This window comes from Phalacrocorax aristotelis, chromosome 26 (genome assembly GCF_949628215.1).
Source record: "Phalacrocorax aristotelis chromosome 26, bGulAri2.1, whole genome shotgun sequence".
Taxonomy (NCBI): Eukaryota; Metazoa; Chordata; class Aves; order Suliformes; family Phalacrocoracidae; genus Phalacrocorax; species Phalacrocorax aristotelis.
Window position 1 is genome coordinate 494,283 of NC_134301.1, and position 66,825 is coordinate 561,107.

General features: G+C 56.8%; 4 protein-coding genes across 5 annotated transcripts in view; 1 reads left to right on the forward strand and 3 right to left on the reverse strand.

Moving 5' to 3' along the window:
• Positions 1 to 1,652: 1,652 nt before the first annotated feature.
• On the reverse strand, positions 1,653 to 13,331 carry LOC142048608 (electroneutral sodium bicarbonate exchanger 1-like). Its single transcript, XM_075075672.1, has 22 exons — positions 13,224 to 13,331; positions 12,848 to 13,008; positions 11,728 to 11,916; positions 11,531 to 11,619; positions 11,241 to 11,398; positions 10,779 to 10,866; positions 10,028 to 10,174; positions 9,753 to 9,844; positions 9,135 to 9,309; positions 8,851 to 8,984; positions 8,010 to 8,255; positions 7,800 to 7,905; positions 6,715 to 6,876; positions 6,379 to 6,492; positions 5,853 to 6,014; positions 5,002 to 5,253; positions 4,148 to 4,216; positions 3,435 to 3,608; positions 3,196 to 3,333; positions 2,641 to 2,738; positions 2,029 to 2,133; positions 1,653 to 1,777 (listed from the first exon to the last, which is right to left on the reverse strand). Exons 3-21 carry the CDS (start codon positions 11,912 to 11,914, stop codon positions 2,046 to 2,048), a joined length of 2,679 nt encoding a protein of 892 aa, XP_074931773.1. The 5' UTR covers positions 11,915 to 11,916; positions 12,848 to 13,008; positions 13,224 to 13,331; the 3' UTR covers positions 1,653 to 1,777; positions 2,029 to 2,045.
• A 9,212-nt stretch (positions 13,332 to 22,543) lies between these two features.
• Positions 22,544 to 24,717, reverse strand: LOC142048528 (electroneutral sodium bicarbonate exchanger 1-like). Its single transcript, XM_075075526.1, has 5 exons — positions 24,559 to 24,717; positions 24,320 to 24,457; positions 23,765 to 23,862; positions 23,153 to 23,257; positions 22,544 to 22,901 (listed from the first exon to the last, which is right to left on the reverse strand). The coding sequence occupies exons 1-4, from the start codon at positions 24,703 to 24,705 to the stop codon at positions 23,170 to 23,172; spliced, it is 471 nt and encodes a 156-aa protein (XP_074931627.1). The 5' UTR covers positions 24,706 to 24,717; the 3' UTR covers positions 22,544 to 22,901; positions 23,153 to 23,169.
• A 4,461-nt stretch (positions 24,718 to 29,178) lies between these two features.
• Positions 29,179 to 42,270, forward strand: LOC142048519 (electroneutral sodium bicarbonate exchanger 1-like). The gene is made up of 24 exons (XM_075075516.1): positions 29,179 to 29,362; positions 29,791 to 29,916; positions 30,357 to 30,492; positions 30,708 to 30,868; positions 31,800 to 31,988; positions 32,097 to 32,185; positions 32,318 to 32,475; positions 32,850 to 32,937; positions 33,542 to 33,688; positions 33,872 to 33,963; positions 34,407 to 34,581; positions 34,732 to 34,865; positions 35,461 to 35,706; positions 35,803 to 35,908; positions 36,832 to 36,993; positions 37,216 to 37,329; positions 37,694 to 37,855; positions 38,455 to 38,706; positions 39,492 to 39,560; positions 40,098 to 40,271; positions 40,373 to 40,510; positions 40,952 to 41,049; positions 41,557 to 41,661; positions 41,913 to 42,270. The coding sequence occupies exons 1-23, from the start codon at positions 29,179 to 29,181 to the stop codon at positions 41,642 to 41,644; spliced, it is 3,288 nt and encodes a 1,095-aa protein (XP_074931617.1). The 3' UTR covers positions 41,645 to 41,661; positions 41,913 to 42,270.
• A 15,622-nt stretch (positions 42,271 to 57,892) lies between these two features.
• The window catches only part of LOC142048590 (electroneutral sodium bicarbonate exchanger 1-like), an 18,985-nt gene continuing 10,052 nt past the window's right edge, over positions 57,893 to 66,825 (reverse strand). Inside the window, exons 10-25 of one of the 2 annotated variants that reach the window (XM_075075637.1) lie at positions 66,600 to 66,746; positions 66,325 to 66,416; positions 65,707 to 65,881; positions 65,423 to 65,556; positions 64,582 to 64,827; positions 64,372 to 64,477; positions 63,287 to 63,448; positions 62,951 to 63,064; positions 62,425 to 62,586; positions 61,574 to 61,825; positions 60,720 to 60,788; positions 60,009 to 60,182; positions 59,770 to 59,907; positions 59,215 to 59,312; positions 58,603 to 58,707; positions 57,893 to 58,364 (exon numbers count right to left, since the gene is read on the reverse strand). In XM_075075637.1, coding sequence (XP_074931738.1) covers positions 58,620 to 58,707; positions 59,215 to 59,312; positions 59,770 to 59,907; positions 60,009 to 60,182; positions 60,720 to 60,788; positions 61,574 to 61,825; positions 62,425 to 62,586; positions 62,951 to 63,064; positions 63,287 to 63,448; positions 64,372 to 64,477; positions 64,582 to 64,827; positions 65,423 to 65,556; positions 65,707 to 65,881; positions 66,325 to 66,416; positions 66,600 to 66,746 — 2,157 coding nt within the window. In that variant the 3' untranslated portion in view covers positions 57,893 to 58,364; positions 58,603 to 58,619. The remainder of the gene's footprint in view (positions 58,365 to 58,602; positions 58,708 to 59,214; positions 59,313 to 59,769; positions 59,908 to 60,008; positions 60,183 to 60,719; positions 60,789 to 61,573; positions 61,826 to 62,424; positions 62,587 to 62,950; positions 63,065 to 63,286; positions 63,449 to 64,371; positions 64,478 to 64,581; positions 64,828 to 65,422; positions 65,557 to 65,706; positions 65,882 to 66,324; positions 66,417 to 66,599; positions 66,747 to 66,825) is intronic. The other variant, XM_075075636.1, reaches the window with a different exon arrangement.

Here is a 66,825-nt window from a genome sequence, read left to right on the forward strand (position 1 = left end):
GCTGAGAGAGCAGGGTCTGTTCAGCCGCAGAAGAGGACGCTGAGGGGGGATCCCATCAGTACCTATAAATATCTGAAGGGCAGGTGTCAGGGGGATGGGGCCGGGCTCTTTTCGGCGGTGCCCAACGACAGGCCAAGGGGCAACAGGCACAAGTGGGAACACGGGAAGTTCCACCTCAGTATGAGGACAAACCCCTTCCCTGTGCGGGTGCCAGAGCAGGGGCACAGGCTGCCCAGAGGGGCTGTGGAGTCCCTTCCCTGGAGACATCCACGCCCCGCCTGGACGCGGTCCTGTGCCCCTGCTCTGGCTGTGCCTGCTCAAGCAGGGGGTGGGACGGGGTGAGCTCCCGAGGGCCCTGCCAGCCCCCACCATGCTGGCATACTGTGAAAAGCCCTCTGATGTTGGCCTTTGCTTGTGACGTGCTGCTTTCATCCTCCCAGAGCCATTTTGTATTTATATCAACTGTATATTTTCTATAACCTCACTCATCTTCATTTTCTCTCCCCTTTGCAAGGAGCGACAACCTGCCGTTGGCATCTCGGGTTGGGTCGATGCACGAAAAGGCTCCCGCAGCGGATGGGAGAAGCCAACGGCAGGAGGGGGTGCGGCCCCGTCCCAGCTGGGCACGCGGCACCGCCTGCAGATGCCAAGAGCCTGGAGCCCGTGCTGAGCCCACAGCGAGGCACAGGGATGCAAGGGCACCTTTTCTTCCGGGTCCTCCTCTCCTCCCAGGCTCCAGAGCCGCCCGACCCGACCGCGCGTGCCGGGGGTGACACCACGGCCCAGCAACCCCCCGGACTGCGAAGGGAGCACAACAACCAGCTCTGCTTGACGGCTTCTTCCTGCAAAGCGGCAGGAAGGGAAAGGCAGCAGGGAAAAAGCACCTGCCCGCTTCCCTCCTGGCTCGTCCCTCCCTGTGAGAGAAAAGGCTTTGCAAGGACAGGGGTGAAGAAGAAACCACACAGAGTCCCCGGGAGGTAAAAGGCAGGGAAGCGGCGGAACAAGGCAGGGGACAGCCCCGGGGCGCAGAGCCCCACGCCTCACCTGCCCGCTCCCATGACCACACGCTGCACTCAAGGCGCTCCATGTTCAGTGCTCCCTTCCATTCAGGTGACAGCCAGGGAACAAGAAGGGGGCATTTCTGCACTTTGCACCTTCCCGGTCGACGGCAGAGCCAAAGCAAAGGCGAGAAGTCAAAAAAAGAACCAAAGGGGGCGGAACTGGAGCGCAGGCAGCAAATGCTCGTCCTTCGCCTGGGCCCAACTGCTCGGAGGGTCCTTCCGCTGCCCCGCCACGGAGGGTGTCCCTCTCGGCCCAGGGAGAGACGCCGGAGTGAACTCAAGGGAGGAGCCCGAGCCAGAGCACGAACCTTTTTGGGACGAAGAGGCAAGCGCAGAACACGTCACACCTCACAGAAGGTGTTTGTGTACATTCAGAGTTTATATTTGGAGAAAAGAGAAAGGCGAGGAGGAATTGGAGACTGAAAAAATAGCCCTGAATGAGGGAGCGGTAGCAGCCCCTCGACCACTACAAAACCGCACCAACACACGCACGTACACACGGAGGCGTAACGACACCCAGCTCCCACGGACTGTGATGCGCCCCTCACTTTGCTGCTCTGGAGATACCGAACGCCTGAAGCACCCCCAGGGTAACCGACAACATCTGCATGGCTTTAATGGGAATCCTCCGGCTGAAGGGAAGCGGTTTCTCCCCGGGCCTGCGTCGGCACATCCCGCAGTCACGTTCTCACTCCTCTCCTTCAGAGTCAACATTCCTAGTCGTGAAAACCGGGGCAGGGGGAAAGAGAAGAAGAGGGAGAGCGTCGTCAGCGCCAGAGCGGCCGGCTGCTGCCGATTCAGCCCCGTGTGTGGCACCAGCCCGGCAGGGAGGAGCTGGTTTGCATGCCACGGCCCCTGCTGCCTGTGCCCAGGGCTCGCTCGGCAGTGCTGGCCAGAGCACGGCACAGCCGTAGGCACGCGCCGTCGCCGCAGAGGAGCACGGTCGCACTCACAGGCCAGCCTTTACCTCTTTCCTCCCCAGAGTCAGAGCGTTTCCCTCTTCATCGTCAGCGCCTTCCACACGGTCGTGTTGGACATCTCCTCTGAGATATTAATCTCCGAAGGATCAGCCCTGCAATAAATATTGCCCAGGGCAACGCGTGATTCTGGGAACTGACGGCACCAAGTGCGTTAGCATCGGCGAGAGGAACAGGGGGGCTCGGAGGAGCAAAGCTCAGCACAAGCACAGGGGCCTTTGCCGCGTGAGGAGGTTTGGGAGGCGAGCCCGAGAGCTGCAGAGCAACGGCTCCGTGCAACGGCTCTCGCTGCTGCGCAGCCCTGGAGCGGGCTCCTAAGCCACTGCTGCTACAGATCATGCCTGCAGCTCCTCAGCTGGAAGTACGAGGCTCTCCAGCTGCGTAAAGTCCCTGATGATGAGGGTGCCCGGGCTCAAACGTGAGCTGTGCAGCCACTCTGCTTGGAGGCAGAGCCCTGCCATCGCCTCCTGCAGCCCTGATTTTCCCCCCAAGCTGACTGCTGGTGCCTAAGGGATGCTCAGGAAAGAGGCAAGTGGAGAAAATTGGGCCAAACCCCTGCAGATCCATCCTGCCAGGGGCCCTGGGCCTCCACGGGGCTTTACCTGTCACTGGGTTGCTGTGGGATATCCAAGCCGCTGGTCTCCCCCAGTTCCAGCTGAACGGAATTTGCAGCAGCAGCTGCCATCGTCTTCTGGGACTCCTGGCGTAAAAAGGGACAAATCAATTTCTCCGTCTGTGACCAAAGTGGAGAGAAACACACCAGGCGGTAAAAGCGCTGCATGTGCCCTCTCCTTGGGACCCATGGCAGCTTCAGCTCTTAGTGCAGCAGGGTATCGACCTCCGCTCCAAACCTTTTGCAAGGGTTAAAAACACTATTAGCAGCAAATCTTCCCACCGTGAGTATCATCATCATCATCATCATCATCTTCCTCACCTTTTTTCCTCAAAGACTACTTTTTAAAATTCTCCCTCACTCAAGTGTTAAGCTCACTGCTAATTCAGGGAAAGACACGCTGAAGCTGTGGGATCTGGGCTATTGGGATCTATTTCTATTGCGTTCTGCTCCTCCCCCAACATTTCAAGACCAGCTGGGACAGAAAGAGGCCATCTCACAGCCCAAGGGAGACGACCGGCCCCGAGCCCCCAGCAAGCATTACCTCTTCTTCTTGGGCTTCGGTTTTGGCGTCGCCCAACCTCTGCTTCTTGCTTTCTGGCATCAGGTCATCCAGAAAGCTGAGCTCTCGCTTGGAGAAGCAGAAATCCATCGCTTTGCGCACAAAAACGAGAGCCAACACCTTTGTGAGGAAGAGGGAAGATGCGGTGAGGCCAGAGGCGACGCTACATCTCCCTCCAACGCTGCAAACCTCCCGCTGCCGACACCGGCAGCGGCTCTTACCATCATGGGAAAGATGATGGCGGCACGGGACGCCTTGATGCCCCAGAGCAGGACGAGGCAGATCAGCTGGATGGCGGTGAAGAAATGCACCTTTCGCAAGGGCACGTGCCGCAGGTAGACGAAATCCGGCTGGTGTTTCGCCGGCATCCAGAACAGCTTCAAGCGATCAAAGAACTGCAAAAAGCCAAGGGGGAAAAGTTGCCACCGGGGGACTGCGGAAGGTTTCTGGCCCCGTGGAGACGCGGAGGCAGTTCTCAGGGTCTCGCTTGCAAGGAGAGATCGCGGAGCCCACTCGCTTCCTCCTGGGAGCAGCCCCCAGTTGCCCTTCGCTCCACCCAGCTTGCCCGCCAGAGCTGCCCACCACATTGCAAGGAGTCCACGGTCTTCTCTCAGCGGCATTTCTTGGCCCACCCAATCCCCCGGGGCAAGGATTTCCACCGGTGGCAGAAACTGCCTTCCCTTGGCACTGAATTCCCCCGCTTCCACCTCACCAAAGCCCGACCTGCCCTAAGCCGTGACACAGAGAGCCCTGACCGTGCCCGCTCCCCCAGCCCTACACCCCTCCTGGGCCTCCCCCGAGCTGCTGCTCACACAAAACACTTTCAGCGCTTGCTCCCGGAGAGGTGTTTTCCCACGCCACTGCTTTCTGCCCGCTCCTACGGCCGGGAAATACCAGGGAGCAGACGTGCCGCGCGCTGTAACAGAGCCCGTACCTGAATTCCTCTGAGGGACGACACACCCATGTAGAGGAAGACGCCGTAAAGCACAGGCATTGGGATGAACTGAAAACAAGAATGGAATCCTCCGTTCTGTTCTCCATCACATTTTCACTCTTACCACTCTCTTCTACGGGCACTGCCTGAAGTTGCCCAAAGCTCTGCAGCTCCCACGGGCTTGGAGGTGGGTCGGATTTTAACCGGGAGAGATTTTGTGCGTGCGAGGGAGCCAACGCTCTGCTTCAGGCTGAACGTCTGAGTTCCCTTTTGTCACAATAAGCCTCTCTTCCAGAGAGGTGGGAGGAAAAGAGGTCACTTCACCCGTGCTACCGCGTACCGCGCTCTGTGACGGTAGAAAACCATTTCTACGTGTTCTTGTGGCAACGCGCAAAGGCGCTGGGCCTCCTTTTAGCCTAGAGACGGCATTATTTTGTGGGAGGAACACGCAAGGAAGCCCTCGGGGACCATTTCGGCGTGTTTGGCTACTTGGAATGGCTGTTCTGAGGCGCTTGCGGGAGCCAATCGCCACCGAGAAGGTGCTGCCTGTTTGAAAGGGAGCAGAGGTACTGCTCGGAACGCGCCTAATTGTAACCCACGAACACGGGTGGGCCTGAAAGACGCCTGAACATTAAAGCGGTCGTCGTGCTCGCTTGCCGAGAGCGCAGCACACTGGGGCCTGAAGGGCTGGAAAGCGTGACCGAGGCTGGTTCCCACCGCCGGTCAAGCCCCAAGGGCTGGGATTCACCTCCTCCTCTGCTCCACAACTACTCAGGCCTGGGAAGGGGGGACTCTTGTTTTTCAGAACCCCCCAAAAGCGCGTGGTTGTTGGGTGTTTTCCATTTTCCTCTTACCTTTAACACAGAAGTGAAGAAGACGGAGCAGCCCATGAGCACAAAGATCATCAAGCCAGTGACTCTCTGCTCTCGTATCCCCAAAAACTTGGGTTGCTCCCCGGGAGCTGAGCAGTCAGACTCTACTTTGAGGCTGTTCACATGGGTGATGGACAGGACGGTGGCAGCCACAAACCAGGGCAGTCCCATCACGGAGCACACCCCGAGCATCACGGCCACCACAAAAAGGTCCAGGTGGTACCCGCATCCTTTCTGCAGGGAGCAAAGCAAGAGGCAGAGTGTCCCACAGCAGAAGAGCAACGACAACGCCGCAAGTCACGCTCCCACCCTACTGAGCTGAAGTCAGCTTCTTGAAAATTTAAAGCAAGGATTGGAAACAAATCAGGATGTAGCCAGTCTCTGCGCAAGCCCCTCGCATGGAAATCTGACAGGGGCTCAGACAAAGCGGATTGCGAGAGTCTGCGTGATATCGACTTCTCACAAAAAAGACATAAAACGACTTTTTCTCTTCATTCACAGAGAAATTGCCACCACTTGCAAAGAAGATGCGACTCTGAGCTATCCCTGGCAGCTCTTCAGAACGATTCCTTCCCCCAGCTGCCGCTGGCATTTTCAAACAAAAGCCCTACTCTCTCTTGCTCCCGGACTGATTTGCTGCTCCGAAAGATTGCCCACCTCCCCTCCCCTGCCCTTTGCTCCCCGTGTCATCAGTAACCCAGGAGAGCATCCTGCCACACAGCCCGTCCTCGTCCCACACCAACGCCTTCCCAAAGCTTTTGGAATAGGAGCTTCTCCCCACTCCTGCAGCCCACAGTGGGCTGGGGACGGGCTCATCTCTTGCAGCCCCTTACCTTCAGCCTGTGCTCCTTCCTGTTGACAATAACAGCCGTGATCTGCTGGTCCATGAAGATCAGGATGGTGCAAAGCAGAGCTGGGATGAGCGCAGCTGGCACCGTCCACCACGGGTTGGGGCCGATGGGGCTGATGAACCACCCGCGGTCATCTCTGGTCGGCTGCGACAAAGCACACGCATGTCACGATCCTCTCCCAGCCCAGCCGCCTCACTGCCTTTCAGTTTCCCCTCCAGCCCTGGGGCAGAGCAGCTCCCAGCCCTGGCTTCAAGTCACCCTCTCCCAGGGGGTTCAGCAGTGCCAGCGGCCTCTTTGCCAGCACCTACAGCTGCTTCTCCTGCGCGTCTCCAGAGCGCCGGGGCCGTCTTCTCGTTCCCACAAGGAAAGGATGCGCTCGGAGGTGGAAGAGGAGATGCTCACACCACCCGCATCTCCTCCAGACTCAGCCCCGTCCTGCCCTGCCCTGCCACCACCTTGTGGCATCCCCAGGGGCCGCAAACAGCTCCGCGCCAAAACACCCCCTTACCTTGAACACATGGGGCACGTGGAGCTTCGGGGACGGGATCCCAGTCACCAAGTCAATCAGCACCATGATGACGATGGTGAGGAAAACGGCAAAGTCGCTCACTGTGGCCCGTACCTGGGGCAAGAAACCAGAGCTGAAAGGGGCAGGTCGGAAATGCTACAGTGGTTTTGCACTCATGGAGCTGCGTGAGGGACAGCCCAGCCGATGGAGGGCTTGGCCTTCAAGGGCAACGTTTCCCAGCTCGACCAAGCGGTGGCAAATACTGCCGAGTGCTCCAGGAGAGCCGTCTGGGGAAAAGAGCGTGGAGACTGCTGCTGGCCACCAGCTTCTACCTACTCTGCTTGGGAAGTAACGGCTGGTTTTGAACTTCTTCAGCAAGCTCGACAGGACAAAGGTGGAGAAGAAGAGGATGCAGCACCACAAGAGGACATTAGGTGCGTAGGGGCCATCGCGCCCACAGGCAGCTCCTTGAAACTCGCCGTGCAAATACCGACATTCCTGCCGAAACAGAGCGTCAGCGCACAAAGGCAGTGCCCGTGCGGCAAGGAAACCTCGGGGAACCGGGGGGTTGTGAGGCTCTTGGGCCAAGAGCCACGACCCTGTAACTGCTGCTGCCCACGGAGATTTCTAGGTAACCAGCAGCAGCAGCAGCACCTGAACAAGCGACACATTCAACTGCACAGAGGAGAGCGGAGAGAGGAGCTGTGACGGGACACCACGCCACAGAGCCACGCCACATCCTCCGCTTGAATGGCAGGTAACCACGGCTGGAGGTGACACCGGAGGGGAAGGACGTGCTGGCAGCTCTTGGGGACAGGGCAAGGGAACAGGGCAGGAGGGCTGAGACAGACGCGACAGGAAGGGAGAAGAGGCAAAGCGTCCCTTCCCAGGGCAGGGCTCCCAGGACACGGCCGAGAGGGGACGAAGACGCCCATACGAGCCCCCCACCCTGTGCCTGAGCTCTGCTTCCAGCAACAACAGCCCGAGAGACTGCTCAGACATGCAAATTCATGCCTGCGCCTACAGACACGCTGGGTGAGCAAGCCAGGCCTGCAGGTATTAGGAACCACTTCAGGAAGCCAATGACTCCCTTCCAGCATGAACTCAAGTCCTCCAACTGCTCCAAGAATCAAACCACCCACTTAACCTCGCTCCCGGGCGGAAACACTGTCCTGCAACAGGCTTGAGGAGGACAGTTATTCCCCACAGCGCTGGGGACCAGGTGGCCGGGACAAGGCAGACTCTCCTTCGCAGGACCAAGCAGGTTAAACCCCCCCATCAGACTGAAGCCGTGACTTTTCAGAGCAGCACCAGCACAGCTGGAAGCCCATCAGCACCGGAAGGCCTCTGACTCTTGCACCGTGCAAATGCCCCTGAGCCCGTGGCCACGGCGCGAGGAAGCAGTGGCTCGGGCCACTTACAGTCACCGTGAGGTTTTCCCAGGCGATACCGGACACGTTGATCTTGTTGCTCTCCCAGAAGCGCAGGGTTTCGTTGCTGGGATGGGTCGGTGCCTCACACTTACAGCTGGGAGGAGAGAAGCCAAGGCAGGGGTAAGGGAAAGACAACGGAGGCGCAACCCTGAGCTCCTGCCAAGGGGCAGCGGCGTTTCAGGAGGACAAAAAACCCACGAGTAGAGGGTGAGGAGGTCGAGCTGGCTGTGCATGTGCACAGGGTAGGTCTCTCGCAGGTGACTCAGCTTCTCCAGAGCCTCGTAGATGAAGATGACGCAGATGAGGGAGGCGAAGGCTTCTTCGGTGAAGCGGGTGATGTAGCACACCAAAGAGCTGGCGTCGGTGGCCACCAGCACCATGCAGAAGGCGGCAGTCCACAGCCCGATGCACGCCCGCAGACAGAGATAGGAGAGCTTGTACTCCCTGGGAAACCAACAGAAAAAAAAGGGTGCAGAGGCCAGCAAGAGGCTCCGAGCCGTGCCTGCCCGCCTTGCTTCGGGGAAAATCGGCAGCGATTCAGGAGCGTGTCAAGGCTGGGGATGGTAAATGCACTTGCCCTGTTCTGCTACGGGCGGCCCCAGGGCTGCGGTGCAGGGGGGGGACCCGCAGGAGGCGGCCAATTCTTCCCTTATCACCATTTAGCAATTATCTTGGGTTAACGCCCTGGAAGCTAACGGAGGTCAGGGCCCTGTGGTGGAAGGTGGTGTTCTGCCACATCACCCCGACGCCCCAACACCAACCCCGGCTGGGTTTGCACCCAGTCATCTGCTGCCAGCGAGTTGGGGCTCAATAGAAGTGCAATTGCACTAACAGGGCAATAAGGATCCAAGTCATCCCAACCAAAGGATTGTCCTGGACAATCCCCATTTCACATGAAAAGGTCCTGCTTTTCAATACAATCATCAAAACACAGAAAACAACTTCAATCTAACAACTGCCACCGACAAAACCATCTTTGCTCCATGGCTGCCTTCTTGCGAAGGCTCTTGCAGCACCCAGCCGCGGCAGCCAGCCTTACTTGCAGAACTTGTAAAGGATCTTCTCAAACACAAGGACGGGTCCGGTGCTCCCGAGGATGGTGAGAGGCTGCCCAGCAAAGAGGGAATACACCACGCCGGTCATGGATGCGCCCAGCAGCGACTCCATGGCACTCTGGCCGGGGAAGAGAGGCAGCCGTGAATACGTAAATCATTAGCAGGGGAGGGGGAAAACACCCCCAAACCCAAACCAAATTCCCCGCAGCAAGGACTTTTGCGAGAGTTTCATCCTCCCCCATGCCACCCAACAGAGAGAGGTGCTCACTATGTGGCCATTGGTCGCCTCCCCCAGCAGCCCCCCAAAGGTGATGACAGGGGACATGCAGGCACAGTAGAGGAAGAGGAAGGACGCCAGACACTGCAGCCTCAGACCATCCCGAAAGTCGCTCCAGAACCACGGGGCCTTTCGCTTCACGTCCAGGATCAAACCTCCAAAGAGCCTGGAGGAAGGGAAAAAAAGAGACTCGTTTCCTGGAAGAGCCCATGGAGTTGTCCCTGCTGCAAAAGGACGCTCGCAGGCACAGAAGAGCTCTCATGGCTAAGAAGCAGCAGTCTCCTTTACCCATTTTAGACCCAGCAAAAACTGACGCTCCCCAAACAATCCCTCCAACAACAAGAGAAAGGAAATAACCCGGGATCCTATCCTCTCTTCTTGCAACAGGCCCTTGCTTTCCGAAGCAGCAGAGCTCTGCCTGGAGCTATTTACACATCTGCTTCCACCCCAAAGCAAGAAACCTTGTGTGCAGTGATGCTGTGGCTCAGCTCAGCTGCCCACATCTCCCACCTGGCCCCTTCACTAACCCCTAAATCCTGCTGGGCAGGAGCTGCATGCTCAGATTTCAGAGGCAAACAGGAAAAAAACCCAAACTATCACAGCTCCCACCTTCCCGTCCGCTCCAGTTCAGGACCACCGTGTTTCTCCGGCTCGCTGTGAGAAGCACTGTCACCGAGAGCTCCTGGCACCTTCCTTTTTTCCTGTTCAAATCCAAATAAGATAATGAAGAGACGTATTTGTCACCACGGGCTTGTTTTGCTTCTGGTCCAGGTGTGTGACTGGGTCAAACTGGGACCTCGTGACTTGGGGCCTCTGAGCACCATCCCCAGCCGTGCCGCCGTCCTGCCCCTCCCCCTCGCATCCCCCTCGGCCGCAGCACCCACCTGCGAAGGGACGTTTTTGGGGGGCTCGATTCGGATCGATGGATCCCACTCTCCTGGCGGCAAGACCGTGACCTGATCCAGAAACTCGTCGACGCCGGCCACGAGGTCAGCCCGGTTCTTGGCTTTGTAGGCAACGTCGTGGAAAACCTGCCGAGGGGAGACAACCTGCTGAGAGGAGAACCCATCTCGCACGCCCTAACCAGCGCAATAAGCCCTTGGCTAAATGCACAACAACTTCCCTAGAACCGCAGACCAGTGCGGGTTGGAAGGGACCTTTCGAGGCCATCGAGTCCAACCCCCTGCCGTGAGCAGGGACGTCTCCAACTCCATCAGGTTTCCCCCACGTTTCCTGCTGGAAACGGCAGGAAATATTCCCCCAAGAGGAAAAACCCGTCCATCGTGGTACTTGGACTCATCTCTTCCACAAGGCCCCCGGCCCCCAAGGCACACCACACCCTTTGGCTTAAAGGGGAGACGTTTGGCTGGCCCTGGCAATGCCACCGCTGGGGACAGCGTGCTGGGGAACCCGGGGAGAAGGACGAGCCACAGGATGCACCCAGTGGGATTTCAGCCTCCAGGGGGTGGTGGGGGGTGCAAATCCACAGGTTTGCTTTGGGGCGCCAGCAAAGGGTGGGCTCTCTGGAAAGCTGTGGGCAGCTGGGACAGCAAAGCCTCTTCCTCGCTGCCTCGGACACAGGGAAAAGGGAAGGAAGCCCAAAACAACCCAGAGGCATCTCTTATCTCCTCGCACCTCATCCGTCATGAGAGTAGCCATGGACCTGCCGATCTCATGGTACTGATGGGCTTTTCCTTCCGGTCCAAGCAAAACAAACAGGAACCTGGGCAAAAGGAACAAAGTGAGGGAGAAGAACGTGTCCTTGCTCAAAGGGCACCCCAGGGAATGCCCGGGAGCTGCCAGCCCAGAGCACGGCTCGAGACGGGACACAGAGGCTCACCGCCTCCGCCATGCATTTGAAATTCATCACAACCGATGGTGGCAAATTTCAGTTTTGGGCCAACTCTCATTAAAATTGGCCAAGGGCTTTCAAAGATCCAGCAGGGAAGGGAGAAATGAGGGTGAGGAGATGGGAGTGGGAGGAACGTGCTTGCTCCCACTGCCCGCATTCCCTTGGGACACCAAACTGATGCACGCAACTGGGTGTTGTGTTCTTGGGGGTTTGGAAAAGAAAAGCTTTGTGCTCCTCACGCAGACCTTGTGGGGATGGGAACTTCTGTCATGCCCGAGAGGAGGACAGCCGGGGTCAGGCGGACGAATGCCACGATGGGCTGGCGAAGGAAATCCAGCTCTCCTACAAGCACGTTGGACGCTTCAGCACCGGTGGGAATCTTCTTCATGAAGTGCTGCTCCGCCTGGGCACAACAAGCCATGTTCAGGCCCTTCCCCCAAACCCAAAGCCCACAGCACTCTACAGCACACTCTGCGGCCCCGTTTGCAAGAGCAAATCTGCGCCTAAAGGCGTCAGAAAGCCACAAGCGTCTCACCTTGCTTAAATCCATCGCGCTGCTCTCGTGGCTCACCCCATTTTTAGCTTCCGCAGCGGTGGCAGAAGGGTGAGGGGTGAGTGTTTGGGCTGGCAGGAAAAGGAAAGACACTCAGAAAGACGGACAAGGAGCAAGTGCGACGCTTCTCCTTTTTCAGGACAAGTCTCACGGGGCCAAAGCCCAGCAGAAACCCTCACCTGGCTTGTCGAGGAGGTGCGGGTCTGACTGCTTCTTGCTCACATCAGCAAACAAGCAGACGATGGGGAGAAGGTTGTTTCTTTTCTTCTCGTTCTGGTGGTGATGCTTCTTCAGAAGCACTTCTCGAACTTTTGCCCGCACGCCCTCGTCAAACTCGGCGGACTCTTCTTGCTGGCCCAGGATCATATCTGGGGACGGCAAAGGGAAATCAAGCCGGCAGAGAAGAAACCCCCGCCAAGTCCCGACCCCCGCAGCCCCTGGAGAAGGCTGCGCCACGCAGGATACCCTAAGCAGGGCTCAGCCTTGCTTAGCAAGACATTTTCATACAGTTCAGCCTTTGCAACGAAAGCAAGACTTTTCCTGCGCTAAAAGACGCCATCAAAGCGCTTATTCAGCCCTCTGCAAAGATAAGTATTTCCCGTTCTAACCAATGCCTCTTTCTGGCCAGACCTGGCCTTTCTGTCTGACTCTGCGCGCCTAACCCAATTCTAGGCAATCTAGAGCACAGGCTCTCCCAGAGCTTCCTTGGCCGATCGACTGCAATTTGCCAAGCCCAGGGAGAAATGTGCTAAGAACGGCTCCGGCTCCTGCACCTCCTGAAAGGGCTGAATGGAGACCTCCCAGTCACAGATCAGTTCTCCAGAGCCGCTTTCTCAGTCAACTTCAGTTACCTTCCCCACAAACAGACACTGCTTGGGCATCTGCCAGGTAAACCCTGCCTTTAAACCCCTTCAATCCCGGCATGTTAAGAAGGCAAAGGGGAAAAAAAAGAATGTGAGGAAACGGCTTGTAAGAAAGAGTTGATTTAAGGAGGTTCAGCTCCTACGCAGACGCCGTATTTCTAAGAGCAGCCTGTTACGCCCTCACACACACTCCTGTTTGGCTGCAGAATATTCTCTAATCGCTTCTGCAACCCCACAAATTGCTCTCAAAAGGATCCCGTATGGGAAGAAAAAGCTGGTGCGACTGTTGCACGCCCAGGCTACATCCAAACCCAACCCATGACTTAAAAACCCAGTGGGGCTTCTGGAAAAGGACCCGCCGCTGGGGCAGGGCTCGATTTGGGAGTGAACGTGGCCGAGCTCGGCCCTTCCCGGAGGGATGTGGCGCCCACGGTACCTGCAATCTCTTCGATGCTGTTGGCACAAACGTCCAGCAGCACCGTGCCCTTGGTGATGCAGCTCCTCAGCTCAAAGAGGCTGTGCAAGGACAGCGTGGCCACGTAGGGCTTGCTCCAGCGCTCGCCGCCGTCTTCCACGTCCTCCTCAAACTTCAGCCACCTGCGGACAGCGGGTGCCATCAGCCCCATTGCAAGAAAACAGCCCCGGCTCTGCAAGGCCTTTCCTAGAGCTACGGGGCAGCAAGAGGAGGCGACTCCTCCCATCGGCACCTGCAGCTGCCAAAGCTCCTTCCGTCCCGCAGAGAGGAAAGCGGAGCCCAGGGGCGCCGCCAGCATGGGGACCCCTCTCCCACCGCGCCCGCAGCAGGCATTTACCTTGCCCTTTCCTTCCACTCAGCACCTTCCCCCTCTTTCACGCAGATCTCATCCAGCTCGCTGAACAAGTCATGGGGGACGTGCTGCTCATCCTCCTCGGTCCCAAGGATGAACTGCACCCGCTGGGATGGGGTGTCTGGGGGCACAAGACAAAGCCCCGTCCCGTTACCATGCCTCAATACGGCCCGTCACGCTCACATCCAAAGGGGCCATCGGCCTGGCACACCAGCTCAGCCAGAAATACTGGGCTCGCCCCTCTCCCCTGCCTCTGCCTGGCCTTGCACGCAGCCACGGAGAAGCATCTGCTCCACCTCTGCACAACGACGGGCAGCTCTCCTGCCCCACGTTCCCACTTTTAAACCCGGGATCCCTCTAAGGAAGGCGAGCCTAAACCCATTAGGCATTTAACTGCCTTACAAACTTGAGAAAAGTTGGGGAAAAAGAGGGTCTTGCTAAATAACGCCACTTGCCCTCGGGAGAACAGCACATCACTCAAACCAGACCCAGGCACTGCTTGCAGAAGACCCCAGCACCCAAGTAGCCCCGAGGAGCTCAGGGAACGCTGCGGCGGCACTTACAGCGGTAGCCCGGCTCCGTCAGGGCAGAGTCCTCCCGTTCCCGTGGCTTCTGGCTGTGGGGTCGGTGATGCCGGTGGCTCTGCCTCCCCAGCGGCACCCGCACGCCCACGTACAGGGTCCGGTGGCCTGCGAAAAAGCACCATTGGCAGCACTTTCGGCATCGCAGCGACGGTCGATGCGGCCGGTGCCTCTCGAACACACGCTTAAATCCCAGGAGAAGCACCGACTTCTCTGAATTTGATTGTCGCGGGACCTCCTTTTCCCAAGCCTATTTTCCTCAAACTTGGCAGAAACAGAGCAACAAGTGACGGCTCCGGCTCATCAAAGTGCCCTGAAAGTACCAAACCCCTTCTCCACCTCCAGCCTCGGCTGGACAACACGCAGACTTGCTCATGAAGCAGCGACAGAAGGTCGCTCTGCTGTTTTAGTGAGAAGCCCGGCACGTCCTGCTGCACGTGACGCGACACCGAGCAAGGCACCTTGTAGGGATTTTGTGCAAGGGGAAAACGTGCTGGGCTGGCGGCCCCTCTAGCAGGGGCTCAGCAGAGCCTCACCTTCCAGCTCCTCCTTCTCATAGTGAATATTGGCGACGGTGCTCGTTCTTCCCTGGTCAATGACCGCCTCTTCGTCATGCCTCTGCTCAGCAACGAGAAGGGGAAAGTTGGGGCTGGCTGTGGAGAGCTCCCGTACGGGCCCCCGGCCACCATCCACCCCTGCGCCTGGGCAACTCCACGGGCATCACGCCTCTGCCTGCCTCCTCCTCCTCCAGGCACGGCCCCCGCTTCAAGAAGGGCCGGGAGCTGCTCGAGCAAGGCCAGCGCAGACCTGCCAAGATGCTCAGGGGCTGGAGCATCTCCCTTGGGAGGAAAGGCTGAGAGACCTGGGTCTGTTCAGCCGCAGAAGAGGAGGCTGCGCGGGGATCTCATCAGTGCTTATAAATATCTGAAGGGCAAGTGTCAGGACGATGGGGCCGGACTCTTTTCAGTGGTGCCCAACGACCTTCGAGGCACAAAGGGGAAGCTTTGGGACTATTGAATTGATGAGGTAAAAGCGCAACTGAAATAAATCCGCAGGCTCGAGCGCGTTCTGCGGGTGTCACAGTGGGATTTGGGAGTCGCAGCTTCCAAACGCCCCAAAGCGGGCGACACAGGGAAAGTCTCCTTCTCTCTCAGAAACCACTTTGCCTCCGTGCCCCGCACAGCGACGCTAAATCTGCCCCCCGCAGCCCTCCCCGGTGCAAAGCATCTCCCCCCGCCCGTCCTGCCGCGCTCCGGGGAAACGCCAAATGGGATTTTGGGGGGAGTTTCCCAACTGTTTGGGGGTGCTTGGCCCCTCGGCAGAGCCCCGGCCGGGCTACCTGTAACTCTTCCAGAAGGGTCATTTTGGAACCCCCAGTTGGGTCCATCCTCACGTCGGTCACCAGGTTGGGGGGAGAACTGAACCTCCCGATCAATCCGGAGGCCAGAGTCCCTCAGGACACTGGGGCGAGCCCTTATAAAGTGACCGCTGATGACATCAGCCTCTCGGGTAACAATGCAGGCCATTATTTCATCCCCAAGATTCTGCCCGCTTGCAACACTCGGGGCACGGGGAGACACCAGTTCTGCTTGGAGCAAAAGCTACCCCAAATAGAGAAATGGGGTGGCAACGCTGCATCCTGCTGGGCCAAGGGCTACCCGCCGTGGCAGGGAGGATTCATCTCGTTCATCCCACCCAAAGTGGAATTCATTACACTGATGCCAGCGTTATCATGGGCTGTGGGTAAGAGTGTCCACGGGGACAAACCGGGGGCTGCTCCGCCGGTGGAGCAGGAGACGCCCTCGTCGCCCCCCTCCTTGCCCCCACGTTTCCTTACTGGCAATAGAGGAGTATTAGATTCTGATTCACATTCCACCAAAAGCCCCTGTTCTAAATATTTGGTAATTAACCCCTCTCACCCTTTTCGAGCCTCCCACTTCACAGGATATTGGTGTTGTCTTACCGGCCTGGCTCCAGGTTTTAATGTTGCTTTTACCGGCTCTGCCAACTTAGATCGTCCTGGGACTTCGCTCGCCCAAACCAAAGGAATTACTGCATTTTCCACTTCTGCGGGAACCTGCTCCTCCCTGGGGAATCCTGTAACATAAACACTCTCGCCTCTGTGGCTTTTGATTCTGGTATCCGTAATTTCATCTCTCCACCTTCAAAAGTTCTTTGTGCACCCAATTTACTTAATAGCTCTCGTCCTCCCAGAGGCAGCGGGCATTCGGGCATATACAGAAACTGGCGAGTTACCCATTGTTTCCCCAATTTGAACTTTAAGGGCTCTCAGAAGGGCCAATTTTCGTTCTGCCCCGGCGCACCAACAACATCTGCCGATTTATGACTGAATTTCCCTTTACATGTATTCAACACCAAATAAGTGGCCCGCGAATCTACTAAAAATTCTATTTCTCATTCCCTAGCTTCAAGGTAACCAGGGGTTCAGCTCGGCTTGATTCCCCCGCTCTCCTTCGTGCCGAGCTACTTCAAGCATTTGACCCAAACCTCTAGGTTCAAGTGCTTCCAGTTTCTGAAGTTTCTTTCTAATATCTGGGCCGATTGCCCCATGAATATAGAGGCCAAGTGTATTGCTGCTTCTGGGTTGTTTGTTTTTCTTTTTCTGGGTCCAAACTGGTACATTTTCTGGCAGCCACATTCAGTCTTTCCATAAAGGCGGAAGGGGACTCATTTAATTCTTGCCTCACTTCAAAAATTTTGACCAATTTCTTGCTTTTGCCATTGCCTGTCCTACACCAAATAAAATCCACCCCGATATCCAGTCAGCATTCCCCTGGCTCCCAGACGATTAGGGTCCCACTCGGGATTTGGAGATGGAGAATTCGGATCCACTCTCCCCTGTAAATCCCCATTAGCGTGTGCTCCCTGCACCTGCCTTCTGGCTGGATTCCGTACCCTTGTCTTTTCAGTTTCATCAAGCAAAGTATCCAGTGTCACAACTAGAGCAACACTTTTTCGAGTTCTCACCACAGTTTCCTCCTTTCAAACCCGCTGCCACAGAATTTTGGGGATATATCCCACACTGGTTCTGCCACTCTGGAGGATTCCGCAATGGAAAGGGTAAATCCACGTAAGCCATGTCATGCCATTTCCCTTCTCTTTTGCAAAATAACATCAACTGCAAAATGGTGCTATATTGCTGTAATTACAGGGCAGATTAATTACTTCCCCTCCTCTCATTTGCAGCTCCTCCAGCCGGGTCCCATGGGTGCAGCGGGGGAGTGGGCAGAGCCGCCCCTGGACAAGCAGCCCACACCCGGGGCCGCCCGAAAAAGCAGCTCCTCCACAGAAACAGGGAGAACGGACAAAAAAAATACGGAAAGAAAATAGGAAAATAAAGAAATAAAAAACCCCAAACCAAGCCCCTCGTTTCACCTCTTTCCCCAGGCAGCTGCTCCTGCCCAGGGAGGTGGATTTCCCCAAAACACCCCCCCGTAAAAAAGCCCCAGAGACTCCTCCAGCTCCCCCCCACCCTTCACAACACACGGCAGCGCCACAGCGAGACCTGCCAGGCTTTTATTGTCTCCTTTTCCCCATTCAAGGGGCGACAAGAGGAGAAAAGTCCCAGCGAGAGCCCGTCAGGCAACAGCAGCGCTTCACGGCCGGGGCCCACGCGGCGACGGCGCGGATCCAGGGGGTCGGAGCGGCACAGAACGGGCCCGAAATTAACCCCGGTTCTTTTTTTTTTCGCCCAAAGGGACCAACCCCACCAACATCCGAAGCCATAAATAACACGGATTCCGCCCCCCCCCCCTCGGTTTTATTGACAGCACGCAGCGATGCCAAACGAGAGCGTCTCTCGGCGGCTCGGGCGCAGCTCGGCCCCACACAGCCGCTCGCTCAGCCCCCACCGGCGGGGCGGGGAGAGACCCAGAAGGGCAAAGCTCGGGCCCGGAGGGAGGAACAGGTCAATAACTACAATAAAACAGAAGCAGCGACAACAACGCAACGGAAAGGAAAACACTGAGAGGGGCGCGAAACCCGGGCGGGGGGGGGGGGGACGGGACGGGGGCGGGGAAGGAGGGGACCGAAGGCCCCGAACAACCCGCCTGTGACGCAGCCGCTCACCGCCCGCCGACCCGACGCCGCCAGGCCCCGAGCCGCAACCGCCCCGCGCGCGCCAGCCCACCCGCCTCACGGCCCGCTCCCGGCCTCACGTGGTACGGGACGAGCAGCCCATTGGCCAGGCGGGCTCAGCTGGCCTGGCTGTGGCCCCGCCCCTGCCGGCCTCTCGCCCGCGCGCGGAGCCCGGGAAGCTGGAGCGGCCCCTCACGGCTCTGGGCGCTGCGGGGCGGGAGTTAACTCTTGCTCGGCCGCAGGCGCCGCAGCCTCCTACAGTAAAAGACATGTATTTTTCCCCCTGCCCCGTGTAATTCTCCTCTGCAGAAGGAAGCAGGAAACCCTGGCAAAACCAGGAGCCGTCCGTGGGTGTCTGGGGTAGAAAGGGGGCCGGCAGGCGGAGCGCTGGGTCCCGCCAGCCCCGGGTGTAACCGGGGTGATGAAGTGAACCAACCGTGGATGCTGCTGTGTCACGCAACTGAACGTTAAGTCTGGGGACAAGCAGTGTATTCTTTAATCATTAATGCAATAGATAATGTGCTTCTGTCAGAACCCCGCTCCTTTCAGACTCAAAGCCTAAGTTTTAGATCCGCAAAGCCTCACTCCTAGAGCTTAGGGGCCAAACCTCTGTTTTAAGGGCTAAATTACAGCCTCACGTTTAGGCAGCGATGATTCAGGGTATAAATGGTTGGGAGTTACTAATACAGTCTAGCGCAGCTCAGCTAAGGCTGGGACCCGGAGCCAAAACCTGGCTGGGATAAGGAGGCAGCCGAAACAAGAACAGCCTGCACGATGACTAAAGCTTGTTGCTTTAGGGAGTCAGAGAGGCCTCGAGATTCGAAGTACCTAAACAAAGTCACGATGACGTTTGGCCTTAAGAAAAGCAGCCGTACAGAGCCACAAAGGTGAGGAACTGCAGAGCAGAGACTCGACCAGAACAGAGCAGCCCTCACGGGCAGCACGGGCGTCATCTCAGAAGCGAGTTTGCGGGAACACAAGGGTTAAGTAGCAGACACAGGGAGGAAGAGTATGTCCTTCATCCAGAGCCCCCTGAGGAGCAGCCGGAGACACCAGCAGGCGTGGGCAAGTAACCTCTGCCTATCTGTAGCTGTTATCAGAAAGCTAATGAATGTGCCTAGGAAGCACGTACTTAACGGGCACAAAGAGACCTGGGGGGTGCCCGGTAGGAGGAGGATCCCCCGTGCAGCCGCCGCCCCCCGCAAATACAGAATGCTGCCTTTTAACTCTGCGCTGGTGTCACCAGGCTCAGCCCCGAGCTCGGGGACATCAAGAGCAAAACCAAAGCTGCGCCTGGAGAAGGGGCTGCGCTCGGGCACCTCGGGGAAGCCCGGGTCGCTCTGTAAACCAGCAATTGCCAAGGCAGCTGCCAGCGTGTTGCAGCCCCCTGAGGCCGGGGGAGATGCAGACCCCCGCGGAGCCCGCACTTCACTACAACCCACTTGGCTTTTCCCTCCGGGGTGGCTTTCTTTTGTTCCGAAGTTGCAGAGATGCCCGGCCCGGGCTGAAACCGACCCCAGCCCCCGGCCCTGCTCCCTGCGAGGAGGGAGCGCAATCCGGCTGGGCTCTCCTTGTGCACAGGGGAGAAGGAAAACGGGAAAAACCAGCGTTCTCCTTTCTTTCGAAGGGCGATAATTGCATTTCAGGGGCAGGGCGGCAGGGACTGGTCCCACCCCGCCCAGCCCCGCAGCCAGGGCTCTTCACTGGCTCAGACCCCCACGGCAATGAAGGGTCATTGCCCAAGCGGAGGAGAGCTCAGGGCTCCCGGCCACCGGGAGCTTTCCCCTCCGGGCAGGCAGAGGCGGCGGGTCGGAGCAGCCAGCGCAGCCCCGCGCTCAGAGCACAGGAAGGCAGCGCGGACAGGGCGCGCACGGGCGTCACGGGGGAAGAGCAGCAGGAAAACCCAGCCTTTGCCCCCTGCCCTTTCTCCAAGCCTCGATTTTTAGCCTCCCCTCCTTTTCAAAGAGCTAACCCAGCCTCCTCCCCCTCCGACAGTTACCGTGCCGAGCTGGCTCCGGCCAAAGTACCCTTTGCAAAACCCCATCCCCTAAGAGGGGGAGTTACTGAATGCCGCCTTTGCCTGGGTCTTTACTGCTAAGGCCGGCCCTCAGGCATCTCAGCCCCCAGAGGAGAGAGCACAAATCGGGAGAAGGGAAGACTTACCAGCGGGGCAGAAGGACTGGCTCAGAGACCACCTGTGCAAACTGGGTCCTCGCCAATCCACGGGCCCCGATGGCATGCACCCACGGGTGCTGAGGGAGCTGGCGGAGGGATTCTGGCCGAGCCCCTGTGCATCATCTTTGAAAGGCCGTGGGGGACAGGAGAGGTGCCCGAGGGCTGGAGAACAGCAAATGTCACTCCAGCCCTGAAAAAGGGCAGGAAGGAGGAGCTGGGGAACTCTAGGCCAGGCAGCCTCACCTCCGTCCCTGGAGAGGGGATGGAGCACTTCATCCTGGAGGTCATCTCCAGGCACGTAGGGGACAAGAAGGTTATCGGGAAGAGTCAGCATGGACGCACCAAGGGAAGCTCATGCTTGACCAACCCGACAGCCTTCTCTGATGGCGTGACTGGCTGGGTGGACGACGGGAGAGCAGTGGGTGTTGTCTGTCTTGACTTCAGTAAGGCATTCGACACTGTCTCCCACAGCATCCTCACAGGCAAGCTAAGGCAGTGGGGGTTGGAGGAGGGGACAGTGAGGTGGCCAGAGCCCTGGCTCAACAACAGATCATCAGAGGGTCGTGATCAGTGGAGCAGAGCCTGGCTGGAGGCCTGTCACTAGTGGTGTTCCCCAGGGGTCTGTGCTGGGCCCAGTCCTGGCCAACATATCCATCAGTGACCTGGATGATGGGATCGAGTGTCACCTCAGCAAGTTCCCTGACATTCCCAAGCTGGGAGGAGCGGCCGATGCACCAGAGGGCCGTGCTGCCACCCAGCGAGACCTGGCCAGGCTGGAGAGCTGGGCCCAGGGGACCTGATGAAATTCAACACGAGCACGTGCAGGGTCCTGCCCCGGGGGAGGAAGAACCCCCCGCACCGGCACAGGCTGGGGGCTGAACTGCTGGGGAGCGGCTCTGTTGAGAAGGCCCTGGGAGTGCTGGGGGACAAGAAGGTGACCCTGAGCCAGCACTGTGCCCTTGGGGCCAGGAAGGCCAATGGTACCCAAGGATGCATGAAAAGGCGTGTGGAGCATCTCCCTTGGGAGGAAAGGCTGAGAGAGCAGGGTCTGTTCAGCCGCAGAAGAGGACGCTGAGGGGGGATCCCATCAGTACCTATAAATATCTGAAGGGCGGGTGTCAGGGGGATGGGGCCGGGCTCTTTTCGGTGGTGCCCAACAACAGGCCAAGGGGCAACGGGCACAAGTGGGAACACGGGAAGTTCCGCCTCAGTATGAGGACAAACCCCTTCCCTGTGCGGGTGCCAGAGCAGGGGCACAGGCTGCCCAGAGGGGCTGTGGAGTCCCTTCCCTGGAGACATCCACGCCCCGCCTGGACGCGGTCCTGTGCCCCTGCTCTGGCTGTGCCTGCTCAAGCAGGGGGTGGGACGGGGTGAGCTCCCGAGGGCCCTGCCAGCCCCCACCATGCTGGCATTCTGTGAAAAGCCCTCTGATGTTGGCCTTTGCTTGTGACGTGCTGCTTTCATCCTCCCAGAGCCATTTTGTATTTATATCAACTGTATATTTTCTATAACCTCACTCATCTTCATTTTCTCTCCCCTTTGCAAGGAGCGACAACCTGCCGTTGGCATCTCGGGTTGGGTCGATGCACGAAAAGGCTCCCGCAGCGGATGGGAGAAGCCAACGGCAGGAGGGGGTGCGGCCCCGTCCCAGCTGGGCATGGGGCACCGCCTGCAGATGCCAAGAGCCTGGAGCCCGTGCTGAGCCCACAGCGAGGCACAGGGATGCAAGGGCACCTTTTCTTCCGGGTCCTCCTCTCCTCCCAGGCTCCAGAGCCGCCCAACCCGACCGCGCGTGCCGGGGGTGACACCACGGCCCAGCAACCCCCCGGACTGCGAAGGGAGCACAACAACCAGCTCTGCTTGATGGCTTCTTCCTGCAAAGCCGCAGGAAGGGAAAGGCAGGAGGGAAAAAGCACCTGCCCGCTTCCCTCCTGGCTCGTCCCTCCCTGTGAGAGAAAAGGCTTTGCAAGGACAGGGGTGAAGAAGAAACCACACAGAGTCCCCGGGAGGTAAAAGGCAGGGAAGCGGCGGAACAAGGCAGGGGACAGCCCCGGGGCGCAGAGCCCCACGCCTCACCTGCCCGCTCCCATGACCACACGCTGCACTCAAGGCGCTCCATGTTCAGTGCTCCCTTCCATTCAAGTGACAGCCAGGGAACAAGAAGGGGGCATTTCTGCACTTTGCACCTTCCCGGTCGACGGCAGAGCCAAAGCAAAGGCGAGAAGTCAAAAAAAGAACCAAAGGGGGCGGAACTGGAGCGCAGGCAGCAAATGCTCGTCCTTCGCCTGGGCCCAACTGCTCGGAGGGTCCTTCCGCTGCCCCGCCACGGAGGGTGTCCCTCTCGGCCCAGGGAGAGACGCGGGAGTGAACTCAAGGGAGGAGCCCGAGCCAGAGCACGAACCTTTTTGGGACGAAGAGGCAAGCGCAGAACACGTCACACCTCACAGAAGGTGTTTGTGTACATTCAGAGTTTATATTTGGAGAAAAGAGAAAGGCGAGGAGGAATTGGAGACTGAAAAAATAGCCCTGAATGAGGGAGCGGTAGCAGCCCCTCGACCACTACAAAACCGCACCAACACACGCACGTACACACGGAGGCGTAACGACACCCAGCTCCCACGGACTGTGATGCGCCCCTCACTTTGCTGCTCTGGAGATACTGAACGCCTGAAGCACACCCAGGGTAACCGACAACATCTGCATGGCTTTAATGGGAATCCTCCGGCTGAAGGGAAGCGGTTTCTCCCCGGGCCTGCGTCGGCACATCCCGCAGTCACGTTCTCACTCCTCTCCTTCAGAGTCAACATTCCTAGTCGTGAAAACCGGGGCAGGGGGAAAGAGAAGAAGAGGGAGAGCGTCGTCAGCGCCAGAGCGGCCGGCTGCTGCCGATTCAGCCCCGTGTGTGGCACCAGCCCGGCAGGGAGGAGCTGGTTTGCATGCCACGGCCCCTGCTGCCTGTGCCCAGGGCTCGCTCGGCAGTGCTGGCCAGAGCACGGCACAGCCGTAGGCACGCGCCGTCGCCGCAGAGGAGCACGGTCGCACTCACGGGCCAGCCTTTACCTCTTTCCTCCCCAGAGTCAGAGCGTTTCCCTCTTCATCGTCAGCGCCTTCCACACGGTCGTGTTGGACATCTCCTCTGAGATATTAATCTCCGAAGGATCAGCCCTGCAATAAATATTGCCCAGGGCAACGCGTGATTCTGGGAACTGACGGCACCAAGTGCGTTAGCATCGGCGAGAGGAACAGGGGGGCTCGGAGGAGCAAAGCTCAGCACAAGCACAGGGGCCTTTGCCGCGTGAGGAGGTTTGGGAGGCGAGCCCGAGAGCTGCAGAGCAACGGCTCCGTGCAACGGCTCTCGCTGCTGCGCAGCCCTGGAGCGGGCTCCTAAGCCACTGCTGCTACAGATCATGCCTGCAGCTCCTCAGCTGGAAGCACGAGGCTCTCCAGCTGCGTAAAGTCCCTGACGATGAGGGTGCCCGGGCTCAAACGTGAGCTGTGCAGCCACTCTGCTTGGAGGCAGAGCCCTGCCATCGCCTCCTGCAGCCCTGATTTTCCCCCCAAGCTGACTGCTGGTGCCTAAGGGATGCTCAGGAAAGAGGCAAGTGGAGAAAATTGGGCCAAACCCCTGCAGATCCATCCTGCCAGGGGCCCTGGGCCTCCACGGGGCTTTACCTGTCACTGGGTTGCTGTGGGATATCCAAGCCGCTGGTCTCCCCCAGTTCCAGCTGAACGGAATTTGCAGCAGCAGCTGCCATCGTCTTCTGGGACTCCTGGCGTAAAAAGGGACAAATCAATTTCTCCGTCTGTGACCAAAGTGGAGAGAAACACACCAGGCGGTAAAAGCGCTGCATGTGCCCTCTCCTTGGGACCCATGGCAGCTTCAGCTCTTAGTGCAGCAGGGTATCGACCTCCGCTCCAAACCTTTTGCAAGGGTTAAAAACACTATTAGCAGCAAATCTTCCCACCGTGAGTATCATCATCATCATCATCATCATCTTCCTCACCTTTTTTCCTCAAAGACTACTTTTTAAAATTCTCCCTCACTCAAGTGTTAAGCTCACTGCTAATTCAGGGAAAGACACGCTGAAGCTGTGGGATCTGGGCTATTGGGATCTATTTCTATTGCGTTCTGCTCCTCCCCCAACATTTCAAGACCAGCTGGGACAGAAAGAGGCCATCTCACAGCCCAAGGGAGACGACCGGCCCCGAGCCCCCAGCAAGCATTACCTCTTCTTCTTGGGCTTCGGTTTTGGCGTCGCCCAACCTCTGCTTCTTGCTTTCTGGCATCAGGTCATCCAGAAAGCTGAGCTCTCGCTTGGAGAAGCAGAAATCCATCGCTTTGCGCACAAAAACGAGAGCCAACACCTTTGTGAGGAAGAGGGAAGATGCGGTGAGGCCAGAGGCGACGCTACATCTCCCTCCAACGCTGCAAACCTCCCGCTGCCGACACCGGCAGCGGCTCTTACCATCATGGGAAAGATGATGGCGGCACGGGACGCCTTGATGCCCCAGAGCAGGACGAGGCAGATCAGCTGGATGGCGGTGAAGAAATGCACCTTTCGCAAGGGCACGTGCCGCAGGTAGACGAAATCCGGCTGGTGTTTCGCCGGCATCCAGAACAGCTTCAAGCGATCAAAGAACTGCAAAAAGCCAAGGGGGAAAAGTTGCCACCGGGGGACTGCGGAAGGTTTCTGGCCCCGTGGAGACGCGGAGGCAGTTCTCAGGGTCTCGCTTGCAAGGAGAGATCGCGGAGCCCACTCGCTTCCTCCTGGGAGCAGCCCCCAGTTGCCCTTCGCTCCACCCAGCTTGCCCGCCAGAGCTGCCCACCACATTGCAAGGAGTCCACGGTCTTCTCTCAGCGGCATTTCTTGGCCCACCCAATCCCCCGGCAAGGATTTCCACCGGTGGCAGAAACTGCCTTCCCTTGGCACTGAATTCCCCCGCTTCCACCTCACCAAAGCCCGACCTGCCCTAAGCCGTGACACAGAGAGCCCTGACCGTGCCCGCTCCCCCAGCCCTGCACCCCTCCTGGGCCTCCCCCGAGCTGCTGCTCACACAAAACACTTTCAGCGCTTGCTCCCGGAGAGGTGTTTTCCCACGCCACTGCTTTCTGCCCGCTCCTACGGCCGGGAAATACCAGGGAGCAGACGTGCCGCGCGCTGTAACAGAGCCCGTACCTGAATTCCTCTGAGGGACGACACACCCATGTAGAGGAAGACGCCGTAAAGCACAGGCATTGGGATGAACTGAAAACAAGAATGGAATCCTCCGTTCTGTTCTCCATCACATTTTCACTCTTACCACTCTCTTCTACGGGCACTGCCTGAAGTTGCCCAAAGCCCTGCAGCTCCCACGGGCTTGGAGGTGGGTCGGATTTTAACGGGGAGAGATTTTGTGCGTGCGAGGGAGCCAACGCTCTGCTTCAGGCTGAACTACTCAGTCCTGGGAAGGGGGGGACTCTTGTTTTTCAGAACCCCCCAAAAGCGCGTGGTTGTTGGGTGTTTTCCATTTTCCTCTTACCTTTAACACAGAAGTGAAGAAGACGGAGCAGCCCATGAGCACAAAGATCATCAAGCCAGTGACTCTCTGCTCTCGTATCCACAAAAACTTGGGTTGCTCCCCGGGAGCTGAGCAGTCAGACTCTACTTTGAGGCTGTTCACATGGGTGATGGACAGGATGGTGGCAGCCACAAACCAGGGCAGCCCCATCACGGAGCACACCCCGAGCATCACGGCCACCACAAAAAGGTCCAGGTGGTACCCGCATCCTTTCTGCCCCCGTCCCCCGCCCCCCCCCCCCGCCCGGGTTTCGCGCCCCTGTCAGTGTTTTCCTTTCCGTTGCGTTGTTGTCGCTGCTTCTGTTTTATTGTAGTTATTGACCTGTTCCTCCCTCCGGGCCCGAGCTTTGCCCTTCTGGGTCTCTCCCCGCCCCGCCGGTGGGGGCTGAGCGAGCGGCTGTGTGGGGCCGAGCTGCGCCCGAGCCGCCGAGAGACGCTCTCGTTTGGCATCGCTGCGTGCTGTCAATAAAACCGAGGGGGGGGGGCGGAATCCGTGTTATTTATGGCTTCGGATGTTGGTGGGGTTGGTCCCTTTGGGCGAAAAAAAAAAGAACCGGGGTTAATTTCGGGCCCGTTCTGTGCCGCTCCGACCCCCTGGATCCGCGCCGTCGCCGCGTGGGCCCCGGCCGTGAAGCGCTGCTGTTGCCTGACGGGCTCTCGCTGGGACTTTTCTCCTCTTGTCGCCCCTTGAATGGGGAAAAGGAGACAATAAAAGCCTGGCAGGTCTCGCTGTGGCGCTGCCGTGTGTTGTGAAGGGTGGGGGGGAGCTGGAGGAGTCTCTGGGGCTTTTTTACGGGGGGGTGTTTTGGGGAAATCCACCTCCCTGGGCAGGAGCAGCTGCCTGGGGAAAGAGGGGAAACGAGGGGCTTGGTTTGGGGTTTTTTATTTCTTTATTTTCCTATTTTCTTTCCGTATTTTTTTTGTCCGTTCTCCCTGTTTCTGTGGAGGAGCTGCTTTTTCGGGCGGCCCCGGGTGTGGGCTGCTTGTCCAGGGGCGGCTCTGCCCACTCCCCCGCTGCACCCATGGGACCCGGCTGGAGGAGCTGCAAATGAGAGGAGGGGAAGTAATTAATCTGCCCTGTAATTACAGCAATATAGCACCATTTTGCAGTTGATGTTATTTTGCAAAAGAGAAGGGAAATGGCATGACATGGCTTACGTGGATTTACCCTTTCCATTGCGGAATCCTCCAGAGTGGCAGAACCAGTGTGGGATATATCCCCAAAATTCTGTGGCAGCGGGTTTGAAAGGAGGAAACTGTGGTGAGAACTCGAAAAAGTGTTGCTCTAGTTGTGACACTGGATACTTTGCTTGATGAAACTGAAAAGACAAGGGTACGGAATCCAGCCAGAAGGCAGGTGCAGGGAGCACACGCTAATGGGGATTTACAGGGGAGAGCGGATCCGAATTCTCCATCTCCAAATCCCGAGTGGGACCCTAATCGTCTGGGAGCCAGGGGAATGCTGACTGGATATCGGGGTGGATTTTATTTGGTGTAGGACAGGCAATGGCAAAAGCAAGAAATTGGTCAAAATTTTTGAAGTGAGGCAAGAATTAAATGAGTCCCCTTCCGCCTTTATGGAAAGACTGAAGGTGGCTGCCAGAAAATGTACCAGTTTGGACCCAGAAAAAGAAAAACAAACAACCCAGAAGCAGCAATACACTTGGCCTCTATATTCATGGGGCAATCGGCCCAGATATTAGAAAGAAACTTCAGAAACTGGAAGCACTTGAACCTAGAGGTTTGGGTCAAATGCTTGAAGTAGCTCGGCACGAAGGAGAGCGGGGGAATCAAGCCGAGCTGAACCCCTGGTTACCTTGAAGCTAGGGAATGAGAAATAGAATTTTTAGTAGATTCGCGGGCCACTTATTTGGTGTTGAATACATGTAAAGGGAAATTCAGTCATAAATCCGCAGATGTTGTTGGTGCGCCGGGGCAGAACGAAAATTGGCCCTTCTGAGAGCCCTTAAAGTTCAAATTGGGGAAACAATGGGTAACTCGCCAGTTTCTGTATATGCCCGAATGCCCGCTGCCTCTGGGAGGACGAGAGCTATTAAGTAAATTGGGTGCACAAAGAACTTTTGAAGGTGGAGAGATGAAATTACGGATACCAGAATCAAAAGCCACAGAGGCGAGAGTGTTTATGTTACAGGATTCCCCAGGGAGGAGCAGGTTCCCGCAGAAGTGGAAAATGCAGTAATTCCTTTGGTTTGGGCGAGCGAAGTCCCAGGACGATCTAAGTTGGCAGAGCCGGTAAAAGCAACATTAAAACCTGGAGCCAGGCCGGTAAGACAACACCAATATCCTGTGAAGTGGGAGGCTCGAAAAGGGTGAGAGGGGTTAATTACCAAATATTTAGAACAGGGGCTTTTGGTGGAATGTGAATCAGAATCTAATACTCCTCTATTGCCAGTAAGGAAACGTGGGGGCAAGGAGGGGGGCGACGAGGGCGTCTCCTGCTCCACCGGCGGAGCAGCCCCCGGTTTGTCCCCGTGGACACTCTTACCCACAGCCCATGATAACGCTGGCATCAGTGTAATGAATTCCACTTTGGGTGGGATGAACGAGATGAATCCTCCCTGCCACGGCGGGTAGCCCTTGGCCCAGCAGGATGCAGCGTTGCCACCCCATTTCTCTATTTGGGGTAGCTTTTGCTCCAAGCAGAACTGGTGTCTCCCCGTGCCCCGAGTGTTGCAAGCGGGCAGAATCTTGGGGATGAAATAATGGCCTGCATTGTTACCCGAGAGGCTGATGTCATCAGCGGTCACTTTATAAGGGCTCGCCCCAGTGTCCTGAGGGACTCTGGCCTCCGGATTGATCGGGAGGTTCAGTTCTCCCCCCAACCTGGTGACCGACGTGAGGATGGACCCAACTGGGGGTTCCAAAATGACCCTTCTGGAAGAGTTACAGGTAGCCCGGCCGGGGCTCTGCCGAGGGGCCAAGCACCCCCAAACAGTTGGGAAACTCCCCCCAAAATCCCATTTGGCGTTTCCCCGGAGCGCGGCAGGACGGGCGGGGGGAGATGCTTTGCACCGGGGAGGGCTGCGGGGGGCAGATTTAGCGTCGCTGTGCGGGGCACGGAGGCAAAGTGGTTTCTGAGAGAGAAGGAGACTTTCCCTGTGTCGCCCGCTTTGGGGCGTTTGGAAGCTGCGACTCCCAAATCCCACTGTGACACCCGCAGAACGCGCTCGAGCCTGCGGATTTATTTCAGTTGCGCTTTTACCTCATCAATTCAATAGTCCCAAAGCTTCCCCTTTGTGCCTCGAAGGTCGTTGGGCACCACTGAAAAGAGTCCGGCCCCATCGTCCTGACACTTGCCCTTCAGATATTTATAAGCACTGATGAGATCCCCGCGCAGCCTCCTCTTCTGCGGCTGAACAGACCCAGGTCTCTCAGCCTTTCCTCCCAAGGGAGATGCTCCAGCCCCTGAGCATCTTGGCAGGTCTGCGCTGGCCTTGCTCGAGCAGCTCCTGGCCCTTCTTGAAGCGGGGGCCGTGCCTGGAGGAGGAGGAGGCAGGCAGAGGCGTGATGCCCGTGGAGTTGCCCAGGCGCAGGGGTGGATGGTGGCCGGGGGCCCGTAGGGAGCTCTCCACAGCCAGCCCCAACTTTCCCCTTCTCGTTGCTGAGCAGAGGCATGACGAAGAGGCGGTCATTGACCAGGGAAGAACGAGCACCGTCGCCAATATTCACTATGAGAAGGAGGAGCTGGAAGGTGAGGCTCTGCTGAGCCCCTGCTAGAGGGGCCGCCAGCCCAGCACGTTTTCCCCTTGCACAAAATCCCTACAAGGTGCCTTGCTCGGTGTCGCGTCACGTGCAGCAGGACGTGCCGGGCTTCTCACTAAAACAGCAGAGCGACCTTCTGTCGCTGCTTCATGAGCAAGTCTGCGTGTTGTCCAGCCGAGGCTGGAGGTGGAGAAGGGGTTTGGTACTTTCAGGGCACTTTGATGAGCCGGAGCCGTCACTTGTTGCTCTGTTTCTGCCAAGTTTGAGGAAAATAGGCTTGGGAAAAGGAGGTCCCGCGACAATCAAATTCAGAGAAGTCGGTGCTTCTCCTGGGATTTAAGCGTGTGTTCGAGAGGCACCGGCCGCATCGACCGTCGCTGCGATGCCGAAAGTGCTGCCAATGGTGCTTTTTCGCAGGCCACCGGACCCTGTACGTGGGCGTGCGGGTGCCGCTGGGGAGGCAGAGCCACCGGCATCACCGACCCCACAGCCAGAAGCCACGGGAACGGGAGGACTCTGCCCTGACGGAGCCGGGCTACCGCTGTAAGTGCCGCCGCAGCGTTCCCTGAGCTCCTCGGGGCTACTTGGGTGCTGGGGTCTTCTGCAAGCAGTGCCTGGGTCTGGTTTGAGTGATGTGCTGTTCTCCCGAGGGAAAGTGGCGTTATTTAGCAAGACCCTCTTTTTCCCCAACTTTTCTCAAGTTTGTAAGGCAGTTAAATGCCTAATGGGTTTAGGCTCGCCTTCCTTAGAGGGATCCCGGGTTTAAAAGTGGGAACGTGGGGCAGGAGAGCTGCCCGTCGTTGTGCAGAGGTGGAGCAGATGCTTCTCCGTGGCTGCGTGCAAGGCCAGGCAGAGGCAGGGGAGAGGGGCGAGCCCAGTATTTCTGGCTGAGCTGGTGCCAGGCCGATGGCCCCTTTGGATGTGAGCGTGACGGGCCGTATTGAGGCATGGTAACGGGACGGGGCTTTGTCTTCTGCCCCCAGACACCCCATCCCAGTGGGTGCAGTTCATCCTTGGGACCGAGGAGGATGAGCAGCACGTCCCCCATGACTTGTTCAGCGAGCTGGATGAGATCTGCGTGAAAGAGGGGGAAGGTGCTGAGTGGAAGGAAAGGGCAAGGTAAATGCCTGCTGCGGGCGCGGTGGGAGAGGGGTCCCCACGCTGGCGGCGCCCCTGGGCTCCGCTTTCCTCTCTGCGGGACGGAAGGAGCTTTGGCAGCTGCAGGTGCCGATGGGAGGAGTCGCCTCCTCTTGCTGCCCCGTAGCTCTAGGAAAGGCCTTGCAGAGCCGGGGCTGTTTGCTTGCAATGGGGCTGATGGCACCCGCTGTCCGCAGGTGGCTGAAGTTTGAGGAGGACGTGGAAGACGGCGGCGAGCGCTGGAGCAAGCCCTACGTGGCCACGCTGTCCTTGCACAGCCTCTTTGAGCTGAGGAGCTGCATCACCAAGGGCACGGTGCTGCTGGACATTTGTGCCAACAGCATCGAAGAGATTGCAGGTACCGTGGGCGCCACATCCCTCCGGGAAGGGCCGAGCTCGGCCACGTTCACTCCCAAATCGAGCCCTGCCCCAGCGGCGGGTCCTTTTCCAGAAGCCCCACTGGGTTTTTAAGTCATGGGTTGGGTTTGGATGTAGCCTGGGCGTGCAACAGTCGCACCAGCTTTTTCTTCCCATACGGGATCCTTTTGAGAGCAATTTGTGGGGTTGCAGAAGCGATTAGAGAATATTCTGCAGCCAAACAGGAGTGTGTGTGAGGGCGTAACAGGCTGCTCTTAGAAATACGGCGTCTGCGTAGGAGCTGAACCTCCTTAAATCAACTCTTTCTTACAAGCCGTTTCCTCACATTCTTTGTTTTCCCCTTTGCCTTCTTAACATGCCGGGATTGAAGGGGTTTAAAGGCAGGGTTTATCTGGCAGATGCCCAAGCAGTGTCTGTTTGTGGGGAAGGTAACTGAAGTTGACTGAGAAAGCGGCTCTGGAGAACTGATCTGTGACTGGGAGGTCTCCATTCAGCCCTTTCAGGAGGTGCAGGAGCCGGAGCCGTTCTTAGCACATTTCTCCCTGGGCTTGGCAAATTGCAGTCGATCGGCCAAGGAAGCTCTGGGAGAGCCTGTGCTCTAGATTGCCTAGAATTGGGTTAGGCGCGCAGAGTCAGACAGAAAGGCCAGGTCTGGCCAGAAAGAGGCATTGGTTAGAACGGGAAATACTTATCTTTGCAGAGGGCTGAATAAGCGCTTTGATGGCATCTTTTAGCGCAGGAAAAGTCTTGCTTTCGTTGCAAAGGCTGAACTGTATGAAAATGTCTTGCTAAGCAAGGCTGAGCCCTGCTTAGGGTATCCTGCATGGCGCAGCCTTCTCCAGGGGCTGCGGGGGTCGGGACTTGGCGGGGGTTTCTTCTCTGCCGGCTTGATTTCCCTTTGCTGTCCCCAGATATGATCCTGGGCCAGCAAGAAGAGTCCGCCGAGTTTGACGAGGGCGTGCGGGCAAAAGTTCGAGAAGTGCTTCTGAAGAAGCATCACCACCAGAACGAGAAGAAAAGAAACAACCTTCTCCCCATCGTCTGCTTGTTTGCTGATGTGAGCAAGAAGCAGTCGGACCCGCACCTCCTCGACAAGCCAGGTGAGGGCTTCTGCCGGGCTTTGGCCCCGTGAGACTTGTCCTGAAAAAGGAGAAGCGTCGCACTTGCTCCTTGTCCGTCTTTCTGAGTGTCTTTCCTTTTCCTGCCAGCCCAAACACTCACCCCTCACCCTTCTGCCACCGCTGCGGAAGCTAAAAATGGGGTGAGCCACGAGGGCAGCGCGATGGATTTAAGCAAGGTGAGACGCTTGTGGCTTTCTGACGCCTTTAGGCGCAGATTTGCTCTTGCAAACGGGGCCGCAGAGTGTGCTGTAGAGTGCTGTGGGCTTTGGGTTTGGGGGAAGGGCCTGAACATGGCTTGTCGTGCCCAGGCGGAGCAGCACTTCATGAAGAAGATTCCCACCGGTGCTGAAGCGTCCAACGTGCTTGTAGGAGAGCTGGATTTCCTTCGCCAGCCCATCGTGGCATTCGTCCGCCTGACCCCGGCTGTCCTCCTCTCGGGCCTGATGGAAGTTCCCATCCCCACAAGGTCTGTGTGAGGAGCACAAAGCTTTTCTTTTCCAAACCCCCAAGAACACAACACCCAGTTGCGTGCATCAGTTTGGTGTCCTGAGGGAACGCGGGCAGTGGGAGCAAGCACGTTTCTCCCACTCCCATCTCCTCACCCTCATTTCTCCCTTCCCTGCTGGATCTTTGAAAGCCCTTGGCCAATTTTAATGAGAGTTGGCCCAAAACTGAAATTTGCCACCATCGGTTGTGATGAATTTCAAATGCATGGCGGAGGCGGTGAGCCTCTGTGTCCCGTCTCGAGCCGTGCTCTGGGCTGGCAGCTCCCGGGCATTCCCTGGGGTGCCCTTTGAGCAAGGACACGTTCTTCTCCCTCACTTTGTTCCTCTTGCCCAGGTTCCTGTTTGTTTTGCTTGGACCGGAAGGAAAAGCCCATCAGTACCATGAGATCGGCAGGTCCATGGCTACTCTCATGACGGATGAGGTGCGAGGAGATAAGAGATGCCTCTGGGTTGTTTTGGGCTTCCTTCCCTTTTCCCTGTGTCCGAGGCAGCGAGGAAGAGGCTTTGCTGTCCCAGCTGCCCACAGCTTTCCAGAGAGCCCACCCTTTGCTGGCGCCCCAAAGCAAACCTGTGGATTTGCACCCCCCACCACCCCCTGGAGGCTGAAATCCCACTGGGTGCATCCTGTGGCTCGTCCTTCTCCCCGGGTTCCCCAGCACGCTGTCCCCAGCGGTGGCATTGCCAGGGCCAGCCAAACGTCTCCCCTTTAAGCCAAAGGGTGTGGTGTGCCTTGGGGGCCGGGGGCCTTGTGGAAGAGATGAGTCCAAGTACCACGATGGACGGGTTTTTCCTCTTGGGGGAATATTTCCTGCCGTTTCCAGCAGGAAACGTGGGGGAAACCTGATGGAGTTGGAGACGTCCCTGCTCACGGCAGGGGGTTGGACTCGATGGCCTCGAAAGGTCCCTTCCAACCCGCACCGGTCTGCGGTTCTAGGGAAGTTGTTGTGCATTTAGCCAAGGGCTTATTGCGCTGGTTAGGGCGTGCGAGATGGGTTCTCCTCTCAGCAGGTTGTCTCCCCTCGGCAGGTTTTCCACGACGTTGCCTACAAAGCCAAGAACCGGGCTGACCTCGTGGCCGGCGTCGACGAGTTTCTGGATCAGGTCACGGTCTTGCCGCCAGGAGAGTGGGATCCATCGATCCGAATCGAGCCCCCCAAAAACGTCCCTTCGCAGGTGGGTGCTGCGGCCGAGGGGGATGCGAGGGGGAGGGGCAGGACGGCGGCACGGCTGGGGATGGTGCTCAGAGGCCCCAAGTCACGAGGTCCCAGTTTGACCCAGTCACACACCTGGACCAGAAGCAAAACAAGCCCGTGGTGACAAATACGACTCTTCATTATCTTATTTGGATTTGAACAGGAAAAAAGGAAGGTGCCAGGAGCTCTCGGTGACAGTGCTTCTCACAGCGAGCCGGAGAAACACAGTGGTCCTGAACTGGAGCGGACGGGAAGGTGGGAGCTGTGATAGTTTGGGTTTTTTTCCTGTTTGCCTCTGAAATCTGAGCATGCAGCTCCTGCCCAGCAGGATTTAGGGGTTAGTGAAGGGGCCAGGTGGGAGATGTGGGCAGCTGAGCTGAGCCACAGCATCACTGCACACAAGGTTTCTTGCTTTGGGGTGGAAGCAGATGTGTAAATAGCTCCAGGCAGAGCTCTGCTGCTTCGGAAAGCAAGGGCCTGTTGCAAGAAGAGAGGATAGGCTCCCGGGTTATTTCCTTTCTCTTGTTGTTGGAGGGATTGTTTGGGGAGCGTCAGTTTTTGCTGGGTCTAAAATGGGTAAAGGAGACTGCTGCTTCTTAGCCATGAGAGCTCTTCTGTGCCTGCGAGCGTCCTTTTGCAGCAGGGACAACTCCATGGGCTCTTCCAGGAAACGAGTCTCTTTTTTTCCCTTCCTCCAGGCTCTTTGGAGGTTTGATCCTGGACGTGAAGCGAAAGGCCCCGTGGTTCTGGAGCGACTTTCGGGATGGTCTGAGGCTGCAGTGTCTGGCGTCCTTCCTCTTCCTCTACTGTGCCTGCATGTCCCCTGTCATCACCTTTGGGGGGCTGCTGGGGGAGGCGACCAATGGCCACATAGTGAGCACCTCTCTCTGTTGGGTGGCATGGGGGAGGATGAAACTCTCGCAAAAGTCCTTGCTGCGGGGAATTTGCTTTGGGTTTGGGGGTGTTTTCCCCCTCCCCTGCTAATGATTTACGTATTCACGGCTGCCTCTCTTCCCCGGCCAGAGTGCCATGGAGTCGCTGCTGGGCGCATCCATGACCGGCGTGGTGTATTCCCTCTTTGCTGGGCAGCCTCTCACCATCCTCGGGAGCACCGGACCCGTCCTTGTGTTTGAGAAGATCCTTTACAAGTTCTGCAAGTAAGGCTGGCTGCCGCGGCTGGGTGCTGCGAGAGCCTTCGCAAGAAGGCAGCCATGGAGCAAAGATGGTTTTGTCGGTGGCAGTTGTTAGATTGAAGTTGTTTTCTGTGTTTTGATGATTGTATTGAAAAGCAGGACCTTTTCATGTGAAATGGGGGTTGTCCAGGACAATCCTTTGGTTGGGATGACTTGGATCCTTATTGCCCTGTTAGTGCAATTGCACTTCTATTGAGCCCCAACTCGCTGGCAGCAGATGACTGGGTGCAAACCCAGCCGGGGTTGGTGTTGGGGCGTCGGGGTGATGTGGCAGAACACCACCTTCCACCACAGGGCCCTGACCTCCGTTAGCTTCCAGGGCGTTAACCCAAGATAATTGCTAAATGGTGATAAGGGAAGAATTGGCCTCCTCCTGCGGGTCCCCCCTCTGCACCGCAGCCCTGGGGCCGCCCGTAGCAGAACAGGGCAAGTGCATTTACCATCCCCAGCCTTGACACGCTCTTGAATCGCTGCCGATTTTCCCCGAAGCAAGGCGGGCAGGCACGGCTCGGAGCCTCTTGCTGGCCTCTGCACCCTTCTTTTTCTGTTGGTTTCCCAGGGAGTACAAGCTCTCCTATCTCTGTCTGCGGGCGTGCATCGGGCTGTGGACTGCCGCCTTCTGCATGGTGCTGGTGGCCACCGACGCCAGCTCTTTGGTGTGCTACATCACCCGCTTCACCGAAGAAGCCTTCGCCTCCCTCATCTGCGTCATCTTCATCTACGAGGCTCTGGAGAAGCTGAGTCACCTGCGAGAGACCTACCCTGTGCACATGCACAGCCAGCTCGACCTCCTCACCCTCTACTCGTGGGTTTTTTGTCCTCCTGAAACGCCGCTGCAGGAGCTCAGGGTTGCGCCTCCGTTGTCTTTCCCTTACCCCTGCCTTGGCTTCTCTCCTCCCAGCTGTAAGTGTGAGGCACCGACCCATCCCAGCAACGAAACCCTGCACTTCTGGGAGAGCAACAAGATCAACGTGTCCGGTATCGCCTGGGAAAACCTCACGGTGACTGTAAGTGGCCCGAGCCACTGCTTCCTCGCGCCGCGGCCACGGGCTCAGGGGCATTTGCACGGTGCAAGAGTCAGAGGCCTTCCGGTGCTGATGGGCTTCCAGCTGTGCTGGTGCTGCTCTGAAAAGTCACGGCTTCAGTCTGATGGGGGGGTTTAACCTGCTTGGTCCTGCGAAGGAGAGTCTGCCTTGTCCCGGCCACCTGGTCCCCAGCGCTGTGGGGAATAACTGTCCTCCTCAAGCCTGTTGCAGGACAGTGTTTCCGCCCGGGAGCGAGGTTAAGTGGGTGGTTTGATTCTTGGAGCAGTTGGAGGACTTGAGTTCATGCTGGAAGGGAGTCATTGGCTTCCTGAAGTGGTTCCTAATACCTGCAGGCCTGGCTTGCTCACCCAGCGTGTCTGTAGGCGCAGGCATGAATTTGCATGTCTGAGCAGTCTCTCGGGCTGTTGTTGCTGGAAGCAGAGCTCAGGCACAGGGTGGGGGGCTCGTATGGGCGTCTTCATCCCCTCTCGGCCGTGTCCTGGGAGCCCTGCCCTGGGAAGGGACGCTTTGCCTCTTCTCCCTTCCTGTCGCGTCTGTCTCAGCCCTCCTGCCCTGTTCCCTTGCCCTGTCCCCAAGAGCTGCCAGCACGTCCTTCCCCTCCGGCGTCACCTCCAGCCGTGGTTACCTGCCATTCAAGCGGAGGATGTGGCGTGGCTCTGTGGCGTGGTGTCCCGTCACAGCTCCTCTCTCCGCTCTCCTCTGTGCAGTTGAATGTGTCGCTTGTTCAGGTGCTGCTGCTGCTGCTGGTTACCTAGAAATCTCCGTGGGCAGCAGCAGTTACAGGGTCGTGGCTCTTGGCCCAAGAGCCTCACAACCCCCCGGTTCCCCGAGGTTTCCTTGCCGCACGGGCACTGCCTTTGTGCGCTGACGCTCTGTTTCGGCAGGAATGTCGGTATTTGCACGGCGAGTTTCAAGGAGCTGCCTGTGGGCGCGATGGCCCCTACGCACCTAATGTCCTCTTGTGGTGCTGCATCCTCTTCTTCTCCACCTTTGTCCTGTCGAGCTTGCTGAAGAAGTTCAAAACCAGCCGTTACTTCCCAAGCAGAGTAGGTAGAAGCTGGTGGCCAGCAGCAGTCTCCACGCTCTTTTCCCCAGACGCCTCTCCTGGAGCACTCAGCAGTATTTGCCACCGCTTGGTCGAGCTGGGAAACGTTGCCCTTGAAGGCCAAGCCCTCCATCGGCTGGGCTGTCCCTCACGCAGCTCCATGAGTGCAAAACCACTGTAGCATTTCCGACCTGCCCCTTTCAGCTCTGGTTTCTTGCCCCAGGTACGGGCCACAGTGAGCGACTTTGCCGTTTTCCTCACCATCGTCATCATGGTGCTCATTGACTTGGTGACTGGGATCCCGTCCCCGAAGCTCCATGTGCCCCATGTGTTCAAGGTAAGGGGGTGTTTTGGCGCGGAGCTGTTTGCGGCCCCTGGGGATGCCACAAGGTGGTGGCAGGGCAGGGCAGGACGGGGCTGAGTCTGGAGGAGATGCGGGTGGTGTGAGCATCTCCTCTTCCACCTCCGAGCGCATCCTTTCCTTGTGGGAACGAGAAGACGGCCCCGGCGCTCTGGAGACGCGCAGGAGAAGCAGCTGTAGGTGCTGGCAAAGAGGCCGCTGGCACTGCTGAACCCCCTGGGAGAGGGTGACTTGAAGCCAGGGCTGGGAGCTGCTCTGCCCCAGGGCTGGAGGGGAAACTGAAAGGCAGTGAGGCGGCTGGGCTGGGAGAGGATCGTGACATGCGTGTGCTTTGTCGCAGCCGACCAGAGATGACCGTGGGTGGTTCATCAGCCCCATCGGCCCCAACCCGTGGTGGACGGTGCCAGCTGCGCTCATCCCAGCTCTGCTTTGCACCATCCTGATCTTCATGGACCAGCAGATCACGGCTGTTATTGTCAACAGGAAGGAGCACAGGCTGAAGGTAAGGGGCTGCAAGAGATGAGCCCGTCCCCAGCCCACTGTGGGCTGCAGGAGTGGTGAGAAGCTCCTATTCCAAAAGCTTTGGGAAGGCGTTGGTGTGGGATGAGGTCGGGCTGTGTGGCAGGATGCTCTCCTGGGTTACTGATGACACGGGGAGCAAAGGGCAGGGGAGGGGAGGTGGGCAATCTTTCGGAGCAGCAAATCAGTCGGGGAGCAAGAGAGAGGAGGGCTTTTGTTTGAAAATGCCAGCGGCAGCTGGGGGAAGGAATCGTTCTGAAGAGCTGCCAGGGATAGCTCAGAGTCGCATCTTCTTTGCAAGTGGTGGCAATTTCTCTGTGAATGAAGAGAAAAAGTCGTTTTATGTCTTTTTTGTGAGAAGTCGATATCACGCAGACTCTCGCAATCTGCTTTGTCTGAGCCCCTGTCAGATTTCCATGCGAGGGGCTTGCGCAGAGACTGGCTACATCCTGATTTGTTTCCAATCCTTGCTTTAAATTTTCAAGAAGCTGACTTCAGCTCAGTAGGGTGGGAGCGTGACTTGCGGCGTTGTCGTTGCTCTTCTGCTGTGGGACACTCTGCCTCTTGCTTTGCTCCCTGCAGAAAGGATGCGGGTACCACCTGGACCTTTTTGTGGTGGCCGTGATGCTCGGGGTGTGCTCCGTGATGGGGCTGCCCTGGTTTGTGGCTGCCACCGTCCTGTCCATCACCCATGTGAACAGCCTCAAAGTAGAGTCTGACTGCTCAGCTCCCGGGGAGCAACCCAAGTTTTTGGGGATACGAGAGCAGAGAGTCACTGGCTTGATGATCTTTGTGCTCATGGGCTGCTCCGTCTTCTTCACTTCTGTGTTAAAGGTAAGAGGAAAATGGAAAACACCCAACAACCACGCGCTTTTGGGGGGTTCTGAAAAACAAGAGTCCCCCCTTCCCAGGCCTGAGTAGTTGTGGAGCAGAGGAGGAGGTGAATCCCAGCCCTTGGGGCTTGACCGGCGGTGGGAACCAGCCTCGGTCACGCTTTCCAGCCCTTCAGGCCCCAGTGTGCTGCGCTCTCGGCAAGCGAGCACGACGACCGCTTTAATGTTCAGGCGTCTTTCAGGCCCACCCGTGCTTGTGGGTTACAATTAGGCGCGTTCCGAGCAGTACCTCTGCTCCCTTTCAAACAGGCAGCACCTTCTCGGTGGCGATTGGCTCCCGCAAGCGCCTCAGAACAGCCATTCCAAGTAGCCAAACACGCCAAAATGGTCCCCGAGGGCTTCCTTGCGTGTTCCTCCCACAAAATAATGCCATCTCTAGGCTAAAAGGAGGCCCAGCGCCTTTGCGCGTTGCCACAAGAACACGTAGAAATGGTTTTCTACCGTCACAGAGCGCGGTACGCGGTAGCACGGGTGAAGTGACCTCTTTTCCTCCCACCTCTCTGGAAGAGAGGCTTATTGTGACAAAAGGGAACTCAGACGTTCAGCCTGAAGCAGAGCGTTGGCTCCCTCGCACGCACAAAATCTCTCCCGGTTAAAGTCCGACCCACCTCCAAGCCCGTGGGAGCTGCAGAGCTTTGGGCAACTTCAGGCAGTGCCCGTAGAAGAGAGTGGTAAGAGTGAAAATGTGATGGAGAACAGAACGGAGGATTCCATTCTTGTTTTCAGTTCATCCCAATGCCTGTGCTTTACGGCGTCTTCCTCTACATGGGTGTGTCGTCCCTCAGAGGAATTCAGGTACGGGCTCTGTTACAGCGCGCGGCACGTCTGCTCCCTGGTATTTCCCGGCCGTAGGAGCGGGCAGAAAGCAGTGGCGTGGGAAAACACCTCTCCGGGAGCAAGCGCTGAAAGTGTTTTGTGTGAGCAGCAGCTCGGGGGAGGCCCAGGAGGGGTGTAGGGCTGGGGGAGCGGGCACGGTCAGGGCTCTCTGTGTCACGGCTTAGGGCAGGTCGGGCTTTGGTGAGGTGGAAGCGGGGGAATTCAGTGCCAAGGGAAGGCAGTTTCTGCCACCGGTGGAAATCCTTGCCGGGGGATTGGGTGGGCCAAGAAATGCCGCTGAGAGAAGACCGTGGACTCCTTGCAATGTGGTGGGCAGCTCTGGCAGGCAAGCTGGGTGGAGCGAAGGGCAACTGGGGGCTGCTCCCAGGAGGAAGCGAGTGGGCTCCGCGATCTCTCCTTGCAAGCGAGACCCTGAGAACTGCCTCCGCGTCTCCACGGGGCCAGAAACCTTCCGCAGTCCCCCGGTGGCAACTTTTCCCCCTTGGCTTTTTGCAGTTCTTTGATCGCTTGAAGCTGTTCTGGATGCCGGCGAAACACCAGCCGGATTTCGTCTACCTGCGGCACGTGCCCTTGCGAAAGGTGCATTTCTTCACCGCCATCCAGCTGATCTGCCTCGTCCTGCTCTGGGGCATCAAGGCGTCCCGTGCCGCCATCATCTTTCCCATGATGGTAAGAGCCGCTGCCGGTGTCGGCAGCGGGAGGTTTGCAGCGTTGGAGGGAGATGTAGCGTCGCCTCTGGCCTCACCGCATCTTCCCTCTTCCTCACAAAGGTGTTGGCTCTCGTTTTTGTGCGCAAAGCGATGGATTTCTGCTTCTCCAAGCGAGAGCTCAGCTTTCTGGATGACCTGATGCCAGAAAGCAAGAAGCAGAGGTTGGGCGACGCCAAAACCGAAGCCCAAGAAGAAGAGGTAATGCTTGCTGGGGGCTCGGGGCCGGTCGTCTCCCTTGGGCTGTGAGATGGCCTCTTTCTGTCCCAGCTGGTCTTGAAATGTTGGGGGAGGAGCAGAACGCAATAGAAATAGATCCCAATAGCCCAGATCCCACAGCTTCAGCGTGTCTTTCCCTGAATTAGCTTAACACTTGAGTGAGGGAGAATTTTAAAAAGTAGTCTTTGAGGAAAAAAGGTGAGGAAGATGATGATGATGATACTCACGGTGGGAAGATTTGCTGCTAATAGTGTTTTTAACCCTTGCAAAAGGTTTGGAGCGGAGGTCGATACCCTGCTGCACTAAGAGCTGAAGCTGCCATGGGTCCCAAGGAGAGGGCACATGCAGCGCTTTTACCGCCTGGTGTGTTTCTCTCCACTTTGGTCACAGACGGAGAAATTGATTTGTCCCTTTTTACGCCAGGAGTCCCAGAAGACGATGGCAGCTGCTGCTGCAAATTCCGTTCAGCTGGAACTGGGGGAGACCAGCGGCTTGGATATCCCACAGCAACCCAGTGACAGGTAAAGCCCCGTGGAGGCCCAGGGCCCCTGGCAGGATGGATCTGCAGGGGTTTGGCCCAATTTTCTCCACTTGCCTCTTTCCTGAGCATCCCTTAGGCACCAGCAGTCAGCTTGGGGGGAAAATCAGGGCTGCAGGAGGCGATGGCAGGGCTCTGCCTCCAAGCAGAGTGGCTGCACAGCTCACGTTTGAGCCCGGGCACCCTCATCGTCAGGGACTTTACGCAGCTGGAGAGCCTCGTACTTCCAGCTGAGGAGCTGCAGGCATGATCTGTAGCAGCAGTGGCTTAGGAGCCCGCTCCAGGGCTGCGCAGCAGCGAGAGCCGTTGCACGGAGCCGTTGCTCTGCAGCTCTCGGGCTCGCCTCCCAAACCTCCTCACGCGGCAAAGGCCCCTGTGCTTGTGCTGAGCTTTGCTCCTCCGAGCCCCCCTGTTCCTCTCGCCGATGCTAACGCACTTGGTGCCGTCAGTTCCCAGAATCACGCGTTGCCCTGGGCAATATTTATTGCAGGGCTGATCCTTCGGAGATTAATATCTCAGAGGAGATGTCCAACACGACCGTGTGGAAGGCGCTGACGATGAAGAGGGAAACGCTCTGACTCTGGGGAGGAAAGAGGTAAAGGCTGGCCCGTGAGTGCGACCGTGCTCCTCTGCGGCGACGGCGCGTGCCTACGGCTGTGCCGTGCTCTGGCCAGCACTGCCGAGCGAGCCCTGGCCACAGGCAGCAGGGGCCGTGGCATGCAAACCAGCTCCTCCCTGCCGGGCTGGTGCCACACACGGGGCTGAATCGGCAGCAGCCGGCCGCTCTGGCGCTGACGACGCTCTCCCTCTTCTTCTCTTTCCCCCTGCCCCGGTTTTCACGACTAGGAATGTTGACTCTGAAGGAGAGGAGTGAGAACGTGACTGCGGGATGTGCCGACGCAGGCACAGGGAGAAACCGCTTCCCTTCAGCCGGAGGATTCCCATTAAAGCCATGCAGATGTTGTCGGTTACCCTGGGTGTGCTTCAGGCGTTCGGTATCTCCAGAGCAGCAAAGTGAGGGGCGCATCACAGTCCGTGGGAGCTGGGTGTCGTTACGCCTCCGTGTGTACGTGCGTGTGTTGGTGCGGTTTTGTAGTGGTCGAGGGGCTGCTACCGCTCCCTCATTCAGGGCTATTTTTTCAGTCTCCAATTCCTCCTCGCCTTTCTCTTTTCTCCAAATATAAACTCTGAATGTACACAAACACCTTCTGTGAGGTGTGACGTGTTCTGCGCTTGCCTCTTCGTCCCAAAAAGGTTCGTGCTCTGGCTCGGGCTCCTCCCTTGAGTTCACTCCCGCGTCTCTCCCTGGGCCGAGAGGGACACCCTCCGTGGCGGGGCAGCGGAAGGACCCTCCGAGCAGTTGGGCCCAGGCGAAGGACGAGCATTTGCTGCCTGCGCTCCAGTTCCGCCCCCTTTGGTTCTTTTTTTGACTTCTCGCCTTTGCTTTGGCTCTGCCGTCGACCGGGAAGGTGCAAAGTGCAGAAATGCCCCCTTCTTGTTCCCTGGCTGTCACCTGAATGGAAGGGAGCACTGAACATGGAGCGCCTTGAGTGCAGCGTGTGGTCATGGGAGCGGGCAGGTGAGGCGTGGGGCTCTGCGCCCCGGGGCTGTCCCCTGCCTTGTTCCGCCGCTTCCCTGCCTTTTACCTCCCAGGGACTCTGTGTGGTTTCTTCTTCACCCCTGTCCTTGCAAAGCCTTTTCTCTCACAGGGAGGGACGAGCCAGGAGGGAAGCGGGCAGGTGCTTTTTCCCTCCTGCCTTTCCCTTCCTGCCGCTTTGCAGGAAGAAGCCGTCAAGCAGAGCTGGTTGTTGTGCTCCCTTCGCAGTCCGGGGGGTTGCTGGGCCGTGGTGTCACCCCCGGCACGCGCGGTCGGGTCGGGCGGCTCTGGAGCCTGGGAGGAGAGGAGGACCCGGAAGAAAAGGTGCCCTTGCATCCCTGTGCCTCGCTGTGGGCTCAGCACGGGCTCCAGGCTCTTGGCATCTGCAGGCGGTGCCCCGTGCCCAGCTGGGACGGGGCCGCACCCCCTCCTGCCGTTGGCTTCTCCCATCCGCTGCGGGAGCCTTTTCGTGCATCGACCCAACCCGAGATGCCAACGGCAGGTTGTCGCTCCTTGCAAAGGGGAGAGAAAATGAAGATGAGTGAGGTTATAGAAAATATACAGTTGATATAAATACAAAATGGCTCTGGGAGGATGAAAGCAGCACGTCACAAGCAAAGGCCAACATCAGAGGGCTTTTCACAGAATGCCAGCATGGTGGGGGCTGGCAGGGCCCTCGGGAGCTCACCCCGTCCCACCCCCTGCTTGAGCAGGCACAGCCAGAGCAGGGGCACAGGACCGCGTCCAGGCGGGGCGTGAATGTCTCCAGGGAAGGGACTCCACAGCCCCTCTGGGCAGCCTGTGCCCCTGCTCTGGCACCCGCACAGGGAAGGGGTTTGTCCTCATACTGAGGTGGAACTTCCCGTGTTCCCACTTGTGCCCGTTGCCCCTTGGCCTGTCGTTGGGCACCACCGAAAAGAGCCCGGCCCCATCCCCCTGACACCCGCCCTTCAGATATTTATAGGTACTGATGGGATCCCCCCTCAGCGTCCTCTTCTGCGGCTGAACAGACCCTGCTCTCTCAGCCTTTCCTCCCAAGGGAGATGCTCCACACGCCTTTTCATGCATCCTTGGGTACCATTGGCCTTCCTGGCCCCAAGGGCACGGTGCTGGCTCAGGGTCACCTTCTTGTCCCCCAGCACTCCCAGGGCCTTCTCAACAGAGCCGCTCCCCAGCAGTTCAGCCCCCAGCCTGTGCTGGTGCGGGGGGTTCTTCCTCCCCCGGGGCAGGACCCTGCACGTGCTCGTGTTGAATTTCATCAGGTCCCCTGGGCCCAGCTCTCCAGCCTGGCCAGGTCTCGCGGGGTGGCAGCACGGCCCTCTGGTGCATCGGCCGCTCCTCCCAGCTTGGGAATGTCAGGGAACTTGCTGAGGTGACACTCGATCCCATCATCCAGGTCACTGATGGATATGTTGGCCAGGACTGGGCCCAGCACAGACCCCTGGGGAACACCACTAGTGACAGGCCTCCAGCCAGGCTCTGCTCCACTGATCACGACCCTCTGATGATCTGTTGTTGAGCCAGGGCTCTGGCCACCTCACTGTCCCCTCCTCCAACCCCCACTGCCTTAGCTTGCCTGTGAGGATGCTGTGGGAGACAGCGTCGAATGCCTTACTGAAGTCAAGACAGACAACACCCACTGCTCTCCCGTCGTCCACCCAGCCAGTCACGCCATCAGAGAAGGCTGTCGGGTTGGTCAAGCATGAGCTTCCCTTGGTGCGTCCATGCTGACTCTTCCCGATAACCTTCTTGTCCCCTACGTGCCTGGAGATGGCCTCCAGGATGAAGTGCTCCATCCCCTCTCCAGGGACGGAGGTGAGGCTGCCTGGCCTAGAGTTCCCCAGCTCCTCCTTCCTGCCCTTTTTCAGGGCTGGAGTGACATTTGCTGTTCTCCAGCCCTCGGGCACCTCTCCTGTCCCCCACGGCCTTTCAAAGATGATGCACAGGGGCTCGGCCAGAATCCCTCCGCCAGCTCCCTCAGCACCCGTGGGTGCATGCCATCGGGGCCCGTGGATTGGCGAGGACCCAGTTTGCACAGGTGGTCTCTGAGCCAGTCCTTCTGCCCCGCTGGTAAGTCTTCCCTTCTCCCGATTTGTGCTCTCTCCTCTGGGGGCTGAGATGCCTGAGGGCCGGCCTTAGCAGTAAAGACCCAGGCAAAGGCGGCATTCAGTAACTCCCCCTCTTAGGGGATGGGGTTTTGCAAAGGGTACTTTGGCCGGAGCCAGCTCGGCACGGTAACTGTCGGAGGGGGAGGAGGCAGGGTTAGCTCTTTGAAAAGGAGGAGATGACGCCCGTGCTGCCCGTGAGGGCTGCTCTGTTCTGGTTGAGTCTCTGCTCTGCAGTTCCTCACCTTTGTGGCTCTGTACGGCTGCTTTTCTTAAGGCCAAACGTCATCGTGACTTTGTTTAGGTACTTCGAATCTCGAGGCCTCTCTGACTCCCTAAAGCAACAAGCTTTAGTCATCGTGCAGGCTGTTCTTGTTTCGGCTGCCTCCTTATCCCGGCCAGGTTTTGGCTCCGGGTCCCAGCCTTAGCTGAGCTGCGCTAGACGGTATTAGTAACTCCCAACCATTTATACCCTGAATCATCGCTGCCTAAACGTGAGGCTGTAATTTAGCCCTTAAAACAGAGGTTTGGCCCCTAAGCTCTAGGAGTGAGGCTTTGCGGATCTAAAACTTAGGCTTTGGGTCTGAAAGGAGCAGGGTTCTGACAGAAGCACATTATCTATTGCATTAATGATTAAAGAATACACTGCTTGTCCCCAGACTTAACGTTCAGTTGCGTGACACAGCAGCATCCACGGTTGGTTCACTTCATCACCCCGGTTACACCCGGGGCTGGCGGGACCCAGCGCTCCGCCTGCCGGCCCCCTTTCTACCCCAGACACCCACGGACGGCTCCTGGTTTTGCCAGGATTTCCTGCTTCCTTCTGCAGAGGAGAATTACATGGGGCAGGGGGAAAAACCCTCTGTCATGGTTTTAGCGGGGATAGAGTTAATTCTCTTCACTCTAGCTGGTATAGTGCTGTGCTTTGAAATTAGCATGGAAAAAAACCTGTTGAGATAATACATAGATGTCTGGGCTGTTGCTGGGCAGCGCTTGTACTAGTCAAGGGCATTTCCAGCTTCCCAGGCTCTGCCGGGGGCACAAGGAGCCGGGAGGGGAGGGGGCACAGCCGAGAGAGCGGATCCAAACTGGCCAAAGGGATATTCCATCTCATGGAACGTCATGCCCAGTGCGGTACCTGGGAGGGGCTGGCCGGGGGAGGGAGGCAGCAATCGCGGCTCGGGGACGGGCAGCGTCGGTCGGCGGGTGGGGAGCGGCTGTGTCGCTTGTGTCTCTGTGGGTTTTTTTTCCTGTTTTCCCTTTCCCTTCCTTTTCCATTTTATTATAGTAACATTATTGTCATTATTATCATAATCATTTATCATTATCATTTTATTGTAACCATTAAACTGTGCTTATCTCAACCCACAAGTTCTTTTGCTCGTCCGATTCTCTTCCCCATCCCACAGGGGTGGGGGGGGAGTGAGCGAGCGGCTGCCGGGGGTTCAGTTGCCAGCTGAGGCTGAACCACGACACCCTCTCAAAGGTGCCTGGAGTTGCTTTAGGACTAGAAGGAAAAATATCTCTGAAGTGCCCTGGAACGCCTTAGTTGGCAGCAAATCCCCTTCCCCCCGTGCAGGGAGGGGCTGGGTGTTTTTCTCCTCTCTGGTGCCTTAAAGGAGCCCCCGAATCCCCCGTGGGGCCCCTGAAAACGTTTCCCAAAAGGAAGCACGTGGCAATCCCTAAGGGGGGAAAAAAATGGTGTAAAAAGGTAATAAATAAGGTGCTGGCACATAGTTTTTTCCCATTATTTTATTTTTCCCTCCGTGCTCTGCGCTACTTGTAGAAATAGAGGCATTATTTTTGTGCCGGAGACGCTGAAATACATGTCTTTTACTGTAGGAGGCTGCGGCGCCTGCGGCCGAGCAAGAGTTAACTCCCGCCCCGCAGCGCCCAGAGCCGTGAGGGGCCGCTCCAGCTTCCCGGGCTCCGCGCGCGGGCGAGAGGCCGGCAGGGGCGGGGCCACAGCCAGGCCAGCTGAGCCCGCCTGGCCAATGGGCTGCTCGTCCCGTACCACGTGAGGCCGGGAGCGGGCCGTGAGGCGGGTGGGCTGGCGCGCGCGGGGCGGTTGCGGCTCGGGGCCTGGCGGCGTCGGGTCGGCGGGCGGTGAGCGGCTGCGTCACGGGCGGGTTGTTCGGGGCCTTCGGTCCCCTCCTTCCCCGCCCCCGTCCCGTCCCCCCCCCCCCCGCCCGGGTTTCGCGCCCCTCTCAGTGTTTTCCTTTCCGTTGCGTTGTTGTCGCTGCTTCTGTTTTATTGTAGTTATTGACCTGTTCCTCCCTCCGGGCCCGAGCTTTGCCCTTCTGGGTCTCTCCCCGCCCCGCCGGTGGGGGCTGAGCGAGCGGCTGTGTGGGGCCGAGCTGCGCCCGAGCCGCCGAGAGACGCTCTCGTTTGGCATCGCTGCGTGCTGTCAATAAAACCGAGGGGGGGGGGGGGGAATCCGTGTTATTTATGGCTTCGGATGTTGGTGGGGTTGGTCCCTTTGGGCGAAAAAAAAAAGAACCGGGGTTAATTTCGGGCCCGTTCTGTGCCGCTCCGACCCCATGGATCCGCGCTGTCGCCGCGTGGGCCCCGGCCGTGAAGCGCTGCTGTTGCCTGACGGGCTCTCGCTGGGACTTTTCTCCTCTTGTCGCCCCTTGAATGGGGAAAAGGAGACAATAAAAGCCTGGCAGGTCTCGCTGTGGCGCTGCCGTGTGTTGTGAAGGGTGGGGGGGAGCTGGAGGAGTCTCTGGGGCTTTTTTACGGGGGGGTGTTTTGGGGAAATCCACCTCCCTGGGCAGGAGCAGCTGCCTGGGGAAAGAGGGGAAACGAGGGGCTTGGTTTGGGGTTTTTTATTTATCTTTTTTCCTGTTTTCTTTCTATACATTCTTTCCCTTTATATTGACGAGCTGCTTTTTAGGGTGGTGGGATTTCTGGGCTGCTTGTGCAGGGGATGGTCTGCCCCCTATTTTTTTGCAAAAGAGAAGGGAAATGGCATGACATGGCTTACGTGGATTTACCCTTTCCATTGCGGAATCTCCAGAGTGGCAGAACCAGTGTGGGATATATCCCCAAAATTCTGTGGCAGCGGGTTTGAAAGGAGGAAACTGTGGTGAGAACTCGAAAAAGTGTTGCTCTAGTTGTGACACTGGATACTTTGCTTGATGAAACTGAAAAGACAAGGGTACGGAATCCAGCCAGAAGGCAGGTGCAGGGAGCACACGCTAATGGGGATTTACAGGGGAGAGTGGATCCGGATTCTCCATCTCCAAATCCCGAGTGGGACCCTAATTGTCCAGGAGCCAGGGGAATGCTGACTAGATATCAGGGGTGGATTTTATTTGGTGTAGGACAGGCAATGGCAAAAGGAAGAAATTGGTCAAAATTTTTGAAGTGAGGCAAGAATTAAATGAGTCCCCTTCAGCCTTTATGGAAAGACTGAAGGTGGCTGCCAGAAAATGTACCAAGATTTGGGGTGCCAATGGGAATGTCCTCTGACAGAGGGCCACAGTTTGTGGCAGATGTAGTCCAATGGACTAGTACAATTTTGGATATAAAATGGGACCTATATAACCCCTAGAGACCACAACCAAGCGGGAAAATTGAGAGGATGAATCAAACACTAAAGAGGCAAATAAGTAATATCTGTCCAGAAGTATCTTTAAACTGGCTGCAGGCCTTACCATTGGCTCTCTTGAGAATTAGAATTCAACCAAGAGCCAAAGATGCTGTAAGTCCATATGAGACTTTGGATGGCAAACTTTACCCAATTCCTCTCATCCCAGGGGATATGAAGGCAGCAGGGGAAACAGATTTAAAAGTGAGTTTGGCTTCTCTAGGAAAAGCTCTTCGAGCTCTCTGGAGATATATTGCGTTGACTGGATCTCTTGCCTTGGATACACCTATACATCAGTATCAGCCGGGTGATCCCATGTACATCAAGACCTGGAACTCTGAAGTACTGCAGGGGAAGTGGAAAGGACCTTTACAGGTCCTGTTAACAACTGACACCGCAACCAAAGTAGGAGGAGTGGAACCATGGATACCCTATACTCAAGTGAAGAAAGCACCATCATGGAAATTGTCAGTAGGATAATGTTAATGATTGGGACTGTGGAAACTTCAACAGCAGAGCAAAAGATTAAGATTCCGCAAAAGACAGCAGAAGAGAATCTGATGATAGGACTGATAAAAGAGTTTGCTAATCAGCAGAACGTAACTCAAATTACTGCATGTCTCCCAATTCCAAGAGCTGCAGGTGAATCAATTCCATGGGGAATCCTGACAACAGATTTAAGTGGTGTGACTGAAAATAGTATCATTGCTGCATACGCATCCCAAATGCAACTCAGGATGTCGAATGTGGTTTAAGTCTGTTAGGAGAGGTAAAGAAAGATGCTCACAACATTCAACTAGATATGCAGGAAGATTGGCTTAATGAGATGTTTAATGATCTGGGATGGAATCTCAGCTCATGGGTAAGATCTATCATAAGCAGGGTATTGCTCCTACTGATCGTAGTTTTGATAATCCTCCTTGTCTATTCTTGCTTAAAGAGGGTTCTAACAGAGGAGCTGGCGATGAATTGTGTGCTGGTTTTGGCTGAGAAGGGGTTAATTCTCCTCACTGTGGGGGTCAGCTACCTTTCCAGCTTCCCGCGCTCTGCCGCGTGGCGTGGCAGGGGGGGCTGGGAGGGGCAGGGCCATGGTGGGGGCGGCTGACCCCGACTGGCCAATGGCAGGTTCATTCCATACCATGTGACACCATGACCAGTATATTGAGGGGGGGCAGTGGCAGCGGGCGGGCGGCGCGGCGTCGGGTCGGCGGGCGGCGAGCGGCTGCGGCGCGTGCGGTTTGTTCCGGCGGTTCGTTCCCCCTCTCCCCTCCCCTCCCTTCCCCCCTCCCCCGGGGCTTTGCGCCTCTCGTTGTTCTCCTTCACATTGCATTTCTACTGTTGTTTCTTTTAATTTTCATTATTAAACTGTTCTTATCCCAACCCACGAGCGTTACCCTTCTGATTCTCTCCCCCATCTACCGGTGGGGGAGTGAGCGAGCGACTGTGTGGGGCTGAGCTGCCGCTAAACCACGACAGTCTTTTTGGCGCCCAACGTGGGGCTCAAGGGTTGGAGATAACAACAGCTGCTGGTCACAGCACCATGTTGTCCTTTTTGCAGTGGGTGTTAAAAATCGGTGTTGGTTGTTTGAGTCTGCTGTGTTCTGCTGTGATTAGTAATGTTTTGCCTACGAGATTTGTTATACAAACACTCGTTTTCAGCTTTACCTGGTATTTGGGGTTTTTGCTGAAACCGTTACTGTACTTCGGATACCACCTTGTTGAGGCAATTAGCAATTATACCTCCTCCTCTGAGAGATTTTATATGGAGGAAATACAGAATAATACCTTTGCAACTTTGTTCTATGATGTCTGTGCCTTTGTTACAACAACGTTTTTGTATCTTGAACATCCTTGGGTGGTTAAGGTGCAGTCATTGTTAGTTTTTGGGCATGTTGTTTTGGTTTTGACTAAGCAACTTAAGAATATCACCCAGAAATCTGCCCCGAGGCTTGATAGTTACGAGTGGCAGGGCATGTGGGATAGCATGGGCAAATACCTAGGGCAGTGGGCACCCCCAGTGTTTTGGAGTTTCACCCCCGAGCAAGTGCAGAATCCTAAAAAACTAGTAGAATATTTGGAGAAAGTATGTTGTTACGCTGGGAACTCCAGAGAGACACAGATAACTGCAACGTGCTGGGGTCTGGCCCATGCATACCGAGCCCTGCTCAACAGTATTCAGTGCCCCCAGGGGGAAGAGAATGTCTCTGGATTGAAATGCAAAGTGACTGGCACTGTAGACAATCCAGCCCTGACAACAGGCACTGCAGCCACTCAAACCCCCACAACAAGTACCGGAGCTAGCTCAGAAAATAAACCCGTACCAGTATCAGTTGCCCCCATACATAAGACGAAATATTGGAAGCGGACATCAACCCGTTTAGAACGGGATGATGAAGAACCAGGGCCATCGCGGGGAGAGGAGGGAGAAGTAATAAATGAAATAGAGACCACCCGATCCCTGTCCTTAAGCGAGTTGCGAGATATGCAAAAAGATTATAGCCGTCGTTCAGGTGAGCACATTGCCACCTGGCTGCTCCGATGCTGGGATAATGGGGCCAGTAGCCTGGAACTAGAGGGAAAAGAAGCCAAACAATTGGGATCCCTTTCTGGGGAAGGGGGCGTTGACAAAGCAATTGGAAAAAAACCACAAGCCCTCAGCCTCTGGAGGCGACTCCTGTCTGGAGTGAAGGAAAGGTATCCCTTTAAAGAAGATGTTACATATCGCCCAGGAAAATGGACAACTATGGAGAAAGGCATCCAGTATCTAAGGGAATTAGCTGTGTTTGAGGTGATTTATGGTGACCTGGATGATCAACGGTCATCCAAAGATCCAGATGAAGCCGAGTGCACACGACCCATGTGGCGGAAGTTTGTACGGAGCGCACCATCTTCGCATGCAAACTCATTGGCAGTGATGTCCTGGAAAGATGACGAGACACCAACGGTGGCAGAGGTGATAGATAGGCTCCGGGATTATGACACAAATATCTCTTCCTCGCTTGTCTCTGCTGTGGAGAAACTATCCCAAGAGGTCCAGCAACTCAAAGAAGATCTGTCCTACTCCCCACCTCGACAGAGCAGTGTCTCAGCTGTTAGGAATAAGCGTCCTTTGGCTCAAAGAAGGGGATACACACCACGGGCCACCCTATGGTTCTACCTGCGTGACCACGGAGAGGACATGATGAGGTGGGATGGCAAGCCTACTTCGACCCTACAGGCACGAGTACATGAACTGCAAGGAAGAACAGTCACTCAGGGAGGCTCTTCCAGGAAAGCTGCTGCTCCAGTTTCCAGCGAGCAAGTCCCCAGACAGAGGAGTAGAAGCGCAGATTTTATTTCTAAGTGTAATAGAGGGACTCCTGATTCACATTTACAGGAAGTGAGTTGTGACTGCCATGATCAGGACTAGAGGGGCCCTGCCTCCAGCCGGGTGGAGGAAAGGGATAACCGGGCTTACTGGACTGTGTGGATCCGATGGCCTGGCACGTCCGACCCACAGGAGTATAAAGCTTTAGTGGACACCGGCGCACAGTGCACCTTAATGCCATCAAACTGTATAGGGGCAGAACCCATCAGCATTGCTGGAGTGACAGGGGGATCCCAAGAGCTAACTGTATTGGAGGCCGAAGTGAGCCTAACTGGCAATGAGTGGCAGAAGCACCCCATTGTGACTGGCCCAGAGGCTCCGTGCATCCTTGGTATAGACTACCTCAGGAGAGGGTATTTCAAGGACCCAAAAGGTTACAAGTGGGCTTTTGGTGTAGCTGCCTTGGAGACGGAGGAAACTGAACAGCTGTCTACCTTGCCCGGTCTCTCAAAGGACCCTTCTGTGGTGGGGTTGCTGAAGGTCAAAGAACAACAGGTGCCAATCGCCACCACAACAGTGCACCGGCGGCAATATCGCACCAACAGAGACTCTCTGATCCCCATCCATAAACTCATTCACCAACTGAGGAGCCAAGGAGTCATCAGTAAGACCCACTCACCCTTTAACAGTCCCATATGGCCAGTCCGGAAGTCTAATGGAGAGTGGAGACTAACAGTAGACTATCGTGGCCTGAATGAAGTCACTCCACCGTTGAGTGCTGCTGTGCCAGACATGCTAGAACTTCAATACGAACTGGAGTCAAAGGCGGCCAAGTGGTATGCCACAATTGATATTGCTAATGCATTCTTCTCAATCCCTCTGGCAGCAGAGTGCAGGCCACAGTTTGCTTTCACATGGAGGGGCGTCCAGTACACCTGGAATCGACTGCCCCAGGGGTGGAAACACAGTCCTACCATTTGCCATGGACTGATTCAGACTGTACTGGAACAGGGAGAAGCTCCAGAACACCTTCAATACATTGATGACATCATTGTGTGGGGCAGCACAGCAGAAGAAGTTTTTGAGAAAGGTGAGAAAATAGTCCAAATCCTTCTGAAAGCTGGTTTTGCCATAAAACAAAGTAAGGTGAAGGGACCTGCACGAGAAATCCAGTTCTTAGGAATTAAATGGCAAGACGGTCGTCGTCAGATTCCAATGGATGTGATCAACAAAATAGCAGCCATGTCTCCACCAACTAGCAAAAAGGAAACACAAGCTTTCTTGGGCGTTGTGGGTTTTTGGAGAATGCATATTCCAAATTACAGTCTGATCGTGAGCCCTCTCTATCAAGTGACCCGGAAAAAGAATGATTTCAAATGGGGCCCTGAGCAACGACAAGCCTTTGAACAGATTAAACGAGAAATAGTCCATGCAGTAGCTCTTGGGCCAGTCCGGGCAGGACAAGATGTAAAAAATGTGCTCTACACTGCAGCCGGGGAGAATGGCCCTACCTGGAGTCTCTGGCAGAAAGCACCTGGGGAGACCCGGGGTCGACCCCTAGGGTTTTGGAGTCGGGGATACAGAGGGTCTGAAGCCCGCTATACTCCAACTGAAAAAGAGATATTGGCAGCATATGAAGGGGTTCGAGCTGCTTCAGAAGTGGTTGGTACTGAAGCACAGTTGCTCCTGGCACCCCGACTGCCAGTGCTGGGCTGGATGTTCAAAGGAAACATCCCCTCTACACACCATGCAACTGATGCTACGTGGAGTAAATGGGTTGCACTGATCACCCAGCGGGCTCGAGTAGGAAACCCCAGTCGCCCAGGAATCTTGGAAGTGATTATGGACTGGCCAGAAGGCAAAGATTTTGGATTATCACCAGAGGAGGAGGTGACACGTGCTGAAGAAGCCCCACTGTATAACAAACTGCCAGAAGATGAGAAGCAATATGCCCTGTTCACTGATGGGTCCTGTCGCCTTGTGGGAAAGCACCGGAGATGGAAGGCTGCTGTATGGAGTCCTACACGACAAGTAGCAGAAACTGCTGAAGGAGAAGGTGAATCGAGCCAGTTTGCAGAGGTAAAGGCCATCCAGCTGGCCTTAGACATCGCTGAACGGGAAAAGTGGCCAGTGCTCTATCTCTATACTGACTCCTGGATGGTGGCAAATGCCCTGTGGGGCTGGCTGCAGCAATGGAAGCAAAGCAACTGGCAGCGCAGAGGCAAACCCATCTGGGCTGCCACATTGTGGCAAGATATTGCTGCCCGGGTAGAGAAACTGGTTGTAAAGGTACGGCATGTGGATGCTCACGTCCCCAAGAGTCGGGCCACTGAAGAACATCGAAACAACCAGCAGGTAGATCGGGCTGCCAAGATTGAAGTGGCTGAGGTGGATCTGGACTGGCAGCATAAGGGTGAACTATTTCTAGCTCGGTGGGCCCATGACACCTCAGGCCATCAAGGGAGAGATGCAACATACAGGTGGGCTCGTGATCGAGGGGTGGACTTGACCATGGGTATTATTGCACAGGTTATCCACGAATGTGACACATGCGCTGCAATCAAGCAAGCGAAGCGGGTAAAGCCTCTGTGGTATGGGGGACGATGGCTGAAATATAAATATGGGGAGGCCTGGCAAATTGACTATATCACACTCCCACAGACCCGCCAAGGCAAGCGCCATGTGCTTACAATGGTAGAAACAACGACTGGCTGGCTGGAAACATATCCTGTCCCCCACGCCACTGCCCGGAACACTATCCTGGGTCTTGAGAAACAAGTCCTGTGGCGACATGGCACCCCAGAGAGGATTGAGTCAGACAATGGGACTCATTTCCGAAATAGCCTCATAGACACCTGGGCCAAAGAGCATGGCATTGAGTGGGTGTATCACATCCCCTATCACGCACCAGCCTCTGGGAAAATTGAAAGGTACAATGGACTGTTAAAAACCACACTGAGAGCAATGGGGGGTGGGACATTCAAGCACTGGGATACACATTTAGCAAAAGCCACGTGGTTAGTCAACACGAGGGGATCTGCCAACCGAGCTGGCCCTGCCCAGTCAGAAATCCTACATACTGTGGAAGGGGATAGAGTCCCTGTAGTGCACACAAAAAGTATGCTGGGCAAAACAGTCTGGGTTCTTCCTGCCTCTGGCAAAGGCAAACCCATTCGTGGGATTGTTTTTGCTCGAGGACCTGGGTGCACTTGGTGGGTGATGCGGGAGGATGGAGAAATCCGATGTGTGCCTCAAGGGGACTTGATTTTGGGTGAAAACAGTCAATGAACTGAATGGCACAATGTGAACTGCTATATAATATTGTGTGTCACCTCTGTGTTGTATCAATGATATCAGAGTACGAGCCTCCCAACCCATGGAAGATCAACTATGAAACAAGCCGTGCAGCAGTGATGGAACGATGACTGACTCGGTATGCAGCACCCCAACGCCACACACCATCTCTCCCACCCGGAAAGACTGATACAACAGATGGAGCCCAGAGTCATGGACTGCGTGAACTCAATGGACATTTTAATGGACATTTTACAGGGAAGATCCATGAACTAAGGGAATGATGTCTGTGTATTATGTTAAAGGATGGGAAGGGGAGGGGTGGTGGTTGGTACGGTTGTATTGCATCATATGGGACCTGGGCATGGTGTAAGTGGTATGGAATAAGGGGTGGAGAATGTGCTGGTTTTGGCTGAGAAGGGGTTAATTCTCCTCACTGTGGGGGTCAGCTACCTTTCCAGCTTCCCGCGCTCTGCCGCGTGGCGTGGCAGGGGGGGCTGGGAGGGGCAGGGCCATGGTGGGGGCGGCTGACCCCGACTGGCCAATGGCAGGTTCATTCCATACCATGTGACACCATGACCAGTATATTGAGGGGGGGCAGTGGCAGCGGGCGGGCGGCGCGGCGTCGGGTCGGCGGGCGGCGAGCGGCTGCGGCGCGTGCGGTTTGTTCCGGCGGTTCGTTCCCCCTCTCCCCTCCCCTCCCTTCCCCCCTCCCCCGGGGCTTTGCGCCTCTCGTTGTTCTCCTTCACATTGCATTTCTACTGTTGTTTCTTTTAATTTTCATTATTAAACTGTTCTTATCCCAACCCACGAGCGTTACCCTTCTGATTCTCTCCCCCATCTACCGGTGGGGGAGTGAGCGAGCGACTGTGTGGGGCTGAGCTGCCGCTAAACCACGACAATTGAAAGGTCAGTCTTGCACTGGCAAATGGAAAATATGGTCCAAAGAATTTTAATAGGGAACTCCCTATTGCACAGAGGTTAACAAGCATTACTGCTTGTGTAACTAGAGGTGGGATATTGAGTACTAGTTTGTAGTGAAAGTATTGAGAAAATTAATCTCAAAATTTTCAAAGGGGGAGAAATGTAACCAGGGTGATGAAGTGAACCAACCGTGGATGCTGCTGTGTCACGCAACTGAACGTTAAGTCTGGGGACAAGCAGTGTATTCTTTAATCATTAATGCAATAGATAATGTGCTTCTGTCAGAACCCTGCTCCTTTCAGACTCAAAGCCTAAGTTTTAGATCCCCAAAGCCTCACTCCTAGAGCTTAGGGTCCAAACCTCTGTTTTAAGGGCTAAATTACAGCCTCACGTTTAGGCAGCGATGATTCAGGGTATAAATGGTTGGGAGTTACTAATACAGTCTAGTGCAGCTCAGCTAAGGCTGGGACCCGGAGCCAAAACCTGGCCAGGATAAGGAGGCAGCCGAAACAAGAACAGCCTGCACAAAGACTAAAGCTTGTTGCTTTAGGGAGTCAGAGAGGCCTCGAGATTCGAAGTACCTAAACAAAGTCACGATGACGTTTGGCCTTAAGAAAAGCAGCCGTACAGAGCCACAAAGGTGAGGAACTGCAGAGCAGAGACTCAACCAGAACAGAGCAGCCCTCACGGGCAGCACGGGCGTCATCTCAGAAGTGAGTTTGCGGGAACACAAGGGTTAAGTAGCGGACACAGGGAGGAAGAGTATGTCCTTCATCCGGAGCCCCCTGAGGAGCAGCCGGAGACACCAGCAGGCGTGGGCAAGTAACCTCTGCCTATCTGTAGCTGTTATCAGAAAGCTAATGAATGTGCCTAGGAAGCACGTACTTAACGGGCACAAAGAGACCTGGGGGGTGCCCGGTAGGAGGAGGATCCCCCGTGCAGCCGCCGCCCCCCGCAAATACAGAATGCTGCCTTTTAACTCTGCGCTGGTGTCACCAGGCTCAGTCCTGATTTCAGTGACAATGGGACGGGCTCTTTTCAGTGGTGCCCAACGACAGGCCAAGGCAGACGTCCAAGGCAACGGGCACAATTTGGAATATGCGAAGTTCCACCTGCATATGAGGACAAACCCCTTCCCTGTGCGGGTGCCAGAGCAGGGGCACAGGCTGCCCAGAGGGGCTGTGGAGTCCCTTCCCTGGAGACATTCACGCCCCGCCTGGACGCGGTCCTGTGCCCCTGCTCTGGCTGTGCCTGCTCAAGCAGGGGGTGGGACGGGGTGAGCTCCCGAGGGCCCTGCCAGCCCCCACCAGGCTGGGATTCTGTGATTCCAGAAGAAGTCCTCTGCTTTTGTCCCTGCTTGTGACGTGCTGTTTTCATCCTCACAGAAACATTTTATGTTTATATCAACTATATTTTCTATAACCTCATTCATATTGATTTTCTCTCCCCTTTGCAAGGAGCGACAACCTGCTGTTGGCATCTCGGGTTGGTTTGATGCACGAAAAGGCTCCCGCAGCGGATGGGAGAAGTGGTTGTGGCCCCGTCCCAGCTGGGCACGGGGCACCGCCTGCAGATGCCAAGAGCCTGGAGCCCGTGCTGAGCCCACAGCGAGGCGCAGGGCTGCAAGGGCACCTTTTCTTCACACTCCACACAGAGTCCCCGGGAGGTAAAAGGCAGGGAAGCAGAGGAACAAGGCAGGGGACAGCCCTGGGGCGCAGAGCCCCACGCCTCACCTGCCCGCTCCCACGACCACACGCTGCACTCAAGGCGCTCCATGTTCAATGCTCCCTTCCATTCAGGTGACAGCCAGGGAACAAGAAGGGGGCATTTCTGCACTTTGCACCTTCCCGGTCGACGGCAGAGCCAAAGCAAAGGCGAGAAGTCAAAAAAAGAACCAAAGGGGGCGGAACTGGAGCGCAGGCAGCAAATGCTCGTCCTTCGCCTGGGCCCAACTGCTCGGAGGGTCCTTCCGCTGCCCCGCCACGGAGGGTGTCCCTCTCGGCCCAGGGAGAGACGCCGGAGTGAACTCAAGGGAGGAGCCCGAGCCAGAGCACGAACCTTTTTGGGACGAAGAGGCAAGCGCAGAACACGTCACACCTCACAGAAGGTGTTTGTGTACATTCAGAGTTTATATTTGGAGAAAAGAGAAAGGCGAGGAGGAATTGGAGATTAAAAAAATAGCACTGAATGAGGGAGCGGTAGCAGCCCCTCGACCACTACAAAACCGCACCAACACACGCACGTACACACGGAGGCGTAACAACACCCAGCTCCCACGGACTGTGATGCGCCCCTCACTTTGCTGCTCTGGAGATACTGAACGCCTGAAGCACACCCAGGGTAACCGACAACATCTGCATGGCTTTAATGGGAATCCTCCGGCTGAAGGGAAGCGGTTTCTCCCCGGGCCTGCGTCGGCACATCCCTGAGTCACGTTCTCACTCCTCTCCTTCAGAGTCAACATTCCTAGTCATGAAAACTGGGGCGGGGGGGAAGAGAAGAAGAGGGAGAGCGTCGTCAGCGCCAGAGCGGCCGGCTGCTGCCGATTCAGCCCCGTGTGTGGCACCAGCCCGGCAGGGAGGAGCTGGTTTGCATGCCACGGCCCCTGCTGCCTGTGCCCAGGGCTCGCTCGGCAGTGCTGGCCAGAGCACGGCACAGCCGTAGGCACGCGCCGTCGCCGCAGAGGAGCACGGTCGCACTCACGGGCCAGCCTTTACCTCTTTCCTCCCCAGGGTCAGAGCGTTTCCCTGTTCATCGTCAGCGCCTTCCACACGGTCGTGTTGGACATCTCCTCTGAGATATTAATCTCCGAAGGATCAGCCCTGCAATAAATATTGCCCAGGGCAACGCGTGATTCTGGGAACTGACGGCACCAAGTGCGTTAGCATCGGCGAGAGGAACAGGGGGGCTCGGAGGAGCAAAGCTCAGCACAAGCACAGGGGCCTTTGCCGCGTGAGGAGGTTTGGGAGGCGAGCCCGAGAGCTGCAGAGCAACGGCTCCGTGCAACGGCTCTCGCTGCTGCGCAGCCCTGGAGCGGGCTCCTAAGCCACTGCTGCTACAGATCATGCCTGCAGCTCCTCAGCTGGAAGCACGAGGCTCTCCAGCTGCGTAAAGTCCCTGACGATGAGAGTGCCCGGGCTCAAACGTGAGCTGTGCAGCCACTCTGCTTGGAGGCAGAGCCCTGCCATCGCCTCCTGCAGCCCTGATTTTCCCCCCAAGCTGACTGCTGGTGCCTAAGGGATGCTCAGGAAAGAGGCAAGTGGAGAAGATTGGGCCAAACCCCTGCAAATCCATCCTGCCAGGGGCCCTGGGCCTCCACAGGGCTTTACCTGTCACTGGTTTGCTTTGGGATATCCAAGCCGCTGGTCCTCCCCAGTTCCAGCTGAACGGAATTTGCAGCAGCAGCTTCCATCATCTTCTGGGACTCCTGGCTTAGAAAGGGACAAATCAATTTCTCCGTCTGTGACCAAAGTGGAGAGAAACACACCAGGCGGTAAAAGCGCTGCATGTGCCCTCTCCTTGGGACCCATGGCAGCTTCAGCTCTTAGTGCAGCAGGGTATCGACCTCCGCTCCAAACCTTTTGCAAGGGTTAAAAACGCTATTAGCAACAAATCTTCCCACCGTGAGTATCATCATCATCATCATCATCATCTTCCTCACCTTTTTTCCTCAAAGACTACTTTTTAAAATTCTCCCTCACTCAAGTGTTAAGCTCACTGCTAATTCAGGGAAAGACACGCTGAAGCTGTGGGATCTGGGCTATTGGGATCTATTTCTATTGTGTTCTGCTCCTCCCCCAACATTTCAAGACCAGCTGGGACAGAAAGAGGCCATCTCACAGCCCAAGGGAGACGTCCGGCCCCGAGCCCCCAGCAAGCATTACCTCTTCTTCTTTGGCTTTGATTTTGGCATCGTCTAACTTCTTCTTCTTGCTTTCTGGCATCAGGTCATCCAGAAAGCTGAGCTCTCGCTTGGAGAAGCAGAAATCCATCACTTTCCGCACAAAAACAAGAGCCAACACCTTTGTGAGGAAGAGGGAAGATGCGGTGAGGCCAGAGGCGACGCTACATCTCCCTCCAACGCTGCAAACCTCCCGCTGCCGACACCGGCAGCGGCTCTTACCATCATGGGAAAGATGATGGCGGCACGGGACGCCTTGATGCCCCAGAGCAGGACGAGGCAGATCAGCTGGATGGCGGTGAAGAAATGCACCTTTCGCAAGGGCACGTGCCGCAGGTAGATGAAATCCGGCTGGTGTTTCGCCGGCATCCAGAACAGCTTCAAGCGATCGAAGAACTGCAAAAAGCCAAGGGGGAAAAGTTGCCACCGTGGGACTGCGGAAGGTTTCTGGCCCCGTGGAGACGCGGAGGCAGTTCTCAGGGTCTCGCTTGCAAGGAGAGATCGCGGAGCCCACTCGCTTCCTCCTGGGAGCAGCCCCCAGTTGCCCTTCGCTCCACCCAGCTTGCCCGCCAGAGCTGCCCACCACATTGCAAGGAGTCCACGGTCTTCTCTCGGCGGCATTTCTTGGCCCACCCAATCCCCCGGCAAGGATTTCCACCGGTGGCAGAAACTGCCTTCCCTTGGCACTGAATTCCCCCGCTTCCACCTCACCAAAGCCCGACCTGCCCTAAGCCGTGACACAGAGAGCCCTGACCGTGCCCGCTCCCACAGCCCTACACCCCTCCTGGGCCTCCCCCGAGCTGCTGCTCACACAAAACACTTTCAGCGCTTGCTCCCGGAGAGGTGTTTTCCCACGCCACTGCTTTCTGCCCGCTCCTACGGCCGGGAAATACCAGGGAGCAGACGTGCCGCGCGCTGTAACAGAGCCCGTACCTGAATTCCTCTGAGGGACGACACACCCATGTAGAGGAAGACGCCGTAAAGCACAGGCATTGGGATGAACTGAAAACAAGAATGGAATCCTCCGTTCTGTTCTCCATCACATTTTCACTCTTACCACTCTCTTCTACGGGCACTGCCTGAAGTTGCCCAAAGCTCTGCAGCTCCCACGGGCTTGGAGGTGGGTCGGATTTTAACCGGGAGAGATTTTGTGCGTGCGAGGGAGCCAACGCTCTGCTTCAGGCTGAACGTCTGAGTTCCCTTTTGTCACAATAAGCCTCTCTTCCAGAGAGGTGGGAGGAAAAGAGGTCACTTCACCCGTGCTACCGCGTACCGCGCTCTGTGACGGTAGAAAACCATTTCTACGTGTTCTTGTGGCAACGCGCAAAGGCGCTGGGCCTCCTTTTAGCCTAGAGATGGCATTATTTTGTGGGAGGAACACGCAAGGAAGCCCTCGGGGACCATTTCGGCGTGTTTGGCTACTTGGAATGGCTGTTCTGAGGCGCTTGCGGGAGCCAATCGCCACCGAGAAGGTGCTGCCTGTTTGAAAGGGAGCAGAGGTACTGCTCGGAACGCGCCTAATTGTAACCCACAAACACGGGTGGGCCTGAAAGACGCCTGAACATTAAAGCGGTCGTCGTGCTCGCTTGCCGAGAGCGCAGCACACTGGGGCCTGAAGGGCTGGAAAGCGTGACCGAGGCTGGTTCCCACCGCCGGTCAAGCCCCAAGGGCTGGGATTCACCTCCTCCTCTGCTCCACAACTACTCAGGCCTGGGAAGGGGGGACTCTTGTTTTTCAGAACCCCCCAAAAGCGCGTGGTTGTTGGGTGTTTTCCATTTTCCTCTTACCTTTAACACAGAAGTGAAGAAGACGGAGCAGCCCATGAGCACAAAGATCATCAAGCCAGTGACTCTCTGCTCTCGTATCCCCAAAAACTTGGGTTGCTCCCCGGGAGCTGAGCAGTCAGACTCTACTTTGAGGCTGTTCACATGGGTGATGGACAGGACGGTGGCAGCCACAAACCAGGGCAGCCCCATCACGGAGCACACCCCGAGCATCACGGCCACCACAAAAAGGTCCAGGTGGTACCCGCATCCTTTCTGCAGGGAGCAAAGCAAGAGGCAGAGTGTCCCACAGCAGAAGAGCAACGACAACGCCGCAAGTCACGCTCCCACCCTACTGAGCTGAAGTCAGCTTCTTGAAAATTTAAAGCAAGGATTGGAAACAAATCAGGATGTAGCCAGTCTCTGCGCAAGCCCCTCGCATGGAAATCTGACAGGGGCTCAGACAAAGCGGATTGCGAGAGTCTGCGTGATATCGACTTCTCACAAAAAAGACATAAAACGACTTTTTCTCTTCATTCACAGAGAAATTGCCACCACTTGCAAAGAAGATGCGACTCTGAGCTATCCCTGGCAGCTCTTCAGAACGATTCCTTCCCCCAGCTGCCGCTGGCATTTTCAAACAAAAGCCCTCCTCTCTCTTGCTCCCCGACTGATTTGCTGCTCCGAAAGATTGCCCACCTCCCCTCCCCTGCCCTTTGCTCCCCGTGTCGTCAGTAACCCAGGAGAGCATCCTGCCACACAGCCCGACCTCATCCCACACCAACGCCTTCCCAAAGCTTTTGGAATAGGAGCTTCTCCCCACTCCTGCAGCCCACAGTGGGCTGGGGACGGGCTCATCTCTTGCAGCCCCTTACCTTCAGCCTGTGCTCCTTCCTGTTGACAATAACAGCCGTGATCTGCTGGTCCATGAAGATCAGGATGGTGCAGAGCAGAGCTGGGATGAGCGCAGCCGGCACCGTCCACCATGGGTTGGGGCCGATGGGGCTGACGAACCACCCACGGTCATCTCTGGTCGGCTGCGACAAAGCACACGCATGTCACGATCCTCTCCCAGCCCAGCCGCCTCACTGCCTTTCAGTTTCCCCTCCAGCCCTGGGGCAGAGCAGCTCCCAGCCCTGGCTTCAAGTCACCCTCTCCCAGGGGGTTCAGCAGTGCCAGCGGCCTCTTTGCCAGCACCTACAGCTGCTTCTCCTGTGCATCTCCAGAGCGGCGGGGCCATCTTCTCGTTCCCACAAGGAAAGGATGCGCTCGGAGGTGGAAGAGGAGATGCTCACACCACCCGCATCTCCTCCAGACTCAGCCCCGTCCTGCCCTGCCCTGCCACCACCTTGTGGCATCCCCAGGGGCCGCAAACAGCTCCGCGCCAAAACACCCCCTTACCTTGAACACATGGGGCACATGGAGCTTCGGGGACGGGATCCCAGTCACCAAGTCAATGAGCACCATGATGACGATGGTGAGGAAAACGGCAAAGTCGCTCACTGTGGCCCGTACCTGGGGCAAGAAACCAGAGCTGAAAGGGGCAGGTCGGAAATGCTACAGTGGTTTTGCACTCATGGAGCTGTGTGAGGGACAGCCCAGCCGATGGAGGGCTTGGCCTTCAAGGGCAACGTTTCCCAGCTCGACCAAGCGGTGGCAAATACTGCTGAGTGCTCCAGGAGAGCCCTCTGGGGAAAAGAGCGTGGAGACTGATGCTGGCCACCAGCTTCTACCTACTCTGGTTGGGAAGTAATGGCTGGTTTTGAACTTCTTCAGCAAGCTCGACAGGACAAAGGTGGAGAAGAAGAGGATGCAGCACCAGAAGAGGACATTAGGTGTGTAGGGGCCATCGCGCCCACAGGCAGCTCCTTGAAACTCGCCGTGCAAATACCGACATTCCTGCAGAAACAGAGCGTCAGCGCACAAAGGCAGTGCCCGTGCGGCAAGGAAACCTCGGGGAACCGGGGGGTTGTGAGGCTCTTGGGCCAAGAGCCACGACCCTGTAACTGCTGCTGCCCACGGAGATTTCTAGGTAAGCAGCAGCAGCAGCAGCACCTGAACAAGCGACACATTCAACTGCACAGAGGAGAGCGGAGAGAGGAGCTGTGACGGGACACCACGCCACAGAGCCACGCCACATCCTCCGCTTGAATGGCAGGTAACCACGGCTGGAGGTGACGCCGGAGGGGAAGGACGTGCTGGCAGCTCTTGGGGACAGGGCAAGGGAACAGGGCAGGAGGGCTGAGACAGACGCGACAGGAAGGGAGAAGAGGCAAAGCGTCCCTTCCCAGGGCAGGGCTCCCAGGACACGGCCGAGAGGGGACGAAGACGCCCATACGAGCCCCCCACCCTGTGCCTGAGCTCTGGTTCCAGCAACAACAGCCCAAGAGACTGCTCAGACATGCAAATTCATGCCTGCGCCTACAGACACGCTGGGTGAGCAAGCCAGGCCTGCAGGTATTAGGAACCACTTCAGGAAGCCAATGACTCCCTTCCAGCATGAACTCAAGTCCTCCAACTGCTCCAAGAATCAAACCACCCACTTAACCTCGCTCCCGGGCGGAAACACTGTCCTGCAACAGGCTTGAGGAGGACAGTTATTCCCCACAGCGCTGGGGACCAGGTGGCCGGGACAAGGCAGACTCTCCTTCGCAGGACCAAGCAGGTTAAACCCCGCCATCAGACTGAAGCCGTGACTTTTCAGAGCAGCACCAGCACAGCTGGAAGCCCATCAGCACCGGAAGGCCTCTGACTCTTGCACCGTGCAAATGCCCCTGAGCCCGTGGCCGCGGCGCGAGGAAGCAGTGGCTCAGGCCACTTACAGTCACCGTGAGGTTTTCCCAGGCGATACCGGACACGTTGACCTTGTTGCTCTCCCAGAAGCGCAGGGTTTCGTTGCTGGGATGGGTCGGTGCCTCACACTTACAGCTGGGAGGAGAGAAGCCAAGGCAGGGGTAAGGGAAAGACGACGGAGGTGCAACCCTGAGCTCCTGCCAAGGGGCAGCGGTGTTTCAGGAGGACAAAAAACCCACTAGTAGAGGGTGAGGAGGTCGAGCTGGCTGTGCATGTGCACAGGGTAGGTCTCTCGCAGGTGACTCAGCTTCTCCAGAGCCTCGTAGATGAAGATGATGCAGATGAGGGAGGCGAAGGCTTCTTCGGTGAAGCGGGTGATGTAGCACACCAAAGAGCTGGCGTCGGTGGCCACCAGCACCATGCAGAAGGTGGCAGTCCACAGCCCGATGCACGCCCGCAGACAGAGGTAGGAGAGCTTGTACTCCCTGGGAAACCAACAGAAAAAGAAGGATGCAGAGGCCAGCAAGAGGCTCCGAGCCGTGCCTGCCTGCCTTCCTTCGGGGAAAATTGGCAGCGATTCAGGAGGGTGTCAAGGCTGGGGATGGTAAATGCACTTGCCCTGTTCTGCTACGGGCGGCCCCAGGGCTGTGGTGCAGGGCGGGGACCCGCAGGAGGCGGCCAATTCTTCCCTTATCACCATTTAGCAATTATCTTGGGTTAACGCCCTGGAAGCTAACGGAGGTCAGGGCCCTGTGGTGGAAGGTGGTGTTCTGCCACATCACCCCGACGCCCCAACACCAACCCCGGCTGGGTTTGCACCCAGTCATCTGCTGCCAGCGAGTTGGGGCTCAATAGAAGTGCAATTGCACTAACAGGGCAATAAGGATCCAAGTCATCCCAACCAAAGGATTGTCCTGGACAATCCCCATTTCACATGAAAAGGTCCTGCTTTTCAATACAATCATCAAAACACAGAAAACAACTTCAATCTAACAACTGCCACCGACAAAACCATCTTTGCTCCATGGCTGCCTTCTTGCGAAGGCTCTCGCAGCACCCAGCCGCGGCAGCCAGCCTTACTTGCAGAACTTGTAAAGGATCTTCTCAAACACAAGGACGGGTCCGGTGCTCCCGAGGATGGTGAGAGGCTGCCCAGCAAAGAGGGAATACACCACGCCGGTCATGGATGCGCCCAGCAGCGACTCCATGGCACTCTGGCCGGGGAAGAGAGGCAGCCGTGAATACGTAAATCATTAGCAGGGGAGGGGGGAAACACCCCCAAACCCAAAGCAAATTCCCCGCAGCAAGGACTTTTGCGAGAGTTTCATCCTCCCCCATGCCACCCAACAGAGAGAGGTGCTCACTATGTGGCCATTGGTCGCCTCCCCCAGCAGCCCCCCAAAGGTGATGACAGGGGACATGCAGGCACAGTAGAGGAAGAGGAAGGACGCCAGACACTGCAGCCTCAGACCATCCCGAAAGTCGCTCCAGAACCACGGGGCCTTTCGCTTCACGTCCAGGATCAAACCTCCAAAGAGCCTGGAGGAAGGGAAAAAAAGAGACTCGTTTCCTGGAAGAGCCCATGGAGTTGTCCCTGCTGCAAAAGGACGCTCGCAGGCACAGAAGAGCTCTCATGGCTAAGAAGCAGCAGTCTCCTTTACCCATTTTAGACCCAGCAAAAACTGACGCTCCCCAAACAATCCCTCCAACAACAAGAGAAAGGAAATAACCCGGGAGCCTATCCTCTCTTCTTGCAACAGGCCCTTGCTTTCCGAAGCAGCAGAGCTCTGCCTGGAGCTATTTACACATCTGCTTCCACCCCAAAGCAAGAAACCTTGTGTGCAGTGATGCTGTGGCTCAGCTCAGCTGCCCACATCTCCCACCTGGCCCCTTCACTAACCCCTAAATCCTGCTGGGCAGGAGCTGCATGCTCAGATTTCAGAGGCAAACAGGAAAAAACCCCAAACTATCACAGCTCCCACCTTCCCGTCCGCTCCAGTTCAGGACCACTGTGTTTCTCCGGCTTGCTGTGAGAAGCACTGTCATCGAGAGCTCCTGGCACCTTCCTTTTTTCCTGTTCAAATCCAAATAAGATAATGAAGAGACGTATTTGTCACCACGGGCTTGTTTTGCTTCTGGTCCAGGTGTGTGACTGGGTCAAACTGGGACCTTGTGACTTGGGGCCTCTGAGCACCATCCCCAGCCGTGCCGCTGTCCTGCCCGTCCCCCTCGCATCCCCCTCGGCCGCAGCACCCACCTGCGAAGGGACGTTTTTGGGGGGCTCGATTCGGATCGATGGATCCCACTCTCCGGGCGGCAAGACCGTGACCTGATCCAGAAACTCGTCGACGCCGGCAACGAGGTCAGCCCGGTTCTTGGCTTTGTAGGCAACGTCGTGGAAAACCTGCCGAGGGGAGACAACCTGCTGAGAGGAGAACCCATCTCGCACGCCCTAACCAGCGCAATAAGCCCTTGGCTAAATG

What these genes read in the sequence shown, in the direction of transcription:
- LOC142048608 (XM_075075672.1), bottom strand. Translation starts at nt 11,914, where the DNA reads ATGATCCTGGGCCAGCAAGAAGAGTCCGCCGAGTTTGACGAGGGCGTG. An exon ending in CTACTCTCATGACGGATGAG is followed by an intron (nt 10,175 to 10,778) that starts GTGCGAGGAGAT and finishes TCCCCTCGGCAG; the next exon opens with GTTTTCCACGACGTTGCCTA. An exon ending in TCTTCACTTCTGTGTTAAAG is followed by an intron (nt 4,217 to 5,001) that starts GTAAGAGGAAAA and finishes TCTTGTTTTCAG; the next exon opens with TTCATCCCAATGCCTGTGCT.
- LOC142048528 (XM_075075526.1), bottom strand. Translation starts at nt 24,705, where the DNA reads ATGCCGGCGAAACACCAGCCGGATTTCGTCTACCTGCGGCACGTGCCC. An exon ending in CCATCATCTTTCCCATGATG is followed by an intron (nt 24,458 to 24,558) that starts GTAAGAGCCGCT and finishes TTCCTCACAAAG; the next exon opens with GTGTTGGCTCTCGTTTTTGT. An exon ending in CCGAAGCCCAAGAAGAAGAG is followed by an intron (nt 23,863 to 24,319) that starts GTAATGCTTGCT and finishes TTTTTACGCCAG; the next exon opens with GAGTCCCAGAAGACGATGGC.
- LOC142048519 (XM_075075516.1), top strand. Translation starts at nt 29,179, where the DNA reads ATGCCCGTGGAGTTGCCCAGGCGCAGGGGTGGATGGTGGCCGGGGGCC. An exon ending in GACGGAGCCGGGCTACCGCT is followed by an intron (nt 29,917 to 30,356) that starts GTAAGTGCCGCC and finishes TTCTGCCCCCAG; the next exon opens with ACACCCCATCCCAGTGGGTG. An exon ending in GGGAAAACCTCACGGTGACT is followed by an intron (nt 35,909 to 36,831) that starts GTAAGTGGCCCG and finishes CTGTTTCGGCAG; the next exon opens with GAATGTCGGTATTTGCACGG.